Raw genomic sequence first — 72,089 nt, 5'->3', positions numbered from 1 at the left:
ACGAGCGGTACACGGGATTTTAACGCGCGCGTCACGAACATCGGAGCAATCGGAGCATCGGAGGACGGAGACGAATGTGACGAATTGCAAAGTTGGAGCAACACAAAGTTCTACACTCGCTCGAACTCGCTTGTACTTGCGGTCCGCTGTGATCCGCCAATCAGATCAACTTATATCATTGGTTGCCCATTAAGGTTGCCGATTGACGGTTCTATATTAGCGAATCATCACGTCGCAACGGGTATGGACCACCTTCGTAATTGGCTAAAATAGAATCGTCAACCGGTAACCTCAATCAGAAATAATACGATTATAGCTTTACGGCTTAATGAATAAATAAAAGCTATGACAGGAGCATGTTGGATGTTGGAACATGCGACATGACAAACCTAATATGATGCCTCCTATATGATCTGCGACAGATTAAGCTATACGTTTCTACGATGCTATCGTGTCGCGCGGTCAAACTTCATTTGATACTTAAATTGACTGTTCCGAATTCATCCATGCGTATTTCACAATTTCCACAGTACTGTGGTTCCTGATATATGATAAAATTCTTATTCTCTGTTCTCTATTTCTTTGATTGTGCGCGGCTTCTGATAATACCTGTTGCTGTATCATTCTAGACATTCAATCAGACTTTTAGTTCTGGAAGTATATACAAATAGCAGAGAGCGCTCATTCAACTAAGGAAGTTGCTAAATGCATCCAATGGTTCGATCGAAGTTAACGGCGCAAAATTCTCGAAAATTCAAATTCGGACGAGGAAGCACTGCATTCAATTCGATTAACCGGGCAGCATTTCTTGAAGCAAAATAATCTTTTTTCTCGTATATTAAATTACAATAAACTAATCCTGTCTATGTCAATAAAATAATACAACAATTGTTAGATTAATTGATTGAAATTAGTGATTATATAATCACTAATTTTAAGTTACTCGAAGTTTTTAATTTAAATCAATCAAGGATCGTGCGAAATTCATAGTCCGGGTAAAACTTTTCCTTTACACAGCCAGCCCCAAATGACCTCCGAGTGACCTTGACCTTGATCTTTAAGAAGATCAAGGCCATTAATCTTTTCCGTCGATCATTATTCATTAAAAAGATATTAATGAAAACGTTTTTATGAATAATACGACTTCCACGCCTGGCGACTATCATCCCCCCACACCCTGCTTGGAGGCGCACCACATCCACGAGTAGCGACACTCACCTCTCTCTCCCCCCTGCTTAGGGGTGGGCAATTTCCACGCGAAGCGACTGTCACTCTCCCCCCCAACCGCCCTTGCTTGGTGGCGCACGGCTTCACAATTGTTGCAGTTGATTTTTATATACAATATCACATCGAGAATTGGAATCTGAAACATCTTTACCCGCCTTAGTAATTCACCCGAGAAAGTTAATCGGTTTAAATGCTATATTTAAATCTTTTTTTTTTATAATGCTTCTGAAACTATCTGAGATTTTATTGAAATATGAAATTGTGAAATATCTTTTTAAATTCAATTCATCGTCACTTATTTTATGAAAAGATTGTCTGTAAGAGTAATTATTGATTGTGTTATTAATTGTTGAGAAAATAAAATGTAATAGATAACCGTTTTGTAATAGTATATTGATTATGTCTTCTATATTTTTTGTGTGAAATTCAGGATCCGATAATATCAAAATGTTATCAGACAGGCTTGTGATAACATCTCTTTTATGCTCCATTGGATGATTGGAATAAAAACCTAAATACCTTCCTGAATTAGTGGGCTTTCTATATAAATATCAAACGTAATTTCTACCGTCATCGATCATCACTTTAGTATCCAGAAAATTGATACCATCATTCTCAACTGTCTCCAAAATGAATTGAATTCTAAGATGGTATGAATTGAATTCTAATAAGATTACCTCTACGTCATTTTTGTGTGCCGTAAACAAAATGTCATCTACGTATCGAAAAAAAAATGGTAGACTAATGGGATTATCTTCAATTTCTTACATGTATAATGAGCATACAAGCGATTCAAAATATATTTCAAAAATAATACAATTGCTGTTTTATGTCTTAATTTTTTACACGATCATTCGATGAAATTTATGCGGATGTCCAAATTTTCATGAGGGGTAGTGTAGAAAAATGCAGAAAAATATCATTCTAATGTCAAGAGAGAACGCAATTTTTATTCTTCTTTTTTTGAGCAACGATTATACCATTACAAAGAATATTTTCTTGATAATATAATTTTAAAATACTCTTTTATTATTTACTTTTGAAACAAGTAATATTTATGTAACATTTTTCTGCATGTACATGTGCATGCTTCAGAACGAACTAAACTGAGTTTTTTCGAACAGTTCTTGATCATTTCCCAATTTTTGCAATCGAGATATTATTTCTAAGCGCCGAATATCTGCTATCGATAGCAAGGCGCGCGGCGAGTGGGGTAAGCGCCCCGCTCACCTCCACGAACCGATAAGCTCGAACGGCGCGGTTACAGTCCCTATAATGAAAGTCGGGACATGAGACCGGAAGGACGCCATCGCCAGGTCCCAGCCGGAAATAGCAAATAACGCGCGCGCCATTCAATGTTTCGGTAATATTGAAATGTAATAATCACAATATCCGTAATTGTTAATTAAATGATGTTGCATGTATACAGATTAGTTTGTCGATTTTAACTACCTATTTTTGCATGCTGAAAGACGGGCTTTATCGCAAAAAGCCAATTTACATGCACAATATAACATACGTCACATATAACACTGAATTTTTGTCGGATTACAATTTGGTTTGCCCAGTGCTCGAACTGCCCTAATCCACTGGGTTCTTCTGTCATCTTTAGAGAACATTGATGTCTTGATCCCTTGTGTTAATCTCGTACCACAAATAGCACACCGTGCCATGGTGACGGTCCTATTTCGCGTTTGGGATTCTATTTTTTTGTTTGAATTTGGGAGAGTCCATTGTGGAAGATTATTTCTGAGATATTTCAGAAAACTTTCGGTGCAGTGTCAGTTTAATAAAGAACTATCTTAAATACGGCAAGTGATTTATTAATTTCTTTAAAATAATGCGTCAAGTTTTTTCCAAAATTATGCGTAGGTAAATTCATTCGTTTAATTCACTATTACCTCGTCACTTTTTTTATAACTTAGAAGAGCGTACGCTATTCCTGAGAAAATATTTTTTCAAGCGGTTTAATTAGAGGATACAAAGATTGACTATTTTTAAATGACCATATATCGTTGATTTTCTTAACTTTTTCATTAGTTGATAAATCGGCAGTTTTTTCGATTGTGGTAGGTGAACTCTTTTCTGATGACACCGTGGAGACCAAATGTATTGACAATTTAGGTCGATCCTTACTATGTACATTTTCCTAGGAGATTTTATATGATAGATATATTATATTAATTTTTCGACTACTAAAGTTACTTTCCTCAAAAATTATATCTCACAAAAAATCGTTTTATATTTTCTATTCTTACGATAAAACATTTTCCTTTCGGAATAACATTAAATGATATTTTGGATATAAGAGTAAATTGATTACCTTAAAGAATTTAAGTAACTGCTGCCGTGATATCGTCTTTAAGTAAGCCACTTCAATATTGACACGATCGAAGTTATATTGTTGCGTCAGAATCTCATTCCAATACAAGTCACACCTTGTATCTAATACTTCTAATTTTCCCAAACATAATGTAGCTAAAGCTTTCTTGTTTTCTTCAAATTGCTCTTCTGTCATGGTAGATATGTGATTCTGGAATGTAATTATTAGTAATATTAATTTTAATAAAAGTATAGCCTTGTATTATTATATAAAAAATAGAGTAATATATTTGTTTATAATATTAAAAGATATTGTGCGATAAATGTAAAAAAAGAAAATGTAGTTCCATCAACCAATGCATTAATATGTACTATTATTGTATACACAGTTGGGAAATTTATGAATCGAATGGATTATGGAATATAATACATGTCATATGTCCCAAACAGTTCACTCAAATTTTTGTGTCCATTGAACATAAGATGAATGTGTTAGAAAACAACACGAATATCATTTATTAAAAAACGATCACAAAAAAGGTAATACTGACACAGTTTGCAAACAAAAGTTTATTTTTTTAGTATAATTGACATTTAGGATATATTAAATTAACAAATATTTTATTCATAAATATATTTTGAAATTTACGTTTTAAAACACGTTGATTTTATTTTACTTGTTCACATACTCATAAATTATGACATTTTAACACTAAGGAACATTAAATATCAATTTAACACAAAATTTCCAAATAACATAACCATTATGTTAAATTAACACTCGAATATGCTACAAAATTCAACATAAATGGTTAACGAGAACATAAGGATCCCAACACAAATACACAATATTTTTTACCGTGGTAGATATTATTATACTTACCAACATGGAGTCTAAAAATAAATTGATTCGTTTTTCAACATATTGCGGGTGTTTATCACTTTTAAAAATGATTCGTAAGCCTTGCCTTCCACTCGTTTTATGTGGACCACAAAATACTTCATATCCTAACTGCTCCTTTCTTAAAGTATCGTAGCAAGGTCCCGTGATAATTTGCGCTAAGAGCTCTAAGAGCATATTCGACTCTGTTGATTGTAAACCAGTTGGATAATATACCGCTATACAAGAATACTTATGGACATTATTTTCTGCTTCAAACAGGAAATGGCAACCTGTAAACACATATTACGTGTTGTTATAAATTGTTGCATACTATATCATATAAACAATATTAACTTAAGATCCAATCAAATTTCTAAGATTATAATTTTATTATAGATAAAGAAATGACTACAATAACAAATAATTTTCTGTTACTTCCACATACTTCTATTTATATTGAAATAGATTAGGTTTTTCATTTTCATATTTTTATATTTTTTCTACAATAAACATTTATTACAATTAACAATAAGCATTTATACGAAACTTAGAAAATAGGAATAATAAAATTTTTAATGTTGATATTCTTTAACGGCCGATTGTATCAACGTTATTTGAACTTTAAACAACATGGAGAGAATTTTCTTTTAAAATTTACCATGAAAATATGGTGACTGTGATACAATACAATATTTTAAAGATTTTTACCTTCAGTAAAATTGATCAAACTTATTTTATACTTTATTGTAGTTTTATTAATGAATGAAAGAGAATTATATTAAAATTCTTCGAAATACAATGTTGTTTTACGACTGTCATATTTTCAGGGTAAATTCTAAGAAAAAATTCTCTCCGTGAAGGGGAACTTAAAGTTCTGCTCCTCTTTACTTCTCTCTCGGCATTAAAAAGATACAGTAAAAAGGAGACCAAATTCAAGTAGTCGGTCGTGAAAAAGTTGGGTTCAATTTCAAGCTTCGGAGAATCATTTTATGGAAGGACAGATCTGAGTAAACTCGTCGGAGAAAAACTGTGAACTAAAAGTTTTACCAACAATTCGTGTGTGCTTGCTGGTATTAGGTGTTTGAAATATTGAGCTCATTGATGCATTCACATTTTGATCAAATAGAATAACATTTTATATAAATTAGAATTTCCGAAACAAAAATAAAACGTGCATATATAAGTAATCCGTGCACGTTAGGGTAACTCCGGTATATACGCCGCACCTATCAAAAACTTAATTTATTAAGTATTATTTTCTATATTTACACAGTAAACGGACTGTATCAGTAAAAACTTTGTACTGTCTACTATTATGAAAAAAATATTAGTAATCCGAAATATTTATAAGTCGTATTAAAAAATAAATTTTTTTTAACCTTTGCATTGTTGTCGTATATCCCATAGGGATGGGAGATATGGCTACTCATAGGGTGAGGAGGGTGGGGGGGGGGGGGGTGCGTATGGCTCATAAAAAATTTACAAATAATGCATATAAATAAGTGTAAAAAGACACGATAACTTATAAAATACGTTTATAAAGTTTTTTAAGGAATAAGAATGATAAACATGTATATGCAGTAATAAATAATAATTACAATCTTGCCACATGTATTAAAAGTGTCATAACATGAGGTACATATTTCATGTAATGCGTTTAATGTATTTAGTGCACTGAATTCAATCTGTGCATTTTGTATACTGTGGGCATAAATCTCGCCCGTTAAAAATGCCACGTATCCCAAACAGATAGGATATACAAGACAAAAATATATGCCGGTACTAATCAAACTAAATAAACTAAACAAAGAATGTAAGAGCAAAGTACTTGTATTTTGTTATACAACATGCTTTACTATTCCTCCGCACTCATGTATTACGAAACAACTACTAAGTCTTTTGCGCGTCCTACAGTAATGATTTTATGTTGATTATAATTTATGATGGCGCTACTTAAAGTAGTGACAAATCGATTCAACTTACAATAATTTCATTAATATTAACAGTAAGAAACTGAAATAAAAACAAAATACTAATATAACATAAAGGCATGCAATAGAGTATTTGCGGGAAAATTACCCCCACACCTTCTATTTTTTCTGACTTCTGCGGCATAAATCCCAGCGCGGCGTATTTACCGGAGTTACCCTATCATGTGTGGTACAGACAATATTTCCAACTCTCCCTTTAATATTCTCGATGTACATTTTTTAAAACCGAAGGCCACTTTAAATTCTTGAGTTTGATCTCCTTCTTATTCCGTGAGAAAATTAAAGTAAGTACAATCGGCGTAAATATATTAATTTTTTCAAATTATCATAAATAAAATTTGATTACGTTATACGCTTACCATTTTCTAGTTTAATTTCACGGGGCATTACTTGTTCCCGTTCTAAGAATGGTTCTATGTCGACTACCCCAGTTGTCAACTTAGACTCAATTATATTTTGTATATGTGTAGCTTCCGTTACAGTCACATTACCATATATTAAGCACTCGACGTGCACCTTACTGAGTAGATGTGGTACAAATTGCCGGAATGCCTTGACATTTAAATCTATAGAATAAATAATATAATCATAAATATATCATAGAAGTATTAATTATATGCCATTAATATGTGCTGTAATTGTGCTAAGAACTAAAAGAAATGTAAGAAAGAGAGAGAAAAGAAAATAATTTTTTATGAAAAGTACAAGTTAGCTCTTATGCTTACGGGTAGAAGCTTCCACTAATTCATCGTGGAGCCAACTTTGCTTTGTTAATATGGTTGTAAGATATTTGATAGCAAATGTATAAGGGTCTTCAACAGCGAAATTTTTTAAGCTCCTGATATACTGTAATAATTCTTCATGAATATGTTACGTAATTAAATTAAAAATATCGATTATGTTTATTGTACCTTTTCCTTTCGGATTTCAAATCTCTTCTGACCAGTCTTAAAATTTATCATTCGATCTATAATTTTTTCTAACATTACATGTTGTTCGTTATAATAACCATCTATAGAGAGCTATAAAAAGAATTGATATTGCTTTTAGATTATGAATATATTTTTATAAAACAGTTGATAAATATTATATATGGGAATAGAATTGAGTATATTCACGAATAACAAATTAGAACTAAATGATTTGTGAATAATCAATTTATGTATATATGTGAAATGGCATTTGTTTTAAATATTATTAATATTAATAACAAATTGAACAATAATTTATTTAAATAAACATTCAAATTTATTTAAATAATATACCTAATATTTTATTATTGTTATTATATATACTCACAGTTATTCCAAAATAATGAAAACCAAATTCGCATTGTAAACCAGCTAAATCAGCAGCATACATATATCCATTAAGAGAATCATGCAATAGCTTAAGAAATATATAAGTGTAACTGAAACAAACTGGATTCTGACAGGCAAATGGGCTATAAAATAGAGACAAAACAAACATTGTGCATAATTATAGAAAATATTTTTTTGTCATAAAGAGATTATATTACATTTTCATCTTTAAATAACAATATTTTAAAAACCATAATTGCAAAATTAAGTTAATTTGTTTTTAATAGTTCCAGTCATAACCAACATATAAATAATATTAAGATTCATATGAGTATCTATTAATATCATCATATTGTAAATTAATAATTAAAATCATTTAAGTTGCCAGAATAATTCAAAATCATTTTAAAAAATTTCAGTATTACATATTCGATTAGAACAGCAACATATCTTTCACATTCAACTAATACATGCCTAGAGAAAAGGAAGTTCATGCTTGCTGTAGGCACAAGAAATTCATTGTCCTGTTTATACCAAAGTCTTACAAATGGTGTGTTCCTCAAAATAATGGGAAACTTTTCAACCTGTAAAATTTGTTTTACACTTGTTAATATATGCAATAATTTGTAAATGTATACATAATGAGATCGCATACAATAGGCCAAACGATCTTTCATGTACAAAAACAAGTCAAAGCGAAAATTATTGTATCTCATTTTTCTTATTTACATAATGATCTCTCAGCTTTCTGTGCGTAAATTAATCTCAATACCAGCATATATTTTTGTAAAATTATTACAGAAATATATATTCAAACGCACTTCACACGTGATTACATAAAAGCTATTCATATGAATAGATTTTATTACATAAAAACTCTTCATGTGTAAAAAAAGACTTTATTTATTATAAGTTACTCTATCATTAATTAAATTCTATTTCATATCAAATTTCACTGTATAGTTTATTGTTCATGGAGATTTTGGTTTTCAGTATCACAATTTGATCAAGAATTAATAATACAAAAAATAGCATTTTTAATTACGTTAGTTAGTGGTTTGATATCAAATGTAGATGGTATATATATATTCTTGGGAGGTAATTTCATGGCGTCGTTAAAGAGATGGGAGTTCCACTTGTTCATTATTTTCTTGGATACCTTCACTTTCTTATACTTAGTGCCATACCAACATTCAATTTCATTAGTTATATTTTCAAATTCTTTTGCAGTTATGTGAATCCTAACATTTTGCGGCGTCAAATATTTCATTATTTCCTCGATTACGTCCGGCCGCCAATCAATGTGCGTGCACAAAATTTCATTCATAGGATAATTTTGCAACGCTCGAGCTGTAAATTTCACGTGATCATGAGGCGATATGTTTCCTTTAAAACGGCGGTTCATATTGTCAATATTTCTATATTCCTGCAAATGTACAAAAATACATATCATTTCATATTTAACGTCGTATTTAAAATTTGCTATAGAGAATTATAAAAAATGTTCCATAGTTTTTAATAAGCATTTTGAGTCGGTAAATCCCCATCCTTAATAGTTTTCTATGTGAAGAAATGTATAGTTCCCTATAGTTTCAAATAGGCATTAGAATCCGATTAACACCTATTCGATACCAAAATGCAACTATGATGTAAATATATAAGAAATAAAAAATTAATACTCTTTTCCTCATTTTAACATCATATATTCAAGACGTATTTGAGATACGCCAAACATTTATACACATGTACATATTTTTGAAAACGCATAGTGTATATCAACGGGATTCGAACCTAATAGCCTAGGATCTGTGGGATAGTAATCCTACACGCTATACCCTATGCTATAATCGCACGCATGTGTAAACAATTTAGAATTCGGATGCTAATTGATTTCTCGTATAAGTGAATTTAAGTAATTATTTAAAAGACTTCCCTCACCTTCAATTTCAATGAAATTATACTGGAAAAGTTAACTTTACAAAACAAATTATGTGCGAAAAGTTAATTTTTTAAATTTATTATAAAAACTATTAAAAAACTATATATTAAAATAGGTTTCTAGCCCATAGCAAGAAGCGGTCTTTCGTTTTAAATAAAAACGATTCGAATGAGATCCAAATTTCATTAAAATCGGATGTGAGGTAACGATTCTAATGACATATACCGACTAAAATATGTGTAGGGTAAGTGGTCCAACAACGAACCATGTAAATTTCAGAGGCTCGTATTTCTCTCAATTATTGAATTGAAGGTTTGAATTTTTGAATACAGCCTTTGAATTTAGTTGACTACATACTGTAAATAATAACTTTTTAAAGTTATCCCTGAAGTTTAATTACAATTTCGATTATTTAAAAAAACGAGAAATGGTTCATTGTGTACAAGGGGTGTTAAATAATGAACCATGCTATTTTTAATAATGAATGTTAATACATGTTTTTTACTGCAAATTGTTGGGATTATTTTGGTTTTGCTATATTTTAAAATGTTTATTTATAAAATAGATAATTATAAGGTAGTAAGGATTCACAAGGCCGACCACCGCGTTTTTTTTTCGTTTTAAAAACGCGTCAAATGAATATATTTTTATTGAAATTTTAGATGGGGGGAGAGGCCGTATTGTAAATAATTATTTCAATGAATTATTATTTTGAAGGTTATCGTAAAAAAGCTTATATGGTCTACAATATACCATGGTTCATTGTCCACTACGTCAAAATGATTCATTGTAGGTCACCTAGCCTTTTCGACGATAATCTCCTAAATAATGAGGCAATATAATGTAACAGAAAAAATTGCTTACAAAATAATAAAGCCAAATGTGCACATAAAACTAATGAACAATAAAAAAATGATAAGTATAACAACAAAAACATAAAAAATACGTAAAACTTACGAAAAAAATTTACTTTGCAACCCAAAATTCTTAAAATGTGACATTACATAGCCGACCTTGGCGCGATCTGCCAGTCGACTGGGGAGCCGAGGAGGGGTTCAAATGCGAGTCGCTGCAAGATAGCAGCACAATCTGATAATGTCGCATTTACGAAATATCGCAATGGTTTAAGTGTACTACTGGTTCACTGGACTACCTACCGTACACACATAGTGCTGCATTAAGTCGATGTGACAAATTTCCTAATCTCAATAGTCATCAACTTTAACGCTTAATATCTCGGTTCGCGAGGGTCCTAGGCATAACATTTTACTATCAGTTCTTTTGTTTCATGCAAAAACGCGACGAATGAGCATAATTTCATTAAAATTTAAGGTAAGAGACGTCTCCTACATAATTATCTACCATAATATTATATCCAAGAAATTAAAAAAGAAATTATAAGCTAAGTACTATAAGTATTACAGTGGGTATTTCCTATTATTACCGATAGACTACTTAGGCCAATATTACATGCGTCCATTTTTTGTAGTAAGGCCAATTTTTTAAGCGTGTTAATTGACTGCAAGACAGAGATGATCTCGGACCTCTTTGTCCTATAACCAATCGACAAACTTGAAAAATTGTCGTACGACAATATTACATGTAATATTGGCCTAAATGCATGCAATTCCACGTAGAACAGAATTGACAGTCTTTACACCATAAAAACTTATAAGAGATAATCTATTGAAACAAATTGGTCAGCCGACGATCATAAAGTTGTTTCCCATAAAGAACATTTTGACTTTCATAATTTGGACACCATAGGCATCTATAAGTTGGTATTTTACATAAAACATCATTAAAATTGATAAGAGTTTAATATAAAAAATTCTATAGAAAATTATACTCATAAAATCTTATTGTTAACTGTAGATTTTCAATAGCTGTTCTCGTGTGCTACTATTGAACCTACTAAAAACTATAAAAACCTATACAAATTCTATATTTTCCTATAGTATTTTATAGAAAATTTTAAGCAGGTACGATATTGAAGTGAAATGTCTGGTAAATTGTGATAGCATAATTTTCCAGATAATCTACATAAAATTATAATTTATTTCGTCAATTACTTCGTAGATCCATTTGATTGGTCCTTTCGAGTTAAGCATATTGATATATTGAAACACCATTAGAACAATATCTTCGATATGCTTAATACCTTCTTCGGTCAAATTGACACGGATATTCATAATACTGAAGCCTCTGACCACATAAAGTAATTCGCATGCTAACGAGATACACCATCCCTTAGCTTTCAGGGCCGATAATATTGAGCCTTTTCCTTGTTGTCCAAGCAAATGAGTAACGTAAAATGTAGGCTATATTGACAAATTAATAACAAATGTAAAAAAATATATATGTATATACACGCCCGCATACACACCACACACACACACACACATGCCCGCGCACTCACACATATACAAGGTATTTTATTTTGAGTTTCCCGGGCAAATATCTCGAAAAATATGGGAAATATGGAAACAATTTTCTAATAAAAGTGTAACGGTTTTGTGTGAGGCGTATTTTGGTCATGTTGTTTTTTGTCTCAGTGAAGGCGCCAAAAAGATATGAAGGTCAGCTCTATCTTTTTAAATGGAATTGTATATTTTTTACACAATATAATTCTTCTAATTATTCTGTATATAAAAGTATTAAGGTAGTGATATCAAAAAAACCAATAGTTTATAAGATATTTTACACTTTATTCTGGCACATATTCACTGAAAAAAATTTCTGGTTGAAAATGGACGAATCAGAAATTTCTCTCTCTCTCTCTCTCTCTCTCTCTCTCTCTCTCTCTCTCTCTCTCTCTCTTTCTGGTTAAATTTATTAGAATTCTAGTTGAGATAACCGGAATTCTGGTTCATACTATATTTCTGGTAAAATCTATTAGAATTCTTATTTTTACCAGAATAATTATATTAATTAGAATTCTAGTTATCTCAACTAGAAACCTAATAGGCATAACCAGAAAATTCTGATTCGTCCATTTTCCATCAGAATTACTGTTTAACCTAACCAGACCATTTTTCTCAGTGTTGGCATAAAATGTCGAATAACTCGTAAAATATTAACTTTTTATAATCGTACCTTAATATTTTTATGAATAGAGTAATGAGATGAAACAGTTGGAAAGAAAACACATAGTTGCTTATTTAAAAAAATTTGCCATTTTGCATACATATTTTTTTAAAGCATCTTAGTGTGTTTTCTTTCCACCAACTGATACATCTCATTAGTCTGATCATAGAAGAATAACGGTATTGCTATCAAAAAGTTAATTAACATTTTATGTGAATATGTGCCAGAACAAAGTATAAAATATCTCATAATTTACTGATATTTTTACATGACTACTTTAATACTTTTATATGCAGAATAATTATAGGAATCATATACTGTAAAAAAATTCCATTTTAAAAAGCGGAGGTGACTTTCATATCTTTTTAGTGCTTCCTAGAAAAAAAAAACAACATGACAAAAATACGTCCCATTCGAAACTGTTCCATTTTTATTTGAAATATTTTTCTATATCTTTTATACTTTTTGAGATATTTGCCTGAGGAAATTAAAATCGGACACCTTATATGTAAAGTGTCCGATAGTTAAATTCTAACAGAGTTCGTGGACATGTAGAGCGGACTAAACTGAGTCGTAAAGTCCTGTACCCTTGTGCAATTATCGCAATAGTTAACAAGATATTAATTTTTAAAATATAGCCGAATAAGAAAGGAAAATTACAGACAATTACATAAGACAATTTTAAGGTCTCCTTGAGAGTTCTTTATAAAATATTTTAAAGATGTTTCTTAAAAAACTTTTTTAAAGGTGCTTAAAATATCTTAAAATAGTATTGTGCGTCGATTATATGTATAGATACTCTGCTCAATAGGTGATTCAAAAGAAAATTGCGAAAATTGCAAAATGGTAAAGAACTTGTTGTCTCAGTTTAGTTCTCTATCTACATATCAGCGTTTTGTCAAAACTTATTGAATACCGTATGTATATATATATATATATATATACATATATATATATACATATACATAAGCCACTGTATGTGTGTGCGTGTGTGTATGCATATGAAACGCTATTCGAAAAAAATTGACCTTTCTTCGAACATTGTAACGAAGCAGCTCATTCCCGTAATTTAGAACGCTAAATACGACCCCGATTTTTGAAATTGTACCAGCACATCACATATCGTAGTTGTAATATAACAAAATATCTAAAAATAACCCTTTCTTGCAATTTTAAACGTCAATTTGTTAAAATTGTAATGTAATGGAACAATTTTAAAAGCGGACTCGTATTCAACCAAAAAATTGCGGAAAAAAATATCTAATATCGTTTTAATGTTTTCTTTTGTAATTATACTTAAAAAAAGAACTAACAATAAGATATAATATTCATTTAAAGTATCAAAGTCAAAAGAAACGTGTATTATATTACCTTCGACCGGTAATGTTGACGCAGGTCTGGTAAAAGAAACGAAATGTGTAAGTGTCTTATATCTTTTACCGGAACAATGTACCACATAGTACGAAAATGTTCATTCTTGAATGGATGTTCAGACCATATTGGAACTTTAATTTCCTTGTTTCGTACATCACAAAACAGATTCACTACCATATTTTCGAGTTCATCTAAACTCTCTAAATAGAAAATACATTTGTTAATATAATACATAGTAAATGCTTTCAGATGTTCCAGTCATAAATAGATTCAATAAATTATATCATCGTACCTTTGCCAAGAACAGACAGTGACATAATATTTGCAGAATAATATTTTTCATAAAATTCTAGTAGTTTATTTCGAACATTAATGCCCTTTTGTTTCGGTATTGTGCTTAATGTTTCTCTATTCCCTACGCCGAATTTTGAAAAGGGATGATCTGAGCACACAGATGATCTATGTAATTGCCCAAATCGCCTCGAATCATCCGATAAATATTTCTCGTATTCTGAATTTATGGCATTTAGTTCTCGCTCAATCAAGTTTTCCGTAAAGAGAGGCGCCATGAAAAATTGAGCAAAGCGATCTAAAGCCCCTTCTAACTTCTCAGGAGATACATCGAAATAATAGGAGGTGTAATCAAAATCTGAAGTTGATGTCCACGTACCACCATTTTGTAACAGAAATAGAATATAATCATTCTGTTGAGGATATTTTTTCGTTCCTAGGAACAACGTTCGCTCGCAAAAGTGCGCTAATCCAGGTAGATCATCTGGATCGCACATAAAGCCTGTAATACGTATTTTATCTCTGTACTCCGAAATTAATAATTTGAGAATTATTAATAAAAATATGTTAGTTCTATCACATTATAAAACACAACTAAATCCAGTAGAAAATGTTAACAATATTAACAATATAAAGTGGCGATATGAAAGGTATACAGACGACAAAAAAAAATCAAAATATTGACATAGTGGCCTAAAGGCTTAGGACATAAGATCTGGTTTCCATTTTCTTTATATGGCTGCGATCGATCTGAATGCTTTCGGCGCTTTTCCGTTCTTCTATTTTTATTTTGCGTCAAACAAACGACAAAGAATGATGATTACCAGCGCTTAAAGCATGTGAACGTCCAAATCGACTGCAGCTTATGTTTGTCTTGTAATTTAGAATATGTGCAGAATGATTTTATAAAAATATTCTTATGAAATTAGCTAGACATATCAAGCAGATAGCAAAATAATATAATTACCGACGTCAATGTCCATTGCAACAGCGCTTTTAATAGTTACTGGATCGCTTATTAAAAGAACTTTCATTTTATTAGTGAGTACTAAACCTCTGTATAATCGGTTGTCATATTCGTGTTTTATTATATCATCACATCGCCTTTCCACACGTTCAGTCGACATTTTGATCATCGACGCAACAGATTCAGAAATTTTGATTTCTAAACATGAAGAAAATACAAATAAGTATTTTAAGAATGCATGAATTTGTTAATCTATTATATCACTATGCATCGATGATGCTGAAAAATTTTTTAAATCTACAGCGGGGTTATTCCGTTATTTTCAACGTCCTAATGTAAGACCAAATTTACTGTAACAATCTTTTTTGCAGTGGTGAAAACTACATTATACAATCATGACTACTTCTCAAGAGCACAAGTATGATCTTTAAATGTTCAATATACACTGCTCAGATTCGTAAACAACATCATGAGAAATGGCTCAAACATATCCCTGCTGCACTCTATATATTAATTATGTATGTATAAATGTAAAAGAAATAGTATATAAACTCGTATATGGATTATGAAGTTAAGTTTCCATAGTTTATTATTATTAAGACAAAATATTTTCTCTAGCCTCAAGTCAAGTCTTTGTCTATTCCAAATTTTTTAACTCAAGTCCAATAATTTCCATTTATTTTCTAACGGCACAGGTGCAAAATAAAAACGTGTAGTATGCTTAGAATCTCATTTCCTTATTCCAAGATTAAATGGCAATTATATAAGTAGGAAAATAACAGAAAGTTGAAACAAATGAATTTGAACAAGGGGAAACTTACCTTTAGATAAATGAAAAAAAGCCGTTTTATAAAAAAATTAACTGGTAACACATATCAAGTAACACATCACTAGAAAATAATTTTAGTTGATGACTGTAATGCTTTTCTTTACTTAATAATGTCGATGTATTTATATGTACGTAGCAAATTTAAAGAAAAAAAATATAAAAATTATATTGCGGTAAAAAATCTTTATGCTCGATTATGTGTATAAACATACATAAACGTGAAGTATGAACATTCACGAACATATACATAATTATACATGGAAAATATCTGTACGTGTCCATACGTCCTTCTTTCTGTGTAAACTTACTCTTTAATATTTTGGTAGTACTATGGGATTCGGTCTATGGTTATGGTGTGGCCAGTGTCATTGATCGACTCCAGTTACGCAAAAATTAAATTCTTTATTTCCGAGCACGCTTTCTTACTCGACTTAACACGACAAGAGCCAGAGAAGAAGTGTCACTCTAGATTTCTTATTCGACTTCACCTGGAAAACACGATTTGTTTTTCGACTGTTCTAGGATGTTTCGAATTCTCGGTTTAAAATTATACGCGATCTAGTAGTTTAGTTTATTTCGCGAGATGCAGCGGTTGCATCTTATTTCCCTTGCGGGTTACAGCATGTGTAATCTTGATCTTGACTGCCTTGTCAGATTATTAGCCATATGTTCCGATAAATGCGGTTTATAGAACGCGTCGTTGATTATTCTTGCTTTCACTGTCGCTGTTTACGCTTATCGGTATAACTGTTTCGTGCCTGTCTCTCTATGTTGTCCTTTTTTCTGTCTCGACAACTGAGCAGCCTTCGCGTGGACTTAGCTATATTCTGTATTCCTCGCGGAATCGTATATGCTATTTTATATAAGAGAAAAAACTGTCGTTTATATTTGAATTGCAGCTGGGGTAGTGGCAATAAATTCACCACAATATAATAAAAATAATAATAATGAGAAAACATAAAAAGAACAAGGATAATTTTTCCATTATTTCTTTTAGAGAAAAACAGGTTTGGACAATTGTAAAGCAACTACCCATATATAATTGCATATAAAATTATACATAATTTTATATGAGCAATTTTTTTTACAACAAACAATATGAAAGTTATCGTTTTAATTATTTTTGATGATTTCTCATTATTATTTCTATTACACTAAACAATGATGTTACAAAAGAAACAAAAATGTATAAACATGTATGGACATATTCCATATATACCTATGTATGTTTATGAATGTTTGTACATGTTTATGTATGTTTATATATGTTTATATACATTCATGCATAAAGAATTTTTAATCGCGATGTAATATCTATAAAATGTGCATTTCAGATGTCTATATTAATTAAACTATCAACAGTATACATTTGATTAAAATAAATAATATTATTCATTTTTCCTAAAGCTTAATTTGCTAAACAACTACTATATTTAATTGTTAGTTGTTAAAATTTGTAAATGCATATTAATTTAAAGAAAAGGATTACATATAAATCACGATAAATCCATAGTAAAAAGAAAGCGCGCGCGTCTGATTTTAGATCGACCCTGCATGCTACATTAAATAATACCTAAATCTCACCACTACTAACATTGGTGATGGCTTCGCGGAGCAAATACGTTACATACGATAAATCATACTATCTCCTCTTCCCTCCCCATCACTCTCTCTCTCTCTCTCTCTCTCTCTCTCTCTCTCTCTCTATCTCGCACGATGTTTCCATAATGAGGAAACAGCGCAATATTGTCTTACACAATGATATTATATTACCTTGAAAAGAAAAAAAATGACACTGATAAAACCAGGTTTTACGATTGGCGCCGTTTTGAGGATAAGTACACCGACAGGTCAATGAAATTTGAAGAGCTTCTGACAATCTTTCGGTATTGTCGTGAAATCGTCCACTGAGGGAGTCGCAAAATTGCCAATTGTGTTAAACCACTTCGATTTCATAAACGACGTAAACAAATGATGACGCAGCGAATGATAGGAACGGTGTTCTTGTCAAGTATACGTAGGACGATGACGAGTGACAATTGGCGTACTCGCGTTTGCGAAGAAATGTAGGACCTGAAGATCAGGCGAGATTGTGCGAACACGAGCGGCACACGGTATTTTAACGCGCGCGTGACAAACATCGGAGCAATCGGAGCATCGGATGACGGATACGAATCTGACGAATAGCATAGTCGGAGCAACTCGAAGTTCTACACTCACTTGTACTCGCCCGATCTAATCAACTTATATCACCGGTTATCAATTAAGGTTGCCATTGACGGTCCTATATTAGCGAATAATCACGTTGCAACGAGCATGGACCATCTCCATCGTGATTGGCTAAAATAGAATCGTCAACCGGTAACCTCAATCAGAAGTAATACCATTATAGTTTTACGGTTAAATGAATAAATAAAAACTATGATAGAGAGAGGAGCATGTTGGATGTTGGAACATGCGAGATGACAAACCTAATATGATGCCTCCTATGAAGTGCGACAGGTTAAGTTATACGGTGCCACGATGCTATCGTGTCGCACGATCACATTTGATTTGATGCTTAAATTGGCTGTTCCGAATTCAACCCACCATCATGCGTATTTCATAATTTCCACAGTACTGTGGTTCCTGATAGGTTGAAATTCTTATTTTCTGTTCTCTATTTCTTTGATTGCGCGCGGCCCCTAATTACACCTGTTGGTGTATTATTCTAGACATCCAATCAGACTTTTAATTCTGGAAGAATATACCAATAGCAGCGAGCGCTCAGTCAACTAATGAGTTTTCTAAATGCGTCGAATGGTTTGAAGTTAGGGGCGCAAAATTCTCGAAAATTCAAATCCGGACGAGGAGCATTGCATTCAATTCGATTAACCGGCAGCATTTCTTAAAGCATGATAATCTTTTTTTCTCGTATATTAAATTACAATAAACTACTCCTGTTTACGTCAATAAAATAATACAACAATTGTTCGTTTAATTGATTGAAATTAGTGATTATATAATCACTAATTTTAAGTTAGTCGAAGTTTTTTTTCAAATCAATCGAGTGCCGTAACGCTGTCTTGTAACGCTTGTATTGCTGAAGAAGACGACATAGAGAGTCGAAACGTTCAAAGATTATTGGAATAAAAGTTCAAGAATTAATTTTACGTACTAATTACCACGCCGACTCTCAATCGCCCTAGTATGAGATTCTTTTTTCTTTGTTTGAATTTGGGAGGGTCCATTGTGGAAGATTATTTCTGAGATATTTGAGAAAACTTTCGGTGCAGTGTCAGTTTAAAAAAGAACTATCTTAAATACGGCAAGAGATTTATTAATTTCTTTAAAATAATGCGTCAAGTTTTTTCTAAAATTATGCGTAGGTAAATTCATTCGTTTAATTCACTATTACCTCGTCACTTTCTTTATAACTTAGAAGAGCGTACGCTATTCCTGAGAAAATATTTTTTCAAGCGGTTTAATTAGAGGATACAAAGATTGACTATTTTTAAATGACCATATATCGTTGATTTTCTTAACTTTTTCATTAGTTGATAAATCGGCAGTTTTTTCGATTGTGTCAGGTGAACTCTTTTCTGATGACACCGTGGATATCAAATGTATTGACAATTTACGTCGATCCTTACTATGTACATTTTCCTAGGAGATTTTATATGATAGATGTATTATATTGATTTTTCAACTACTAAAGTACTTTTCTCAAAAATTATATCTAATAAAAAATCGTTTTATATTTTTTGTTCTTACGATGAAACATTTTCTTTTCGGAATAACATTAAATGATATATTTTGAATATAAAAGTAAATTAATTACCTTAAAGAATTTAAGTAACTGCTGCCGTGATATCGTCTTTAAGTAAGCTACTTCAATATTGACTCGATCGAAGTTATATTGTTGGGTCAGAATCTCATTCCAATACAAGTTACACCTTGTATCAAAGATTTTTAGTTTTCCCAAATATGATGTAGCTAAAGCTTTCTTATTTTCATCAAATTGCTCTTCTGTCATGGCAGATATGTGATACTGGAATGTAATTATTAGTAATATTAATTTTAATAAAAGTACATCCTCTTATTATTACATAAAAAATGGAGTAATATATTTGATTATAATATTATAAGATATTATAATATTATAATCAAATATGTGACAAATGTAAAAAAAGAAAATGTAGTTCCATCAACAATGCATTAATATGTACTATTATCGAATACAATGTTGGGAAATTTATGAATTGGATGGATTATGGAATATAACACATGTCATATGTCCCAAACAGTTCACTCAAATTTTTGTGTCTATTGAACATAAGATGAATGTGTTAGAAAACAACATGGATATCATTTATTAAAAAACGTTCATAAAAATGATAATACTGATACAGTTTGCAAACAAAAGTTTATTTTTTTAGTATAATTGACATTTATGATAAATTAAATTAACAAGTATTTCATTCATTTATTTTTAAATTTACGTTTTAAAGCACATTGATTTTATGTTACTTGCTCACTTACTCATAAATTATGTATATCATATAATTCATTTAACACTAAGAAACATTGAATATCAATTTAACAAAAAATTTTCAAATTTCATAATCATTATATTAAATTAACACTCGAATATGCTAAAAAATTCAACATAGACGGTTAACGAGAACATAAGTGGATTGCAATACAAATACACAATATTTTTTACCATGTAAGACATTATTATACTTACCAACATGGAGTCTAAAAATGAATTGATTCGTTTTTCGACATATTGCGGGTGTTTATCACTTTTTATACTGATTCGTAAGCCTTGCGTTCCACTCAATTTATGAGGACCACAAAATACAGCATACCCCAATTGCTCCTTAGTTCTTAAAGTATCGAAGCAAGGTACCTCGATAATTTGAGCTAAGAGCTCTAAGAGCATATTCGACTCTGTTGATTGTAAACCAGTTGGATAATATACCATTGTACAGGAACATTTATGGACATTATTTTCTGCTTCAAACAGAAAATGACAATCTGTAAACAGATATTACATGATATTATAAATTGTTACATATTAAATCATATAGACAATATTAACTTAAGACCTAATCTAATTTCAAAGATAAAAATTTTATTATAGATAAATAAATGTTACTTCAATAACAAAGAATTTTCTGTTACTTCCACAAATTTCAGTTTTATATTGAAATAGATTAGGTTGTTCATTTTCATATTTTTGTATTTTTTCTACAATAAACCTTGCATTTATACGAAACTTAGAAATTAGAAATACTAAAATTTTTAATGTTGGTATTCTTTAAAGACCGATTGTATCAACGTTATTTTGACTTTAAACAAAAAAATTAAAGCTTTGCTCTCCTCTCTACTTTCCTTTCGGTTTAAACAAATCCATGCAGTAGAATGGAGACCAATTTCAAGCAGTCGTGAAAAGTTAGGTTCGATTTCGAGCTTCGGAAAATCATTTTATGGAAGAACAGATCCGACTAAACTTGTCCGAGAAAAACTTTGAACTAAAAGATTTTACCAACAGTTCGTGTGCGCTTGCAGGTATTAGGTGTTTGAAACATTGAGCTCATTGATGCATTCACATTTTAATCAAATAAAATAACATTTTATATAAGTTAGAATTTCCGAAACAAAATAAAACGTACATATATGTGTAATCCGTGCATATTAGGGTAACTCCGGTATATACGCTGCACCTATCAAAATCTTAATTTATTAAGTATTATTTTCTATATTTAAAGTAAACATCTGTATCAGTAAAAACTTTGTACTGTCTAATATTATGTGAAAAATATTAGAAATTCGAAATATTTATATTTCGTATTAAAAAATGAACCCTTTGAACCCTTGCATTTTTCCGTATATCCCGTAGGGTGTAATGTATTGCTACTCATAGGGTGAGGGGGGAGGTGTACGTGTGGCTCATAAAAAATTTACAAATAATGCATATAAATAAGACGTAAAAAGACACTATGACCTATAAAATGCGTTTATAAAGTTTTTTAAGGAATAAGAATGATAAACATGTATATGAAGTAATGAATAATAATTACAATCTTGCCACATGTATTAAAAGTATTATGACATGAGGTACATATTTCATGTAATGCGTTTATTGTACTTAGTGCATTGAATTCAATCTGTGCATTTGGTATGCTTTGGACACAAATCTCGCCCGTTAAAAATGCCACGTATCCTAAACAGGTAGGATATACAAGACAAAAATATATGCCGGTATTAAACAAACTAAACAAAAAATGTAAGAGCAAAGTACATGTATTTTGTTATACAACATGCTATACTATTCTTCTACACTCATGCATCACGAAAAACTATTAAATCTTTCGCGCGTCCTACAGTAATCATTTTATGTTTATTGTAATTAAGTTGGTTCTACTTAAAGTAGTGACAAATCGATTCAACTTACAATAATTTCATTAATATTAATAGTAAGAAACTGAAATCATAATAAAATACTAACATAACATAAAGACATGCAACAGTGTAGTTGCTGGAAAATTACCCCCACTCCTTCTATTTTTTCTGACTTCTGGGACATAAATCCCAGCGCGGCGTATTTCCCGGAGTTACCCTATCATGTGGTACAGACAATATTTCCAACTGTCCCTTTAATATTCTCGATGTACATTTTTTAAAACCGAAGGCCACTTTAAATTCTTGAGTTTGATTTCCTTCTTGTTCCGTGAGAAAATTAAAGTAAGTACAATCGGCGTAAACATATTAATTTTTTCATAATATCATAAACGAAATTTTATACGTTATACGCTTACCATTTTCTAGTTTAATTTCACGGGGTATTACTTGTTCCCGTTTTAACAATGGTTCTATGTCGGGCACCCCAGTTGTCAACTTAGACTCAATTAGTTTAAATATATCTGTAGCTTCCGTTACAGTCATATTACCATATATTAAGCACTCGACGTGTACCTTACTGAGTAGATGTGATATAAATTGGTGCAATGCCACGACATTTAAATCTATAGAATAAATAATATAATCATAAATACATCATAGAAATATTAATTATATGCCATTAATATGTGCTGTAATTGTGCTAAGAACTAAAAGAAATGTATAAGAAAGAAAGAGAAAAGAAAATAACTTTTTACAAAAGGTACACAAGTTCTCTCTTATACTTACAGGTTGTAGCGTCCAACAATTCATTCTGGAGAAAACCTTGCTTAATTAAAAGGTTTAAATGATAATAGTCAGCACGTTTATAAGGGTCTTCAGCAGCGAAATTTTTCAAACTCCTGATATACTGTAATAATTCTACATAAATATGTTACTTAATCCTTACCGTACTAATGTGGGTAACTAGTGACCGAGCGATTCCTGTTTGTGCAAATTTCTTTGAGATAATTATAAATTATACTACATTTTATTATTTTCCAAATTAAAGAGTCAATATTCATTCTAGAAAGTTGAAAGTTGGTGAATTTTTAGAGAATTTTTAAATTATTTTGTAGAAGTGAAAAAACGAAGAGATTTGAAGTGACACTTGATGGTATGGATGAGGCACCAAATTATAGATGGTATGATAAGGGTTAATTAAATTAAAAATGTCGATTGTATATATATTTAATGTACGTACTTCTTCCTTTTGGATTTCAAATCTCTTCCGATCAACCTTAAAATTTATCATTCGATCCAAAATTTTTTCTAACATCACATGTTGTTTGTTATCATAACCATCTATAAAGAGCTATGAAAAGAATTGATATTTCTTTTAGATTATGAATATATTTTTATAAAAGAGTTGACAAACATTATTATATAGGAATAGAATTGAGTATATCGACGAAAAACAAATTAGAACTAAATGATTTCTGAATAAGCAATTTATGTATATGTGTGAAATGGTATTTGTTTTAAATAATATTAATATTAATAACAAATTGAACAATAATTTCATTAAATAAACATTCAAATTTATTTAAATAATATACATTATATCTTATTATTGTTATTATGTATGTACTCACTGTTATTCCAAAATAACAAACATTAAATTCGCATCGTAAACCAGCTAAATTAGCAACATACATATATTCGTTAAGAGAATCATAAAATAGCTTAATAAATATATAACTGTAATTGAAACAAACTGGATCCACAAAGACAAATGGGCTATAAAATAGAGACCAAACATTGTACATAATTATAGAAAATAATTTTTTGTCATAAGAAATTACATTCTCATCTTTAAATAATAATATTTTAAAAACCATAATTGCAAAATTAAGTTAATTTGTTTTTAATAGTTCCAGTCATAACCAACATATAAATGATATTAAGATTCATATGAGTATCTATTAATATCATTATTTAGTAAATTAATAATTAAAATCATTTAAGTTGCCAGAATATTTCAAAATTATATTTAAAAATATTTCAGTATTACACATATTCGATTAGAACAGCAATATCTTTCACGTTCAACTAATACATGCCTAGAGAAAAGGAAGTTCATGCTTGCTAGAGGCACAGGAAATTCATTGTCCTGTTTATACCAAAGTCTTACAAATGGTGTGTCCCCCAAAATAATGGGAAACTTTTCAACCTGTAAAATTTCACTTGTTAATATATGCAATGATTTGCAAATATATACATAATGAGATCGCATACAATAGACCAAACGATCTTTCATGTACAAAGACAAGTCAAAGCCAAAATTATTGCATCTCATTTTTCTTATTTACATAATAATCTCTTAACTTTCTGTGCATAAATTAATCTAAATACAAACATATATTTTTGTAAAATTAGTACAGAAATATATATTCAAACGCACTTCACACGTGATTATTACATAAAAACTATTCATGTGTAAAAGAAATATAATTTATTATAAGTTACTCTAACATTATTTAAATTCTATTTCATATCAAATTTCACGTTATAGTTAATGGTTCATGGAGATTTTGGTTTTCAGTATCACAATGTGATCAAGAATTAATATTACCAAAAATAGTATTTTTAATTACGTTAGTTAGTGGCTTGATATCAAATATAGTTGGTATAAATTTATTTTTGTGAGGCAATTTCAGGTCGTCGTTAAAGCCAGGGGAATTCCACATGTCCATTATTTCCTTGGATATCTTCACTTTCTTATATTTAGTGCCATACCAGCTTTCAATTTCATCAGTTATATTTTCATATGCTTTTGCAATTATGTGAATCCTAACATTTTGCGGGATCAAATACTTCATTACTTCCTCGATTACGTCCGGCCGCCAATCGATTTGCGCGCACAAAATTTCATTCATGGTACAATTTTGCAACGCTCTAGCTGTAAATGTCACATGATCATGAGGCGGAATCTTTCCTTTAAAACGGTAGTTTATATTGTCAATATTTTTATATTCCTGCAAATATACAAAAATACATATCATTTTATATTTAATATCCTGTTTAAAATTTACTATAGAGTACTATAAAAAAGTTCTATAACCAGTATCCAGAAAAAGAATGAAATAGATTGAAACAGATTCATTTGGTTATTGCTGAATCCAAATTCTTGATTTTTTAAATCCATTTCAATCCAATCAATGTTTGAATCTATTTTAATCGATGACTTGGAATTGAAACTACGGGATTCCTATTCCTTTCAATCAAAAAAAAAGTTTTACCAAAAAAATAAGTTACGCAATTCATTTTAATCCATGACGTGGGATTGAATCTACAGAATTTGTATTTCTTTTAATCAAAAAAAAGTTTTACGAAAAAAATAAGCCATGCAATTCATTTTAATCCATGACAAAGGTTTGAATGATGTAATTCTTACTCTTTTATTCCAATACAGGTTTGAGAGCTTTAAATCCATTTTTGTCCATAATACGAGATTAGAAGAAAGTAAGTCTAATCCTTTTCAATCAAAAAAGTTTCGCTTAATTTCAATGGATTGAAAATTTTAATCCGTTATGATTGATTTGAATGCATAAAATTTTTAATGGAAAATAAAAAAAAATTTTTGTTTTTCAACTGGATTGAAAACTACATTTTCTATTCCAATTTAGAACTGAAAAGTATTAAAAACTGGGGTAATTTTTGGATTGAAAGGCATAGAAAATAATCTTCATGCAAATTCTATAAAGGAATAAAATTAATTAAGAAATGGATTCTTTTCAATACATCTTAATTTACTGGGATAATCATTGAAAAGGAGTGACACAAAGATATTTTAATTTATCTGAATCCATGAAAATCACGATCTATTTCTCGTATAAGTGAATTTAAGTAATTATTTAAAAGACTTCCCTCACCTTCAATTTCAATGAAATTATGCTCGAAAAGTTAACTTTGCAAAAAAAATTATGTGTGAAAAGTTAATTTTTTAAATTTATTAAAAACTATTAAAAGTTAACTTTTCGCACATAGCAAAAACAGAGCGGTCTTTCGTTTTAAGTAAAAACGATTCGAATGAGCCAAATTTCATTAAAATCGGAGGTGAGGTAACGATTCGAAATACATATGCCGACTAAAATATGTGTAGGGTAAGTGGTCCAACAACGAACCATGTAAATTTCAGAGGCTCGTATTTCTCTCAATTATTGAATTGAAGGTCTGAATTTTTGCATACAGTTTATGAATTTAGTTGACTACATACTGTAAATAATAACTTTTTAAAGTTATCCCTGAAGTTTAGTTACAATTTCGATTATTTTATAAAACGAGAAATGGTTCATTGTGTACAAGGATTGATACACAATGAATCATGCTATTTTTAATAATGAACTACATGTTTTATACTGCGAATTGTTGGGATTATTTTAGTTTTGCTATATTTTAAAATGTGTATTTATAAAATAGATAATTATAAGGTAGTAAAGGTTCACAAGGCCGATCACCGCGTTTTTCTTTCATTTTGAGGGAAATGAATATATTTTTATTGAAATTTTAGTTGAGGGGATGGGCCGTATTCTAAATAATTATTTCAATGAATTATTATTTTGAAGGTTATCGTAAAAAAGGTTATGTGGTCTACAATATACCATGGTTCATCGTTCACTACGTCAAAATGATTCATTGAAGACCTCCTAACCTTTTCCATGATAATCTCCTAAATAATGTGACAAAATAACGTAACAGCAAAAATTGCTTACAGAATAATAAAGCCAAACGTGTACGTAAAATACTATTGCACAATGAAAAAAATAATAGGTATAACTACAAAACATAAAAAATACGTAAAACTTATGAAAAAAAATTTACTTTGCAACCCAATATTCTTAAAATGTGACATTACATGGTCGTCCTTGGCGCGATCTGCCAGTCGACTGGGGAGCCGAGAAGGGGTTCAAATGTGAGTCGCTGCATAACAGCAGCACAATCTGATAACAACGCATTTACGAAATATCGCAATGGTTCACAGTGTACTACTGGTTCACTGTAGGACTACCTACCCTACATACACAGTGCTGCATTAAGTCGGTGTGACAGATTTCCTAATATCAATAGTCAACTTTAACACTTAATATCTCGGTTCGCGAAGGGCCTAGGCATAACATTTTACTACTGGTTTTTTCGTTTCGTGCAAAAACGCGTCGAATGAGCATAATTCCATTAAAATTTAGGGTGAGGGGCGTTTTCTGAATAATTATTTATCATAATTTTATATCCGAGAAATTAAAAAAGTATTATAAACCATAAGCATTACAGTGGATATTTCCTTTTATTACCAATAGAACACTTAGGCCAATATTACATGAGTCCGTTTTTTGTCGTATGGCCGATTTTTTAAGCGTGTTAATTGGCTGCAAGACAGAGATGATCTCGGACCTCTTTGTCCTATAACCAATCGACAGACTTGAAAAATTTGTAGAACAAAATTGATAGTCTCTAGTAAATTCACTATAAAAACTTATAAGACAAAATTTATTGAAACACATTGGTCAGCCGACGGTTATAAGTAGTTTCCCATAAAGAACATTAAGACTTTTATTTGGAAACCATAGGTATCTGTATGTAGGTACTTTACATAAAATGTCATTAAAATTAAGACTAATAAGAGTTTAATATGAAGAACTCTGTAGAAAATTATACTCATAGAATCTTATTGATAACTGTAGAGTTTCCATAGCCGTTATCGTGTGCTACTATAGAAACTATTAAAAACTACAAAAACCTGTATAAATTCTGTATTTTCCTATATAATTTTATAGAAAATTTTAAGCAGGTTCGGTATTGAGGTGCAAAATGTCTGGTGAATTGTGATAGGATAATTTTCCGAACAATCTACATAAAATTATAATTTGTTTCGTCAATTACTTCGTAGATCCATTTGATTGGTCCTTTCAAGTTAAGCATATTGATATATTGAAACACCATTAGAACAATATCTTCGGTATGCTTAATACCTTCTTCGGTCAAATCGACACAGATATTGAAAATACTGAAACCTTTGACTGTATAAAATATTTCGCATCCTAGCGAGATACATCTTTCCTTAGCTTTCAGAACTGATAATAATGAGCCTTCTCCTTGATGTCCAAGCAAATGAGAAACGTAATGCATAGGCTATATTGACAAATAACAGCAAAAAAATATAAGTATACACACGCATGCACGCCCATCACAAACACGCATGCTCGCGCGTACGCATACGCTCATGCGCGCGAACTCGCACACATATACAAGGTGTTCTTATATATAAGGTGTCCGATAATTCTTCAGACAGAGTTTGTGGACATGTAGAGTGGACAAAACTGAGTCGATAAGTCCTTCAACCTTTTGCAATTATCACAATAGTTAACGAGATATTAATTTTTGAAGATAGACGAATAAGAGGGGAAAATTACTGACAGTAACATGAGAGAGAGAGAGAGAGAGAGAGAGAGAGAGAGAGAGAGAGAGAGAGAATTTTAAGGTCTCCTTGAGAGTTCTTTATAAAATATTTTAAAGATGTTTCTTAAAAAACTTTTTTATAGGTGCTTAAGATATCTTAAACTTGTATTGTACGTCTATTAGATGTATAGACACTCTGCTCAATAGGTAACTCAAAAGAAATTTGCGAAAATTGCAAAATGGTAAAGAACTTGTTGTCTCAGTTTAGTTCACTATCTACACATCAGCGTTTTGTCAAAACTTATTAAATACCGTATGTATATACATATATATATATATATATATATACATAAGCCACCGTATGTGTGGGCGTGTGAGTATGTATATAAAGCACTGTTCGACAAAAATTGACCGTTTTTCGAATATTGTAACGAAGCAGCTCATTCCCGGAATTTAAAAAGAACGCTAAATACGACCCCGATTTTTGAAATTGTACCAGCACATCACATATCGTAGTTATAATATTACAAAATATCTAAAAATAGCCCTTTCTTGCAACTTTAACAGTCAATTTGTTAAAATTGTAATGTAATGGAACAATTTTAAAAGAGCGTTTGTATTCAACCAACAAATTGCGGAAAATATCTAATATCGTTTTAATGTTTTCTTTTGTAATTATACTTAAAAAAAGGACTAACAATAAGATATAATATTCATTTAAAGTATCAAAGTCAAAAGAAACGTGTATTATATTACCTTCGACCGGTAATGTTGACGCAGGTCTGGTAAAAGAAATGAAATGTTTAAGTACCTCACATCCTTTATCGGAACAACGTACCACATAGTACGAAAATGTTCATCCTTGAATGGATGTTCAGACCATATTGGAACTTCAATTTCCTTGTTTCGTACCTCACAAAACAGATTCACTACCATCTTTTCGAGTTCATCTAAACTCTCTAAATAGAAAATACATTTGTTGATATAATACATAGTAAATGTTTTCAGATGTTCCAGTCATAAATAGATTCAATAAATTATCGTCGTACCTTTGCCAAGAACAGACAGTGACATAATATTTGCAGAATAATATTTTTCATAAAATTCTAGTAGTTTATTTCGAACATTAATGCCCTTTTGTTTCGGTATTGTGCTTAATGTTTCTCTATTCCCTACGCCGAATTTTGAAAAGGGATGATCTGAGCTCGCAGATGATCTATATAATTGCCCAAATCGCCTCGAATCATCCGCTAAATATTTCTCGTATTCTAAATTTATGGCATTTAGTTCTAGCTCAGTCAAGTACTCCGTAAAGAGAGGCGCTATGAAAAATTGAGCAAAACGATCTAATGCCCCTTCTAACTTCTCGGGAGGTATATCGAAACGATACGAGGTGAAATCAAAATCTGATATTGCTCTCCACGTACCACCATTCTGTGACAGAAATTGAATGTAATCATCCTGTTGAGGATATTTCTTCGTTCCTAGGAACAACATATGCTCGCAAAAGTGCGCTAATCCAGGTAGATCATCTGGATCGCACATAAAGCCTGTAACACATTTTATCTCTATACGCCGAAATTAATACTTTGAGAATTATTAATAAAATCATGTTAGTTCCACCACATTACAAAATACAACTAAATCCAGTAGAAAATGTTAACAATATTAACATTATAAAGTAGTTAAGGAAAATATACATAGACGACCAAAAAAAAAAACCTAAATATTGACATCGTGGCCTAAAGGCTTAAGATCTGGATTCTGTTTTCTCCATATTGCTGCGGTTGATCTGGACGCTTTCGGCGCTTTTCCGTACTTCTATTTTTATTTTCTTCTAACGAACGACAAAGAATGATGATTACAAGCGCTTAAAGCGTGTGAACGTCCAAATCGACCGTAGATTATAATTGTTTTGTAATTTATAATATGTGTAGAATGATTTTATAAAAATATTCTTATGAAAATAGCTAGACATATCGAGCAAATAGCAAAATAATTTAATTACCGACATCAATGTCCATTGCAGCAGCGCTTTTAATCATTGTTGGATCGCTTATTAAAAGAACTTTCATTTTATTAGTTAGTACTAAACCTCTGTATAATCGGTCGTCATATTCGTGTTTTATTATATCATCACATCGCCTTTCCACACGTTCAGTCGACATTTTGATCATCGGCGCAACAGACTCAGAAATTTTGATTTCTAAACATGAAGAAAATACAAATAAGTGTTTTAAGAATGCATGAATTTGTTAATCTATTATATCACTATGTATCGACGATGCTGAAAAATTTTCTAAATCAGCGTGGTTATTCCGTTATTTTCAACGTCCTAATGTAAGACGAAATTTACGGAAACAAGCAATATCTTTTCTGCAGTGCTTAAAACTACGTTATACAATCATGACTACTTCTCAAGAGCACAAGTATGATCTTTAAATGTTCAATATACGCTGCTCAGATTCGTAAACAATATCATGAGAAATGGATCAAATATATCCCCGCTGTACTCTATATATTAAATATGTACGTATAAATGTAAGACAATAGTACCATATATATAAACTCTTTTATGGATTATGAAAATAAGTTTCCATAGTTTATTATTATTAATACAAAATATTTTCTCTAGCCTCAAATCAAGTCTTTGTCTATTTCAAATTTTTTTATCTCAAGTCCAACAATTTCCATTTATGTTCTAACGGCACAGATGCAAAATATAAACATGTAGTATGCTTTGACTCTCATTGCTTTATTCCATCATGTTTAAATGGCAATTATACAAGTAGGAAAATAACAGAAAGTTGAAACAAATAAATTGGAACAAGGGAAACTTAACTTTAGATAATTGAAAAAAAGCCGATTGATAAAAAAAATCAATTGGTAACACATATCAAGTAACACATATCACTAGAAAATAATTTAGTTGATGATTGTAATACTTTTCTTTATTTAATAATATCGATGTATTTATATGTACGTAGCAAATTTAAAGAAAAGAAATATAAAAATTATATTGCGGTAAAAAAATCTTTATGCTCGAATATGTATATAAACATACATAAACATGTAGTATGAACATTCACGACCATATACATAATTATACATTGAATATATCTGACGTCCATAGTCCTTCTTTCTATGTAAACTTACTCTTTAATATTTTGGTAGTACTACGGGATTCGGTCTATGGTTATGGTGTGGCCAGTGCCATTGATCGACTCCAGTTACTCAAAAATTAAGGTCTTTATTTTCGAGTGCGTTATCTTACTCGACTTGACATGACAAGAGCCAGAGAAGTGTCGCTCACCTCTCTCTATTGCTTATTCGACCTCATACCCGGAGAAAAAGATTTGTTTTTCGACTGTTCTAGGATGTTTCGAATTCTCGGTTTAAAATTATACGCGATCTAGTAGTTTAGTTTATTTCGCGAGATTCAGCGGTTGCATCTCATTTCCTTTGCGGGTTACAGCATGTGTAATCTTGCTCTCGACTGCCTTGTCAGATTATTAGGCATATGTTCCGATAAATAAATGCGGTTTATAGAATGCGTCGTTGATTATTTTCGCTTTCGCTGTCGCTGTTTACGCTTATCGGTATAACTGTTTCGTGCCTGTCTCTCTGTGTTGTTCTTTTTTCTGCCTCGACAACTGAGCAGCCTTCGCGTGAACTTAGCTATATTCTGTATTTCTCGCGAAATCGTATATGCTATTTTATATAAGAGAAAAACTGTCGTTTATATTTAAATTGCAGCTGGGGTAGTGGCAATAAATTCGCCACAATATATAATAAAAATAATAATAATGGGAAAATCTAAAAAGAAAAGGATAATTTTTCCATTATTCCTTTTAGAAAAAAATAGGTTTGGACAAATGTAAAACAACTACCCATATATATAGTTGCATATAAAATTATACATAATTTTATATGAGCAATTTTTTTTACAACAAACAATATGAAAGTTATCGTTTTAATTATTTTTGATGATTTCTCATTATTATTTCTATTACACTAAACAATGATGTTACAAAAGAAACAAAAATGTATAAACATGTATGGACATATTCCATATATAACTACGTATGTTTATGAATGTTTGTACATGTTTATGTATGTTTATATATATTTATATACATTCATCCATAAAGAATTTTTTATCGCGATGTAATATCTATAAAATGTGCATTTCAGATATCCATATTAATTAATCTATCAACAGTATACGTTTGATCAAATAAATAATATTATTCATTTTTCCTAAAGCTTAATTTGCTAAACAACTACTATGTTTAATTGTCAGTTGTTAAAATTTGTAAGTGCATATTAACTTAAAGTAAAGGATTACATATAAATCACGATAAATCCATAGTAAAAAGAAAGCGCGCGCGTTTGATTTTAGATCGTACCCTGCATGCTACATTAAGGCCCGTCTACAATACACGGAGTAAGAAGTAAGAGTAAGAAATTGACCAATCACAGTCGAATGAGAAGAATAATCGACTGTGATTGGTCAATTTCTTACTCTTATTTCTTACTCTGTGTATTGTAGACGACGCCTTAAATAATACCTAAATCTCACCACTACTAACATTGGTGATGGCTTCGCGGAGCAAATACGGTATATACGTTAAATCATACTAACTCCCCTTCCCTCCCCATCACTCAGTCTCTCTCTCTCTCTCTCTCTCTCTCTCTCTCTCTCTATCTCGCACGATGTTTCCATAATGAGGAAACAGCGCAATATTGTCTTACACAATGATATTATATTACCTTGAAAAGAAAAAAAATGACACTGATAAAACCACTTGGCGCCGTTTTGAGGATAAGTACACCGACAGATCAATGAAATTTGAAGAGCTTCTGACAATCTTTCGATATTGTCGTGAAATCGTCCACTGAGGGAGTCGCAAAATTGCCAATTGTGTTAAACCACTTCGATTTCATAAACGACGTAAACAAATGATGACGCAGCGAATGATAGGAACGGTGTTCTTGTCAAGTATACGTAGGACGATGACGAGTGACAATTGGCGTACTCGCGTTTGCGAAGAAATGTAGGACCTGAAGATCAGGCGAGATTGTGCGAACACGAGCGGCACACGGTATTTTAACGCGCGCGTGACAAACATCGGAGCAATCGGAGCATCGGATGACGGATACGAATCTGACGAATAGCATAGTCGGAGCAACTCGAAGTTCTACACTCACTTGTACTCGCCCGATCTAATCAACTTATATCACCGGTTATCAATTAAGGTTGCCATTGACGGTCCTATATTAGCGAATAATCACGTTGCAACGAGCATGGACCATCTCCATCGTGATTGGCTAAAATAGAATCGTCAACCGGTAACCTCAATCAGAAGTAATACCATTATAGTTTTACGGTTAAATGAATAAATAAAAACTATGATAGAGAGAGGAGCATGTTGGATGTTGGAACATGCGAGATGACAAACCTAATATGATGCCTCCTATGATGTGCGACAGGTTAAGTTATACGGTGCCACGATGCTATCGTGTCGCGCGATCACATTTGATTTGATGCTTAAATTGGCTGTTCCGAATTCAACTCACCATCATGCGTATTTCACAATTTCTACAGTACTGTGGTTCCTGATAGGTTGAAATTCTTATTTTCTGTTCTCTATTTCTTTGATTGCGCGCGGCCCCTAATTACACCTGTTGGTGTATTATTCTAGACATCCAATCAGACTTTTAATTCTGGAAGAATATACCAATAGCAGCGAGCGCTCAGTCAACTAATGAGTTTTCTAAATGCGTCGAATGGTTTGAAGTTAGGGGCGCAAAATTCTCGAAAATTCAAATCCGGACGAGGAGCATTGCATTCAATTCGATTAACCGGCAGCATTTCTTAAAGCATGTTTTTTTTTCAAATCAATCGAGTGTCGTAACGCTGTCTTGTAACGCTTGTATTGCTGAAGAAGACGCCATAGAGAGTCGAAACGTTCAAAGATTATTGGAAAAAAAGGTCAAGAATTAATTTTACGTACTAATTACCACGTCGACTCTCAATCGCCCTAGTTTGGGATTCTTTTTTTTTTGTTTGAATTTGGAAGAGTCCATTGTGGAAGATTATTTCTGAGATATTTCAGAAAACTCTCTCTTTCGGTGCAGTGTGAGTTTAATAAAGAACTATCTTAAATACGGCAAGTGATTTATTAATTTCTTTAAAATAATGCGTCAAGTTTTTTCTAAAATTATGCGTAAGTAAATTTATTCGCTTAATTCACTATTACCTAGTCACTTTTTTTATAACTTAGAAGAGCGTACGTAATTCCGGAGAAAATATTTTTTCAAGCGGTTTAACTAGAGAGGATACAAAGATTGACTATTTTGAAATGACCATATATCGTCGATTTTCTTAACTTCTTCATTAGTTGATAAATCAGCAGTTTTTTCGATTGTGTCAGGTGAACTCTTTTCTGATGACACCGTGGATATCAAATGTATTGACAATTTACGTCGATCCTTACTATGTACATTTTCCTAGGAGATTTTATATGATAGATGTATTATATTGATTTTTCAACTACTAAAGTTACTTCTTTCAAAAATTATATCTCATAAAAAATCGTTTTATATTTTCTATTCTTACGATAAAACATTTTCTTTTCGGAATAACATTAAATGATATATTTTGCATATAAAAGTAAATTGATTACCTTAAAGAATTTAAGTAACTGCTGCCGTGATATCGTCTTTAAGTAAGCCACTTCAATATTGACACGATCGAAGTTATATTGTTGCGTCAGAATCTCATTCCAATACAAGTCACACCTGGTATCTAATAGTTCTAATTTTCCCAAATAAAATGTAGCTAAAGCTTTCTTGTTTTCTTCAAACTGCTCTTCTGTCATGGTAGATATGTGATTCTGGAATGTAATTATTAGTAATATTAATTTTAATAAAAGAGTATAGCCTTGTATTATTATATAAAAAATAGAGTAATATATTTGATTGTAATATTGTAAGAGAGAAATTATAATATTATAATCAAATATGTGACAAATGTAAAAATAGAAAATGTAGTTCCATCAACCAATGCATTAATATGAACTATTTTTGTATACAATGTTGGGAAATTTATGAATCGGATGGATTATGGAATATAACACATGTCATATGTCCCAAACAGTTCATTCAAATTTTTGTGTCTATTGAACATAAGATGAATGTGTTAGAAAAGAACACGGATATAATTTATTAAAAAACGATCACAAAAAAGATAATACTGACACAGTTTGCAAACAAAAGTTTATTTTTTTAGTATAATTGACATTTATGATAAATTAATTTAACAAGTATTTCATTCATTTATTTTGAAATTTACATTTTAAAGCACATTGATTTTATGTTACTTGTTCACTTATTCATAAATTATATCATTAATTCATTTAACACTAAGAAACATTGAATATCAATTTAACAAAAGATTTTCAAATTTCATAATCCTTATATTAAATTAACACTCGAATATGCTAAAAAATTCAGCACAGACGGTTAACGAGAACATAAGTGGATTGCAATACAAATATACCATATTTTTTACCATGTAAGACATTATTATGCTTACCAACATGGAGTCTAAAAATGAATTGATTCGTTTCTCGACATATTGCGGGTGTTTATCACTTTTTATACTGATTCGTAAGCCTTGCGTTCCACTCAATTTATGTGGACTACAAAATACAGCATACCCCAATTGCTCCTTAGTTCTTAAAGTATCCAAGCAAGGTACCTCGATAATTTGAGCTAAGAGCTCTAAGAGCATATTCGACTCTGTTGATTGAAGACCAGTTGGATAATATACCATTGTACAGGAACATTTATGGACATTATTTTCTGCTTCAAACAGAAAATGGTAACCTGTAAACAGATATTACACGATGTTATAAATTGTTGCATACTAAATCATATAGACGATATTAATTTAAGACCTAATCTTATTTCAAAGATTAAAATTTTATTATAGATAAAAAATGTTACTTCAATAACAAAGAATTTTCTGTTACTTCCACAAATTTCATTTTTATATTGAAATAGATTAGGTTGTTCATTTTCATATATTTGTATTTTTTCTACAATAAACCTAGCATTTATACGAAACTTAGAAAATAGAAATAATAAAATTTTTAATGTTGTGATATTCTTTAAAAATCGATGGTATCAACGTTATTTTGACTTTAAACAAAAAATTAAAGCTTTGCTCTTCTCTCTACTTTCCTTTCAGTTTAAACAAATCCATGCAGTAGAATGGAGACCAATTTCAAGCAGTCGCGAAAAAGTTGGGTTCGATTTCAAGCTTCGGAAAATCATTTTATGGAAGAACAGATCTGACTAAACTTGTCCGAGAAAAACTTCGAACTAAAAGATTTTAACAACAGTTTGTGTGCGCTTGCAGGTATTAGGTGTTTGAAACATTGAGCTCATTGATGCATTCACATTTTAATCAAATAAAATAACATTTTATATAAGTTAGAATTTCCGAAACAAAAATAAAACGTACATATATGTGTAATCCGTGCATATTAGGGTAACTCCGGTATATACGCCGCACCTATCAAAATCTTAATTTATTAAGTATTATTTTCTATATTTAAAGTAAACATCTGTATCAGTAAAAACTTTGTACTGTCTAATATTATGTGAAAAATATTAGAAATTCGAAATATTTATATTTCGTATTAAAAAATGAACCCTTTGAACCCTTGCATTTTTCCGTATATCCCGTAGGGTGTAATGTATTGCTACTCATAGGGTGAGGGGGGAGGAGTACGTGTGGCTCATAGAAAATTTACAAATAATGCATATAAATAAGACGTAAAAAGACCCTATGACATATAAAATGCGTTTATAAAGTTTTTTAAGGAATAAGAATGATAAACATGTATATGAAGTAATGAATAATAATTACAATCTTGCCACATGTATTAAAAGTATTATGACATGAGGTACATATTTCATGTAATGCGTTTATTGTACTTAGTGCATTGAATTCAATCTGTGCATTTGGTATGCTTTGGACACAAATCTCGCCCGTTAAAAATGCCACGTATCCTAAACAGGTAGGATATACAAGACAAAAATATATGCCGGTATTAAACAAACTAAACAAAAAATGTAAGAGCAAAGTACATGTATTTTGTTATACAACATGCTATACTATTCTTCTACACTCATGCATCACGAAAAACTATTAAATCTTTTGCGCGTCCTACAGTAATCATTTTATGTTGATTATAATTTATGTTGGCGCTACTTAAAGTGGTGACAAATCGATTCAACTTACAATAATTTCATTAATATTAATAGTAAGAAACTGAAATCATAACAAAATACTAACATAACATAAAGACATGCAACAGAGTAGTTGCTGGAAAATTACCCCCACTCCTTCTATTTTTTCTGACTTCTGGGCATAAATCCCAGAGCGACGTATTTGCCGGAGTTACCCTATCATGTGGTAAAGACAACATTTTCAACTCTCCCTTTAATATTCTCGATGTACATTTTTTAAAACCGAAGGCCACTTTAAATTCTGGAGTTTGATCTCCTTTTTATTCCGTGAGAAAATTAAAGTAAGTACAATCGGCGTAAACATATTAATTTTTTCATATTATTATAAACGAAATTTGATTACGTTATACGCTTACCATTTTCTAGTTTAATTTCACGGGGCATTACTTGATCCCGTGTTAACAATGGTTCTATGTCGGGCACCCCAGTTATCAACTTAGACTCAATTAGTTTAAATATATCTGTAGCTTCCGTTACAGTCACATTACCATATATTAAGCACTCGACGTGTACCTTACTGAGTAGATGTGATATAAATTGGTGCAATGCCACGACATTTAAATCTATAGAATAAATAATATAATCATAAATACATCATAGAAATATTAATTATATGCCATTAATATGTGCTGTAATTGTGCTAAGAACTAAAAGAAATGTATAAAAAAGAAAGAGTAAAGAAAATAATTTTTTACAAAAAGTTCACAAGTTCTCTCTTATACTTACAGGTAGTAGCGTCCAACAATTCTGTCTTGAAAAAACCTGGCTTTTTTAATAGGTTTAAGTGATAATAGTCAGCACGTTTATAAGGGTCTTCAGCAGTGAAATTTTTCAAACTCCTGATATACTGTAATAATTCTATATAAATATGTTACTTAACCCTTACCGTACTAATATGGGTAACTAGTGACCGAGCGATTCCCGATTGTGCAAATTTCTTCGAGATAATTATAAATTATACTACATTTTATTATTTTCCAAATTAAAGAGTCAATATTTATTCTAGAAAATTGAAATTATGTTGGTGAATTTTTATAGATTTTTAAAATTATTTTGAAGAGGTGAAAAAACGAAGAGATTTGAAGTGACACTTGATGGTATGAATGAGGCACCAAATTGTAGATGGTATGATAAGGGTTAATTAAATTAATAATATCGATTGTATTTATTGTACGTACTTCTTCCTTTTGGATTTCAAATCTCTTCCGATCAACCTTAAAATTTTTCATTCGATCCATAATTTTTTCTAACATCACATGTTGTTTGTTATCATAACCATTTATAGAGAGCTATAAGAAGAATTGATATATCTTTTAAATTATGAATATATTTTTATAAACCAGTTGATAAACATGATTACATGGGAATAGGATTGAGTATATTGACGAAAAACAAATTAGAACTAAATGATTTCTGAATAAGCAATTTATGTATATGTGTGAAATGGCATTTGTTTTAAATAATATTAATATTAATAACAAATTGAACAATAATTTCTTTTAATAAACATTCAAATTTATTTAAATAGTATACATTATATTTTATTATTGTTATTAGGTATGTACTCACTGTTATTCCAAAATAACAAACATTAAATGCGCATTGTAAACCAGCTAAATTAGCAGCATACATATATTCGTTAAGGGAATCACGAAATAGCTTAACAAATATATAACTGTAATTGAAACAAACTGGATCCACAAAGACAATTGGGCTATAAAATAGAGACCAAACAAACATTGTGCATAATTATAGAAAATACTTTTTTGTCATAAGAGATTACATTCTCATCTTTAAATAACAATATTTTAAAAATCATAATTGCAAAATTAAGTTAATTTGTTTTTAATAGTTCCAGTCATAACCAACATATAAATGTTATTAAGATTCATATGAGTATCTATTAATATCATCATTTTGTAAATTAATAATTCAAATAATTTAAGTTGCCAGTATATTTCAAAATTATATTTAAAAATATTTCAGTATTACATATTCGATTAGAACAGTAATATCTTTCACGTTCAACTAATACATGCCTAGAGAAAAGGAAGTTCATGCTTGCTGTAGGCACAAAAAATTCATTTTCCTGTTTATACCAAAGTCTTACAAATGGTGTGTCTCCCAAAATAATGGGAAACTTTTCAACCTGTAAAATTTCATTTGTTAATGTATGCAATGATTTGCAAATTATACATAATGAGATCGCATACAATAGACCAAACGATCTTTCATGTACAAAAACAAGTCAATGCCAAAATTATTGCATCTCATTTTTCTTATTTACATAATAATCTCAGCTTTCTGTGCGTAAATTAATCTAAATACAAACATATATTTTTGTAAAATTAGTACAGAAATATATATTCAAACGCACTTCACACGTGATTATTACATAAAAACTATTCATGGGTAAAAGAGATACAATTTATTATAAGTTACTCTAACATTAATTAAATTCTATTTCATATCTAATTTCACGTTATAGTTAATGGTTCATAGAGATTTGGTTTTCAGTATCACAATATGATCAAGAATTAATATTACGAAAAATAGTGGTTTGATATCAAACGTAGTCGGTATAAATTCATTCTTGGGAGGCAATTTCAGTTCGTCGTTAAAGCCAGGGGAGTTCCACATGTCCATTATTTCCTTGGATATCTTCACTTTCTTATATTTAGTGCCATACCAGCTTTCAATTTCATCAGTTATATTTTCATATGCTTTTGCAATTATGTGAATCCTAACATTTTGTGGCATCAAATACTTCATTATTTCCTCGATTACGTCTGGCCGCCAATCAATTTGCGTGAACAAAATGTCATTCATGGTACAAATTTGCAACGCTCGAGCTGTAAATATCACATGATTATGAGGCAGCATCTTTCCTTTAAAACGGAAGTTTATATTGTCAATATCTTTATATTCCTGCAAATGTACAAAAATACATTGTATATTTAATGTTCTATTTAAAATTTATAATAGAATAGTATAAAAAAGTTCTATACCCAGTATCCAGAAAAAGATTGAAATAGATTGAAATAGATTCATTTGGTTATAACTGAATCCAAATTCTTGATTTTTTTAATCCATTTCAATCCATTCAATGTTTGAATCTATTTAAATCGATGACTTGGAATTGAAACTACGGGATTCCTATTCCTTTCAATCAAAATAAAAGTTTTACAAAAAAAATTAAGCTACGCAATTCGTTTTAATCCATGACGTGGGATTGAATCTAGAGAATTTGTATTTCTTTCAATCAAAAAAAAATTTTACGAAAAAAATAAGCCATGCAATTCATTTTAATCCATAACGTGGGGTTGAATCTACAGAATTTGTATTCCTTTTAATCGACAAAAAGTTTTTAGAAAAAATAAGCTATGCAATTTATTTTAATATTTCCATGACATCCATAATATTTAATAATTCCATGACAAAGGATTGAATGATTCTTATTCTTTTAATCCAAGGTTTGAGAGCTTTAAATCCATTTTTGTCCATAATACAAGATTAGAAGAAAGTGAGTCTTATTCTTTTCAATCAAAAAGTTTCACTTAACTTCAATGGATTGAAAATTTTAATCCGTTATAATTTATTTGCATAAAATTTTTAATGGAAAATTAAAAAAAATTTTGTTTTTCCACTGGATTGACAACTACATTTTCTATTCCAGAATTTAGAACTAAACAGTATTAAAAACTGTGGTTATTTTTGGATTGAAAGGCATAGAAAATAATCTTCGTGCAAATTCTATAAAGGAATAAAATTAATTAAAAATGGATTCTTTTTAAGCCATCTTAATTTACTGGGATAATAGAAAAGGAGTAACACAAAGATATTTAAATTCATCTGAATCCATGAAAATCACGACAGATTTCTCGTATAAGTGAATTTAAGCAATTATTTAAAAGACTCACCTTCAATTTCAATGAAATTATGCTCGAAACGTTAACTTTACAAAAAAAATTATGTGCGAAAAGTTAATTTTTTAAATTTATTAAAAACTATTAAAAGTTAACTTTTCGCACATAGCGAGAACAGAGCTGTATTTCGTTTTAAATAAAAACGATTCGAACGAGCCAAATTTCATTAAAATCGGAGGTGAGGTAACGATTCGAAATACATATGCCGACTAAAATATGTGTAGGGTAAGTGGTCCAACAACGAACCATGTAAATTTCAAAGGATCGTTTTTCTCTCAATTATTGAATTAAAAGTGTGAATTTTTGTATATAATTTATGAATTTAGTTGATTACACACTGTAAATAATAACTTTTAAGTTATCCCTGAAGTTTAGTTACAATTTTGATTATTTTAAAAAACGGGAAATGGTTCATTGTGTACCAGGGGTGTTACACAATGAACCATGCTATTTTTAATAATGAACTACATGATTTATACTGCGAATTGTTGGGATTATTTTAGTTTTGCTATATTTTAAAATGTTTATTTATAAAATAGACAATTATAAGGTAGTAAAGATTCACAAGGCCGATCAGCGCGTTTTTCTTTCGTTTTGAGCGAAAACGCGTCAAATAAATAGATTTTTATTGAAATTTTAGTTAAGGGGATGGGCCGTATTCTAAATAATTATTTCAATGAATTATTATTTTGAAGGTTATCGCAAAAAAGGTTATGTGGTCTACAATATATCATGGTTCATTGTTCACTACGTCAAAATGATTGATTGTAGATCACCTAGCCTTTTCCATGATAATCTCCTAAATAATGTGACAAAATAACGTAACAGCAAAAATTGCTTACTGAATAATAAAGCCAAACGTATACGTAAAATACTATTGCACAATGAAAAAAATGATAGGTATAACTACAAGAATGTAAAACTTATGATAAAAATTTTACTTTGCAACCCAAAATTCTTAAAGTGTGACATTACGTGGTCGTCCTTGGCGCGATCTGCCGTCGACTGGGGAGCCGAGAAGGGGTTCAAATGTGAGTCGCTGCATAACAGCAGCACAATCTGATAACGACGCATTTACGAAATATCGCAATGGTTCACAGTGTACTACTGGTTCATTGTTGGACTACCTACCGTACATACGTAGTGTTGCATTAAGTTAGTGTGACAAATTTCCTAATCTCAATAGTCATCAACTTTGACGCTTAATATCTCGGTTCGCGAGGGGCCTAGGCATAACATTTTACTATTGGTTTTTTCGTTTCGTGCAAAAACGCGTCGAATGAGCATAATTCCATTAAAATTTAAGGTTAGGAGCGTTTTCTAAATTATTATTTACCATAATTTTGTATCCGAGAAATTAAAAAAGTATTATAAATCATAAGCATTACAGTAAATATTTCCTCTTATTACCAATAGAACACTCAGGCCGATATTATATGCGTCCGTTTTTTGTCATACGGCCAATTTTTTAAGCGTGTTAATTGGCTGCAAGACAGATATGATCTCGAACCTCTTTGTCCTATAACCAATCGACAGACTTTAAAAATTTGTCGTACGACAAAAAACGGACGCATGTAATACTGGCCTTAATGCATGAAATTCCATATAGAACAGAATTGACAGTCTCTAGTAAATTCACTATAAAAACTTATAAGAGAAAATTTATTGAAACACATTGATCAGCTGATGGTCATAAGTAGTTTCCCATAAAGAACATTTAGACTTTCATTTGGAAACCATAGGTATCTGTAAGTCGGTACTTTACATAAAACGTCATTAAAATTAAGATAAATAAGAGTTTAATATGAAGAACACTGTAGAAAATTATACTTATAGAATCTTATTGATAACTGTAGAGTTTCAATAGCCGTTATCGTGTACTACTATAGAAGTATTAAAAACTACAAAAACCTGTATAAATTCTGTATTTTCCTATACAATTTTATAGAAAATTTTAAGCAGGTTTTGCACTTATTGAAGTGCAAAATGTCTGGTGAATTGTGATAGGATAATTTTCCGAACAATCTACATAAAATTATAATTTGTTTCGTCAATTACTTCGTAGATCCATTTGATTGGTCCTTTCAAGTTAAGCATATTGATATATTGAAACACCATTAGAACAATATCTTCGGTATGCTTAATACCTTCTTCGGTCAAATCGACACAGATATTGAAAATACTGAAACCTCTGACGGTATAAAATATTTCGCATGCTAGCGAGGTACATCTTCCCTTAGCTTTCAGAGCTGATAATAATGAGCCTTCTCCTTGATGTCCAAGCAAATAAGTAACGTAATGTATAGGCTATATTGACAAATTAACAGCAAAAAAATATATGTGTACACACGCATGCACGCACACCACACACACACGCATGCCCCCGCGTACGCACACGCTCATGCACGCACCCTCGCACACATATACAAGGTGTTCCTATATATAAGGTGTCCTATAATTCTTCAGACAGAGTTTGTGGACATGTAGAGCGGACTAAATTGAATCGCTAAGTCCTTTAACCTTTTGCAATAGTTAACGAGATATTAATTTTTAAAGATAGACGAATAAGAGGGAAAAATTACTGACACTGACATAAGGTAATTTTAAGGTCTCCTTGAGAGAGTTCTTTATAAAATATTTTAAAAATGTTTCTTAAAAAACTTTTAAAGGTGTTTAAAGTATCTTAAAGTTGTATTGTGCGTCGATTATATGAATAGACACTCTGCTCAATAGGTAATTCAAAAGAAAATTGCGAAAATTGCAAAATGGTAAAGAACTTGTTGTCTCAGTTTAGTTCTCTATCTATACATCAGCGTTTTGTCAAAACGTATTGAATACCGTATGTATATACATATATATATATATAAGCCACTGTAAGTGTTGCGTATATGTGTGCGTGTGTGTATGCATATGAAACACTGTTCGACAAAAATTGACCTTTTTTCGAACATTGTAACGAAGCAGCTCATTCTCGTAATTTAGAACGCTAAATACGACCCCGATTTCTGAAATTGTACCAGCACATCACATATCGTAGTTATAATATAACAAAATATCTAAAAATAGTCCTATCTTGCAATTTTAACCGTCAATTTGTTAAAATTGTAATGTAATGGAACAATTTTAAAAGAGGATTCGTATTCAACCATCAAATTGCAGAAAATTTCTAACAACGTTTTAATGTTTTCTTTTGTAATTATACTTAAAAAAAGAACTAACAATAAGATATAATATTCATTTAAAGTATCAAAGTCAAAAGAGACGTGTATTATATTACCTTCGATCGATAATGTTGACGCAGGTCTGGTAAAAGAAATGAAATGTTTAAGCATCTTATATCTTTTATCGGAACAACGTACCACATAGTACGAAAATGTTCATCCTTGAATGGATGTTCAGACCATATTGGAACTTCAATTTCCTTGTTTCGTACATCACAAAACAGATTCACTACCATATTTTCGAGTTCATCTAAACTCTCTAAATAGAAAATTCATTTGTTAATACAATACGTAGTAAATGTTTTCAGATGTTCCAATCATAAATAGATTCAATAAATTATCGTCGTACCTTTGCCAAGAACAGACAGTGACATAATATTTGCAGAATAATATTTTTCATAAAATTCTAGTAGTTTATTTCGAACATTAATGCCCTTTTGTTTCGGTATTGTGCTTAATGTTTCTCTATTCCCTACGCCGAATTTTGAAAAGGGATGATCTGAGCTCGCAGATGATTTCTGTAATTGCTCAAATCGCTTCGAATCATCCGCTAAATATTTCTCGTATTCTAAATTTATGGCATTTAGTTCTAGCTCAGTCAAGTTCTCCGTAAAGAGAGGCGCCATGAAAAATTGAGCAAGGCGATTTAAAGCCCCTTCTAACTTCTCGGAAGATACATCGAAATAATAGATGGTGTAATCAAAATCTGTTATTGCTCCCCACGTACCACCATTTTGTGACAGAAATTGAATGTAATCATTCTGTTGAGGATATTTCTTCGTTCCTAGGAACAACATATGCTCGCAAAAGTGCGCTAATCCAGGCAGATCATCTGGATCGCACATAGAGCCTGTAACACATTTTATCTCTATACGCCGAAAATACTTCGAGAATTATTAATAGAATTATGTTAGTTCCACCACATTATAAATACAACTAAATCCAGATGAAAATGTTAATAATATTAACAATATTAAGTGGTTAAGAAAATTATACATAGACGACAAAAAAAAATCAAAATGTTGACATCGTGGCCTAAAGGCTTAGAACATAAGAACTGAATTCGGTTTTCTCCATATAGCTGCGGTCGATCTGGACGCTTTCGACGCTTTTGGTACTTCTATTTTTATTTTCCGTCTAACGAACGATAAAGAATGATATTTACAAGCGCTTAAAGCCTGTGAACGTTCAAATCGACCGTAGTTTGTATTTGTTTAGTAATTTATAATATGTGCAGAATTATTTTATAAAAATGTTCTTATGAAAATAGCTAGACAAATCGAGCAAAATACCAAAATAATACGATCAATTACCGACATCAATGTCCATTGCAGCAGCGCTTTTAATAGTTGTTGGATCGCTTATTAAAAGAACTTTCATTTTATTAATGAGTACTAAACCTCTGTATAATCGGTTGTCATATTCGTGTTTTATTATATCATCACATCGCCTTTCCACACGTTCAGTCGACATTTTGATCATCGACGCAACAGATTCAGAAATTTTGATTTCTAAACATGAAGAAAATACAAATAAGTATTTTAAGAATGCATGAATTTGTTAATCTTTTATATCACTATGCATCGATGATGCTGAAAAATATTCTAAATCTACAGCGGGGTTATTCCGTTATTTTCAACGTCCTAATGTAAGACGAAATTTACGGCAACAAACAATATCTTTTTTGCAGTGCTTAAAACTACATTATACAATCATGACTACTTCTCAAGAACACAAGTATGATCTTTAAATGTTCAATATACGCTGCTCAGTTTCGTAAATAATATCATGAAAAATGGATCAAATATATCCCCGCTGTACTCTATATATTAAATATGTATGTATAAATGTAAGACAATTGTACCATATATATAAACTCTTATATGGATTATGAAAATAAGTTTCCATAGTATATTATTATTAATACAAAATATTTTCTCTAGCCTCAAATCAAGTCTTTGTCTATTTCAAATTTTTTTATCTCAAGTCCAACAATTTCCATTTATGTTCTAACGGCACAGGTGAAAAATAAAAACATGTAGTATACTTTGTCTCTCATTGCTTTATTCCATCATGTTTAAATGGCAATTATACAAGTACGAAAATAACAGAAAGTTGAAACAAATGAATTGAAACAAGGGGAAACTTAAATTTAGATATTTGAAAGAAAGCCGATTGATTAAAAAAATAAACTGGTAACACATATCAAGTAACACATAATACTCTAAAATTATTTTAGTTGATGATTGTAATACTTTTCTTTACTTAATAATGTCGATGTATTTATATGTACGTAGCAAATTTAAACAAAAGTCCATTTAAACAAAATCCCATTCCCCCCTCGCGCGCTTGCTCATCTCTCTCTCTCTCTCTCTCTCTCTCTCTCTCTCTCTCTCTCTCTCTCTCTCTCTCTCTCTCGCACGATGCTTCCATAATGAGGAAACAGCGCAATATTGTCTCACACAAAGATATTATATTACCTTGTAAAAGAAAAAAAAATGACTCTGGTATAAATTCACTTGGCGCCGTGTTGAGGATAAGTACATCGACACGTCAATGAAATTTGAAGAGCTCCTGACAATCTCCCGATATTGTCGTGAAATCGTCCACTGAGGGAGTCGCAAAATTGCCAATTGTGTTAAACCACTTCGATTTCATAACCGACGTAAACATTCGATATGATGACGCGGCGAATGATAGGAACGATGTTCTTGTCAAGTATACGTAGGACGATGACGAGTGACAATTGGTGTACTCGCGTTTGCGAAGAAACGTAGATACCTGAAGGGCAGGCGAGAATGTGCGGACACGAGCGACACACGGGATTTTAACGCGCGCGTGACAAATATCGGAGCAATCGGAGCATCGGATGACGGATACGAATCTGACGAATTGCAAAGTCGGAGCATCTCGAAGTGTGTGTATGTTCTACACTCACTTGCACTCGCCCGATCTAATCAACTTATATCACCGGTTACCAATTCAGGTTGTCGATTGACGGTCCTATATTAGCGAATGATCACGTTGCAACGAGTACGGACCACCTCCTTCGTGATTGGCTAAAATAGAATAGTCAGTCGGTAACCTCAATCAGAAGTAATGCGATTATAGCTTTACGATTTAATAAATAAATAAAAGCTATGATAGGAGCGTGTTGGATGTTGGAACATGCGACACGACAAACCTAATATGATGCCTCTTATGATGTGCGACAGGTTAAGTTATATGTTGCCACAATCTTGTTGCGCGATCACATTTGATTTGATGCTTAAATTGGCTGTTCCGAATTCAACCCACCATCATGCGTATTTCACAATTTCCACAGTACTGTGGCTCCTGATAGGTTGAAATTTTTATTTTCTGTTCTCTATTTCTTTGATTGCGCGCGGCCCCTAATTACACCTGTTGGTGTATTATTCTAGACATCCAATCAGACTTTTAATTCTGGAAGAATATACCAATAGCAGCGAGCGCTCAGTCAACTAATGAGTTTTCTAAATGCGTCGAATGGTTTGAAGTTAGGGGCGCAAAATTCTCGAAAATTCAAATCCAGACGAGGAGCATTGCATTCAGTTCGATTAACCGGCAGCATTTCTTAAAGCAAGATAATCTTTTTTCTCGTATATTAAATTACAAAAAACTACTCCTGTTTATGTCAATAAAATAATACAATTGTTCGTTTAATTGATTGAAATTAGTGATTATATAATCACTAATTTTAAGTTACTCGAAGTTTTTTTTTTTCAAATCAATCGAGTGTCGTAACGCTGTCTTGTAACGCTTGTATTGCTGAAGAAGACGCCATAGAGAGTCGAAACGTTCAAAGATTATTGGAAAAAAAGGTCAAGAATTAATTTTACGTACTAATTACCACGTCGACTCTCAATCGCCCTAGTTTGGGATTCTTTTTTTTTTGTTTGAATTTGGAAGAGTCCATTGTGGAAGATTATTTCTGAGATATTTCAGAAAACTCTCTCTTTCGGTGCAGTGTGAGTTTAATAAAGAACTATCTTAAATACGGCAAGTGATTTATTAATTTCTTTAAAATAATGCGTCAAGTTTTTTCTAAAATTATGCGTAAGTAAATTTATTCGCTTAATTCACTATTACCTAGTCACTTTTTTTATAACTTAGAAGAGCGTACGTAATTCCGGAGAAAATATTTTTTCAAGCGGTTTAACTAGAGAGGATACAAAGATTGACTATTTTGAAATGACCATATATCGTCGATTTTCTTAACTTCTTCATTAGTTGATAAATCAGCAGTTTTTTCGATTATGTCAGGTGAACTCTTTTCTGATGACACCGTGGATATCAAATGTATTGACAATTTACGTCGATCCTTACTATGTACATTTTCCTAGGAGATTTTATATGATAGATGTATTATATTGATTTTTCAACTACTAAAGTACTTTTCTCAAAAATTATATCTAATAAAAAATCGTTTTATATTTTTTGTTCTTACGATGAAACATTTTCTTTTCGGAATAACATTAAATGATATATTTTGAATATAAAAGTAAATTGATTACCTTAAAGAATTTAAGTAACTGCTGCCGTGATATCGTCTTTAAGTAAGCTACTTCAATATTGACTCGATCGAAGTTATATTGTTGGGTTAGAATTTCATTCCAATACAAGTTACACATTGAACTTAACGTGTCTAGTTTTCCCAAACATAATGTAGCTAAAGTTTTCTTGTTTTCTTTAAATTGCTCTTCTGTCATGGTAGATATGTGATTCTGGAATGTAATTATTAGTAATATTAATTTTAATAAAAGTATACAGCCTTGTATTACTACATAAAAACTGGAGTAATATATTTGATTATAATATTATAAGATATTGTATGATAAATGTAAAAAAAGGAAATGTAGTTCCAATAACCAATGCATTAATATGTACTATTATTGTATACACTGTTGGTAAATTTATGAATCGAATGGATTATCAAATATAACACAAGTCATACATTCTAAACAGTTCACTGAAATGTTTGTGTCCATTAAACATAAGATGAAGGTGTTAGAACATAAGGTGTTAGAAAACAACACGGATATCATTTATTAAAAAACGATCACAAAAAAGATAATACTGACACAGTTTGCAAACAAAAGTTTAATTTTTTAGTAAAATTGACATTTATGATAAATTAAATTAACAAGTATTTCATTCAATTAACAACAAGTATTACGTTTTAAAACGCATTGATTTTATGTTGTCCACTTACTCATAAATTATGTCATTTTGACGCTAAGAAACATTGAATATCAATTTAACACAAAATTTCCAAATAACATAACCATTACGTTAAATTAACACTCGAATATGCTAAAAAATTCAACACAAACGGTTAACGAGAACATAAGTGGATTCCAATAATAATACACAATAATTTTTACCATGTAAGATATTATTATACTTACCAACATGGAGTCTAAAAATGAATTGATTCGTTTTTCGACATATTGCGGGTGTTTATCACTTTTTAAACTGATTCGTAAGCCTTGCGTTGCTCTCAATTTATGTGGACCACAAAATACAGAATACCCTAATTGCTCCTTAGTTCTTAAAGTATCCAAGCAAGGTACCTCGATAATTTGAGCTAAGAGCTCTAAGAGCATATTCGACTCTGTTGATTGAAGACCAGTTAGATAATGTACCATTGTACAGGAACATTTATGGACATTATTTTCTGCTTCAAACAGAAAATGGCAACCTGTAAACAGATATTACACAATATTATAAATTGTTGCATACTAAATCATATAGACGATATTAACTTAAGACCTAATCTAATTTCAAAGATAAAAATTTTATTATAGATAAAAAAATGTTACTTCAATAACAAAGAATTTTCTGTTACTTCCACAAATTTCATTTTTATATTGAAAAAGATTAGGTTGTTCATTTTCATATTTTTGTATTTTTTCTACAATAAACCTTGCATTTATACGAAACTTAGAAAATAGAAATAATAAAATTTTTAATGTTATGATATTCTTTAAAGATCGATGGTATCAACGTTATTTTGACTTTAAACAAAAAATTAAAGCTTTGCTCTTCTCTCTACTTTCCTTTCAGTTTAAACAAATCCATGCAGTAGAATGGAGACCAATTTCAAGCAGTCGCGAAAAAGTTGGGTTCGATTTCAAGCTTCGGAAAATTATTTTATGGAAGAACAGATCCGACTAAACTTGTCGGAGAAAAACTTTGAACTAAAAGGTTTTACCAACAGTTCGTGTGCGCTTGCAGGTGTTAGGTGTTTGATACATATTGAGAGAGAGCTCATTGATGCATTCACATTTTCATCAAATAGAATAACATTTTATATAAGTTAGAATTTCCGAAACAAAAACAAAACGTGCATATATGTGTAATCCATGCATATCAGGGTAACTCCGGTATATATGCCTCACCTATCAAAAACTTAATTTATTAAGTATTATTTAATATATTTAAAGTAATCGAACTATATCATTAAAAACTTTGTACTGTCCAATATTATGAAAAAAATACTAGAAATCCGAAATATTTATATATTTTGTATTATAAAATGAACTTTTTTGAATCCTTGCATTTTTGCCGTATATCCCATAGAGATGGGATATATGGCTACCCTTAGGAAGAGGGATGGGGGGGGGGGGGGTTTACGTATGGATCATAAAAGATTTACAAATAATGCATATAAATAAAACGTAAAAAGACACAATAACCTATAAAATGCGTTTATAAAGTTTTATTAAGGAATAAGAATGACAAATATGTATATGAAGTAATAAATAATAATTACAATCTTGCCACATGTATTACATGTGTTACGACATGCGGTACATATTTCATGTAATGCGTTTATTGTATTTAGCGCACTGAATTCAATCTGTGCATTTTGTGTGCTTTGGCCCGAATAAATTTCTCCCGTTAAAAATGCCATATATCTCAAACAAGTGGGATATACAAGAAAAACAAACTAAACAAAGAATACAACAGCAAATTACTTGTATTTTGTTATACAACATGCTTTACTATTCCTCTACACTCATGTATAACGAAATAACCACTAAGTCTTTTGCACGTCCTACAGTAATCATTTTATGTTGATTATAATTTATGTTGGCACTACTTAAAGTAGTGACAAATCGATTCAACTTACAATAATTTCATTAATATTAATAGTAAGAAACTAAAATCATAACAAAATACTAACATAACATAAAGACAACAGAAAAGTTGCGAAAAAATTAACCCCACTCCTATTTTTTCTGACTTCTGCGGCATAAATCCCTGCGCGGCGTATTTGCCGGAGTTACGCTATTGTGTGATACAGACAATATTTTCAATTCTCCCTTTAATATTCTCGATGTACATTTTTCGAAGCCGAAGGCCACATTAAATTTTTGAGTTTGATCTCCTTTTTATTCCGCGAGAAAATGAAAGTAAGTGCAATCGGCGTAAACATATTAAATTTTTTAAATTATCATAAATAAAATTTGATCTTGTTATATGCTTACCATTTTCTAGTTTAATTTCGCGGGGCATTACTAGTTCCTGTTTTAACAATGGTACTATGTTGGGTACCCCAGTTGTCAACTTAGACTCTATTAGTTTATGTATATCTGTAGCTTCTTTTACAGTCACATTACCATATATAAAGCACTCGACGTGCACCTTACTGAGTAGCTGTCGTATAAATCGCTGGAGTCCCTCGACGTTTAAATCTATCATAGAATAAATAATATAATCATAAATATATCATAGAAATAATAATTATATGCCATTAATATGTTTTGTAATTGTGCTAAGAACTAAAAAAAATTTAGGAAATAGAGAGAGAAAAGAAAATAACTTTTTACAAAAAGTACACAAGTTCTCTCTTATACTTACGGGTAGTAGCGTCCAACAATTCTTTCTGGAGAAAACCTGGCTTTCTTAATAGGTTTAAATGGTAATAGTCAGCACGTTTATAAGGGTCTTCAGCAGCGAAATTTTTCAAACTCCTGATATACTGTAATAATTCTACATAAATATGTTACTTAACCCTTACCGTACTAAAATGGGTAACGAGTGACCGAGCGATTCCTGTTTGTGCAAATTTCTTTGAGTTTTTCGGTAATTATAAATTATACTACATTTTATTATTTTTCAAAATAAAGAGTCAATATTTATTCTAGAAAGTTGAAAGTATGTTGGTGAATTTTTAGAGATTTTTTAAATTATTTTGAAGAGGTGAAAAAAAGAAGAGGTTTGAAGTGACACTGATGGTATAGATGAGGCACCAAATTGTAGATGGTATGATAAGGGTGTATATATATTTAATGTACGTACTTCTTCCTTTTGGATTTCAAATCTCTTCCGATCAACCTTAAAATTTATCATTCGATCCAAAATTTTTTCTAACATCACATGTTGTTTGTTATCATAACCATCTATAAAGAGCTATGAAAAGAATTGATATTTCTTTTAGATTATGAATATATTTTTATAAAAGAGTTGACAAACATTATTATATAGGAATAGAATTGAGTATATTGACGAATAACAAATTAGAACTAAATGATTTCTGAATAAGCAATTTATGTATATGTGTGTAAAATGGCATTTGTTTTAAATATTATTAATATTAATGACAAATTGAACAATAATTTCTTTAAATAAACATTCAAATTTATTTAAATAATATACATTATATTTTATTATTGTTATTATGTATGTACTCACTGTTATTCCAAAATAATGAATACCTAATCCGCATTGTAAACCAGCTAAATAAGCAGCATATATATATTTGTTAAGAGAATCATGAAACAGCTTAACAAATATATAAGCGAAATTGTAACTAAGGGGATCCGTTAAGATAAATGGGCTATAAAATAGAGACAGAACAAACATTGTGCACAATTATAGAAAATATTTTTTGTTATAAGAGATTATATTTAATTCTTATATTTAAATAACAATATTTTAAAAATCATAATTGCAAAATTAAGTTTGTTTTTTTTAATAGTTTCAGTCATAACCAACTTATTGATAATATTTGGAATGCACATTAATATCTATTAATATCGTCATACTGTAAATTAATAATTAAAATCATTTTAGTTGCCAGAATATTTCAAAATTACATTTAAAAAAAAATATTTCAGTATTACATATCCGATTAGAATAGCAACGTAGCTTTCACATTCAACTAATACATGCCTAAAGAAAAGGAAGTTCATGCCTGCTGTAGGCGCAAGAAGTTCATTGTTCTGTTTATACCAAAGTCTTACAAATGGTGTGTCCCTCAAAATAATGGGAAACTTTTCAATCTGTAAAATTTCACTTGTTAATATATATATGCAATGATTTGCAAATATATACATAAGAGATCGCATACAATAGGCCAAACGATCTTTCATGTACAAAAACAAGTCAAAGCCAAAATTATTTTATCTTATTTTTGTTATTAATTATATCATGATCTCTTAGCTTTCTGTGCGTAAATTAACCTTTAAATACCGGTATATATTTTTGTAAAGTTAGTACAGAAATATATATTCAAACGCACTTTATACGTGATTATTACATAAAAACTATTCATGTGTAAAAGAGACATAATTTATTATAAGTTACTCTAACATTATTTAAATTCTATTTCATATCAAATTTCACGATATAGTTTATTGTTCATGGTGATTTTGGTTTTCAGTATCACAATGTGATCAAGAATTAAGAATACAAAAAATAGTATTTTAAATTACGTTAGTTAATGGTTTGATATCAAACTTAGTCGGTATAAATTCATTCTTGGGAGGTAATTTCAGTTCGTCGTTAAAGCCAGGGGAGTTCCACATGTCCATTGTTTCCTTGGATACCTTCACTTTCTTATACTTAGTGCCATACCAACATTCAATTTCATCAGTTATATTTTCATATTCTTTTGCAATTATGTAAATCCTAACATTTTGCGGCGTCAAATATTTCATTATTTCCTCGATTACGTCCGGCCGCCAAGCAATTTGCGGGCACAAGATTACATTCATGGAAAATTTTTGCAAAGCTCGAGCTGTAAATTTCACATGATCACGAGGCGGAAACTTTCCTTTAAAATGGAAGTTCATATTTTCAATATCTCTATATTCCTGCAAATGTACAAAAATGCGTGTTATTTCATATTCAATATCTTGTTTAAAATTTACTATAGAGAACGATAAAAAAAGTTCTATAGCTTTTAATGAGTATTTTGAATCGGTAAATCCCCACCCTTAATGGTTTTCTATATGAAATAATGTATAGTTTCCAATAAGGATTTCATTCCGATTAACACCTATTAGATACCAAAATGCAAATATGATGTAAATATATAAGAAATAAAAAATTAATACTTTTTTCTTCATTATAACATTATATATTCATTACGTGTTTGAGATACGCCAAACATTTATACGCGTGTACATATTTCTGAAAAAGCACGGTGTTTTTCGACGGGATTTGAATCTAATAGCATAGGACCTGTGGGATAGTAATCCTACACGCTAACCCTGAGATATAACCGCATGTATGTGTACACAATTTAGAATTCGGCTGTTAATTGATATCTCGTACAAGTAAATTTAAGTAATTATTTAAAAGACGTCCCTCACTTTCAATTTCAATAAAACTTTGCTCGAAAAGTTAACATTGCAAAAAAAATTATTTTCGAATAGTTAATTTTTAAAAATTATTATGAACTGTTAAAAGTTAACTTTCCGCACATAGCAAGAACAGAACAGTCTTTCGTTTTGAATAAAAATGGTTCGAATGAGCCAAATTTCATTAAAATCGGAGGTGAGATAACGATTCTGAATACATATACCGACTAAAATATGTATACATACATAGTGCTGAATTAAGTCGATGTGACAGATTTCCTATCTCAATTAGTCGTCAATTTTAACGCTTAATATCTCGGTTCGTGAGGAGCCTAGGCATAACATTTTACTACCGGTTTTTTCGTTTCATGCAAAAACGGGTCGAATGAGCATAATTTCATTAAAATTTAAGGTGAGGGGCGTTTTCTAAATAATTATTTACCATAATTTTATATCCGAGAAATTAAAAAAGTATTATAAACCATAAGCATTACAGTGGATATTTCCTATTATTACCCATAGAACACTTAGGCCAATATTACATGCGTCCGTTTTTTGTCGTACGGCCAATTTTTTAAGCGTGTTAATTGGCTGCAAGACAGAGATGATCTCGGACCTCTTTGTCCTATAACCAATCGATAGACTTGGAAAATTTGTCGTACGACAAAAAACGGACACATGTAATATTGGTCTTAATGCATGCAATTCCACATAGAACAGAATTGATAGTCCCTAGTAAATTCACTATAAAAATTTATAAGAGAAAATTTATTGAAACACATAATTGGTCAGCCCGCGGTCATAAATTGTTTCCCATAAAGAACATTTCGACTTTCATAGTTTGGAAACCATAGACATTTGTAAGTCGGTACTTTACATAAAACATCATTAAAATTGATAAGAGTTTAATACGAAAAACTCTATAGAAAATTATACTAAAATCTTATTGATAACTGTAGAGTTTCAATAGCTATTCCCGTGTGCTACTATTGAAAACTATAAAAACTATATAAATTCTATATTTTCCTATAGTATTATATAGAAAATTTTAAGCAGGTACGATATTGAAGTACAAAATGTCTGGTAAATTGTGATAGCATAATTTTCCGGACAATCTACATAAAAATTATAATTTATTTCATCAATTACTTCGTAGATCCATTTCATTGGTCCTTTCGAATTAAGCATATTGATATACTGAAACACCAGTAGAACAATACCTTCGATATGCTTAATACCTTCATCGGTCAAATCGATACCGATACTGAAAATACTGAAGCCTCTGACGGCATAATCTAGTTCGCATGCTAGGAAGACACTCCATCCCTTAGCTCTCAAAGCTGATAATAATGAGCCTTCTCCTTGATGTCCAAACAAATGAGTAACATAACGTTCAGGCTATATTGACAAATTAACAATAAATGTAAAAAAATACATACGTACACACACACACACACGCACAAACACCGCACACACACGCATGCCTGCGCGCACGCACACGCGCATGCGCGTACACTACAAACATATACAAGGTATTCTATTCTATTTACCCCGGGCAAATATATCAAAAAATATTGAAAATGTAGAAACAAGTTTCTAATAAAAGTGGAACGGTTTTGAGTGGGATGTATTTTGGTCATGTTGTTTTTTGTCTCGGTGAAGGCGCCAAAAAGATATGAAGGTCAGCTCCACCTTTTTAAATGGAATTGTTTTTTTATACAGTATGATTCTTCTAATTATTCTGCATATAAAAGTATTAAGATAGTGATATTAAAAAACCAATAGTTTATAAGATATTTTACACTTTATTCTGGCACATATTGGCATAAAATGTTGAATAATTCGTAAAATATTAACTTTTTATAATCGTACCTTAATACTTTTATGAATAGAGTAATGAAATGAATCAATTGGAAAGAAAACACATATAGATGCTTATTTAAAAATTTTTTTATTTTGCATACATATTTTTTTAAAGCAACTTAGTGTGTTTCCTTTCCACCAACTGATTTACCTTATTAGTCTGATCATAAAAGAATTACGGTAATGAGATATCAAAAAGTTAATTAACATTTTATGTTGCAGAACAAAGTATAAAATATCTCATAATCTATTGATTTTTTGATATGACTACGTTAATACTTTTATATGCAGAATAATTAGAGGAATCATTTTGTATTAGTCAATTCACTAGTGGCTAGCCGTACACAAATTAAAGTTAATAAAAAGAGCATTCAGTCACGCGTAAGATATTATTTGCGAATATTATATATTTCAATTTCTTATATTACAAATAAAACACAATTAATAGACGTTTCGGTCTATATGAGACCATCTTCAGCATACAATATTCAAAATTCCCATTCAAATATTTACTTTTATTTCGCCGTCAATCAAACATTTACTCCTATTTTGTTGTCAATCATTCATTTGCTTTCAATTCGTCGTTATTTTAATTTACTTCAATTTGTTATAATAAAGAATTTTACCTCGAAAAAAAAGTTGCGAAAACCGAAGTTGTGAATCATATTGTGCAAAAAAATTCCATTCTAAAAAGTAGAGGTGACTTTCATATCTTTTTGGCGCTTTCTAGAAAAAAAAACAACATAACAAAAACACGTCCCCCTCGAAACCGGTCCATTTTCAGTTGAAACATTTTTCTATATTTTCGATATTTTTCGAGATATTCACCTGAGGAAATTAAAATAGAACACGCTATATGTAAAGTAAACGATGACTTCTGACAGAGTTTGTGGACATGTAGAGCGGACTAAACTGGGTCGTAAAGTCCCGTACTCTCTTGCAATTTTCACAATAGTTAACGAGATATTAATTTCTAAAGATAGCCGAATAAGAGGATAAATTGCAGATAATAACATAAGACAATTTTAAGGTCTCCTTGAGAGTTCTTTATAAAATATTTTAAAGATGTTACTTAAAAAACTTTTAAAGGTATTTAAAATATCTTAAAGTTGTATTGTTCGTCGATCACATATTTATAGACATTCTGCTCAATAGGTAACACAAAAGAAAATCGCGAAAATTGCAAAATGGTAAAGAACTTGTTGTCTCAGTTTAGTTCTCTATGTACACATCAGCATCAAAACTTATTGAATACATATATATATATGTATATATTGTACGTATGTATGTATATACATATATATATATATATATATATATACATAAGCTACTGTATGTGTGTGCGTATGTGTATGTATATGAAACACTGTTCGACAAAAATTGATCTTTTTTCGAACATTGTAACGAAGCAGCTCATTCCCGTAATTTAGAATGCTAATTACGACCCCGATTTTTGAAATTGTACCAGCACATCACATATCGTAGTTATAATATAACAAAATATCTAAAAATGGCCTTTTCTTGTAACTTGAACTGTCAATTTGTTAAAATTGTAATGTGATGGCACAATTTAAAAAGCGGATTCGTATTCAACCAAAAAATTTCGAAAAATATCTAATCTCGTTTTAGTGTTTTCTTTTTTAATTATACTTAAAGAAAGAACTAACAATAAGATATAATATTCATTTAAAGTATCAAAGCCAAAAGAAACGTATATTATATTACCATCGACCGGCAATGTTGACGCAGATCTGGTAAAAGAAACGAAATGATTAAGTTTCTTAGATCCCTTATCGGAATAACGTACCACATAGTACGAAAATGTTCATCCTTGAATGGTTCAGACCATATTGAAACTTCAATGTCCTTGTTTCGTACCTCACCAAACAGATTTACTACCATATTTTCGAGTTCATCTAAACTCTCTAAATAGAAAATTCATTTATTAATATAATATATAGTAAATGTTTTTAGATGTTCTACTCGTAAGTAGTTTCAATAAATTATATCGTCGTACCTTTGCCAAGAACAGACAGTGACATAATGTTTGCAGAATAATACTTTTCATAAAATTCTAGTAGTTTATTTCGAACATTAATGCCCTTTTGTTTCGGTATTGTACTTAATGTTTCTCTATTCCCTACGCCGAATTTTGAAAACGGATGATCTGAGCTCCCAGATGATCTATGTAATTGCCCAAATCGCCTCGAATCATCCGCTAAATATTTCTCACATTCTGAACTTATGGAATTTAGTTCTAGCTCAGTCAAGTTCTCCGTAAAGAGAGGCGCCAAGAAAAATTGAGCAAAACGATCTAAAGCGCCTTCTAACTTCTTGGAAATTACATCGAAATAATAGGAGGTGTGATCTAAATTTGTTTCTGCGTTCCACGTACCACCATTCAATGACAGAAATTGCATGTAATCATCCTGTTGAGGATATTTCTTCGTTCCTAGCACCAACATATGCTCGCAAAAGTGCGCTAATCCAGGTAAATCATCTGGATCGCACATACAGCCTGTAACACATATTTTATCCCTATATACTTCGAAATTAATAATTTGAGAATTATTAATAAAAATATGTTAGTTCCATATTACATTATAAAATATAACTAAATCCAGTAGAAAATGTTAAAAATAATAACAATATAAAGTGGTTAAGAAAAATATACGCAGAGACAAAAAAAATTAAAACATTGACTCGTGGCCTAAAGGCTTAGGACAATCGCACGGAATATATGAGATCCAGATTCGGTTTTCTCTATATGGCTGCGGTCGATTTGGACGCTTTCAACGTTTTTCCGTACTTTTATTTTTATTTTGCGTCTAACGAACGACAAAAAATAATGATTATAAGCCCTTAAAGCGTGTAAACGTCTTAATCGACCGCAGTTTGTATTTGTTATAATTCATAATATGTGCAGAATATATGATTTTATAAAAATGTTCTTATGAAAATAGCTAGATAAATCGAGCAAAATACCAAAATAATACGATTACCGACATCAATGTCCATTGCAGCAGCGCTTTTAATAGTTGTTGGATCGCTTGTTAAAAGAACTTTCATTTTATTAGTGAGTACTAAACCTCTGTATAATCGGTTTTCGTTTTCGGCTTTTATTATATCATCACATCGCCTTTCTACACGTTCAATCGACATATTGATCATCGGCGCAACAGATTCAGAAATTTGATTTCTAAATATGAAGAAAATATAAATTAAAATTTTAGGAATGCATAAATTTGTTAATCTATTATATCGCTATGCATCAATGATACTGAAAAATATTCTAAAGCTGGACCGGGGCTATTCTATTATCTTCAATGTCTTAATGTGATACAACATTTATGGGAACAAATAATATCTTTTTGCAGTGCTTATAGCTACCTTATACAATCATAACTACTTCTCATCAGCACAAGTATAATCTTTAAATGTTCAGTATATGTTGCTCAGAAACATAAATATCATGAGAAATGGCCCAAATATAACCCCGCTGTACTTTGAATATTAAATATGTATGTATAAATGTAACAAAATAGTATATAAACTCTTACATTATGAAGTAAATTCTTAGATTATGAAGTTATATATTTCTATAATTTATTATTATTAAGACAAAATATTTTCTCTAGTCTCAAAACAAGTTTTTATCTATTTCAGATTTCTTTATCTCAAGTCGAATTTTTCATCAATTTCCATTTATGTTCTAACGGCACAAGTGCAAAATAAAAATATGTAGTAGGCTTAGTCTCACATTTCCTTATTCCATCATGTTTAAATGGCAATTATACAAGTAGGAAAGTAATACAAAGTTGAAATAAAGGAAAACTTAACTTTAGATAATTGAAAAAAAGCCGATTGATAAAAAAATCATCTGATAACAACATATCACTAGAAAATAATTTTAGCTGATGATTGTAATACTTTTCTTTACTTAATATTGTCGATGTATTTATATGTACGTAGCAAATTTAAAGAAAAGAAATATAAAAATTATATTGCGGTAAAAAATCTTTATGCTTGAATATGTATATAAACATATATAAACATGCAGTATGAACATTCACGAACATACATAATTATACATGGAATATATCTGTACGTGTCCATGTATCCTTCTTTCCTTGTAAACTTACTCTTTAATATCTTGGTAGTACTACAGGATTCGGTCTATGGTTATGGTGTGGCCAGTGCCATCGATCGACTCCAGTTACTCAAAAATTAAAGTCTTTATTTCCGAGCGCGTTATGTTACTCGACTTAACACGACAAGAGCCAGAGAAGAAGTGTCGCTCTCGATTTCTTATTCGACCTCACCTGGAAAACACGATTTGTTTTTCGACTGTTCTAGGATGTTTCGAATTCTCGGTTTAAAATTATACGCGATCTAGCAGTTTAGTTTTTTCCGCGAGATGCAGCGGTTGCATCTCATTTCCCTAGCGGGTTACAACATGTGTAATCTTGGTCTCTACTGCCTTGTCAAATTATTAGGCACATGTTCCGATAAATAAATGCGGTTTAGAACGCGTCGTTAATTATTCTCGCTTTCGCTGTCGCTATTTACGCTTATCGGTATAACAGTTTTGTATCTGTCTCTCTACGTTGTCCTTTTTTCTGCCTCGAACAACTGAGCAGCTTTCGCGTGAACTTAGCCATATTCGGTATTTCTCGCGGAATTGTATGTGCTATTCTTTTACATAACAGAAAAAACTGTCGTTTATATTCGAATTGCAGCTGGGGTAGTGGCAATAAATTCGCTACAATATAATAAAAATAATAATAGTGAGAAAACATAAAAAAATAATAACAAAGGTAATTTTCCCATTATTTCTTTTAGAAAAAAAAACAGGTTTGGACAGATGTAAAGCAACTACCCATTTATAATTGCATATAAAATTATACATAATTGTATATGAACAATTTTTTTTACAACAAACTATGTGGAAAATATCTTTTTATTTATTTTTAATCATTTTTCAGTATTATATCTATTACACTAAACAGTAGTTTTACAAAAGAAACAAGAATGTATAAACATGTATGAACATATTCCATATATAACTATTTATGTTTATGTATGTTTGTACATGTTTATGTACACTGTTAAAAAAGACATAAAATTTAATGTATTTTTAAGTTCAAAAATTAAATTAAATTTTATGACTACGTTAAATTTTATGTATCTGTAACTAAAAAGTATATTTGTGTACATGTATATGAAATTTAGTGTACGTTTCATAAAATTTTACGAAGTTTAGTACATTTTTTATTAAATTTTATGTAGATTTGTATAAAATTTAATGTAAATAAACGTTAAATTTAAGTTATTTGTCACTTCATTTTCATTGACAACACATTAAATGTTTTTAATGTTCCTGCTTGGAATTTGCTTCCATTACACGTGTAATCCTGTCTATGCCAATAAAATAATACAACAATAGTTTGATTAGTTGATTGAAATTAGTGATTATGTAATCACTAATTTTAAGTTACTTGAAGTTTTTAATTGAAATCAATCGAGGGTCATGTGAAATTCATAGTCCGGGTAAAACTTCCCCTTTACACAGCCTGCCCAAAATGATCTCCGATTGACCTTGACCTTGACCCTTAAGACCGTCAAGGTCATTGTCAAGGCTTTTTTCGTCACTCGTTATTCATTAAAGAGTTATTAATGAAAACGTTTTTATGAATAGGACACTTTTTCAATACAAAATATACATTCCAACATGAAGAATGTATTACATTTTATTCATTACTTGACGATACATCATTTAATGGATCGCGTGGAAGTCGTGCACCCCCAAACAGGGGGGGGGTAGTGGGGTGAGAGTCGCTTTGCCTGGAAATCTTGCGCCCCCAAGCAGGAGGGTAGAGAGGGTGATAGTCGCTATGCGTGGAAGTTATATTATTCATAAAAACGTTTTCATTAATAACTTTTTAATGAGTAACGAGCGACGGAAAAGGTTGATGACCTTGACCTCTTTAAAGGTCACTCGTAACGTAAGTCGTTTAGGGCTGGCTGTGTAATGGGAAATTTTTCCAAACTAAGTAGCAAACGAAGAATTAATTATCATTCAATAGTTTTCTAGCAAATTTCGCCGGTTGAAAAAAAAAGAAAAAACTTTTTTATTTTTACTTCGACCATTGTTACGGCAACTATTATTAATACGTGCTTTAACGCTAGTCGTGATAGACAGTTCATTCATTTTCCGTCAAGATAACTTTTTGTGATTGGCAAGACGATCTTCCTCGAATCGATTGATGAAGCGGTTGTCCTCGCTGGATTCGTCCATCGTCTTTAGAATGTCGTCAGCATGTGCCAACGAATCAAGTTCAAAGCAACTTGAATAATAGGAATACAAGGTATGTTCTACCAGAAGATATCTCGCATGCCGCATTCAGGCATAATCTTCCATAGAAGGTCTACTTACCTTTTCTGGAAAGCCGCGGATCCGATTATCAAATTAGATAATCGATCGATTTAGCAGGGAGTCAGTATAAAATTATAAAATCCCAGCACCGTTAATATGTGAATTGTAAAATCTACATTTTTTATGCATCAATAAGTATTGCATACTTATTTAAGTTATTAGCATACACAATTGAGTCATTCGTGTCTAGCACATTTCTTTTCTTCGAAAAACTAGGAGTATCAAGTATAATTATTTATAACATTTACATACAATTTTTTTTAAATATACAATCTTATGAATACGTTCTAAAGATGTTAAGGTATATATGTAAAAATCTCTTAATAATTTTTGTATATTTATTAAGATGATGAAAATTAACTCGGAACACGAATGATCCATCGTGTGCAATAAAGAACTGGAAAAGTATTGTATTTATTAACAGTTCAAGTAAGGTACATACCTTAAAAATGTAATTATAAGATTATTTGAGTACAATCATATATATAATTGTAAAAAATAAAATACGATATACATCACTAAATAAAATTTAATAAATTTTATCTATTATTCTATTTTTCTACGCGATTTTATGTTCGTAACTTTTTACACTTTGCTAAAAGAATAATACTTTTCATAATGCATGTCAAGAACCGGACGTGCGTGTTTGTGGCAATCTTTTTGCTAAAGATGACTCTTACGACCGGCTCCCGAAGTATTACGGTCGTCTCGTGATTCACCTTATATACGAGCGACTCATTAGCAGGAAAGCGGAGCCGCGATCCATATCGAGACCGCTCCGATCATCGCCCACGAGCGAAGCGCGAATCTGTCTGATTTGTAGCTTAAACGAACTCCAGCCGGACGATGCGTTATAAAGAGGCGCGGGCCTGCATTATACGACCTACGTGTGCTTTGCATTTGGTGCGCGCGTGGGCGACAAATTGCGGTAAATTGCCACGAAAATCAGGAAACCGTATGTTAAACCGAGACCCAGGTTGAACCGTCCTTATTTCACCGATTGTACATTGTAGCTAACTTTTGATTGACATGCACGGATTGAGTCGTTGGCGGATTTCTTCGCCTAAATATGCAACGGGAAAAATATTCGCTGCTAATACGACATTATATTTTGCCTTAACGACATTACACTGTTAGATATCAAAAAACCTAATTTTTTGGTTATTTTTAAGTTCTTAAATTAATCTATTTCTGGGGTTAGTTTCAAAGCAAACACCGTCCATATTAACGCACTTAGTAAATAATAAATAAAAATTTGAGTTAAATTTAATACATTTTCTTGAGTTTTAAATTGTTTAACTTCATTGTTTTAATTAAATTATTATTAATATATATTGAATAGAGGAACAGTGACGATCTATAGAAATGATTAAAATTAACTCAAATTAGGTATAATATGATATTATAAAAAGTGTATCGACTTTTTCATAATTAACATATTCGAATTTTATTATCTCGATTATATTTATAATTTTATTAGGATTGTTAAAGAAATTGCAATATATTTTTAAAGTTATAAAAGCTTATTATATTTATATATTAATATATTTTTCTAATTATTATATAAGTAATATACTGAATCTGATAATAACGTGAGTACTGTAGACTTCTACAGTACAGCTAATTGCTGACCTTGCCCGACGATCGCGATAATCGACGTTGCATATTCGGTAATTGCCGCTCATTAACCGACGTAACGATATACCTAGCCAGCTAATGAATGAAACGCAAAAATTGCGATCGTCATGTGAGAGTAGCGAAAAGCGCGTGGGTGCGCACCTTAGCGTGAAATTATAGTATTTTAGAATCATAATCACGATGGTGATATACCGACTCGGCGCATCCATTAATAAAACAAAGCTATGTCCACAGTCTATTCATAAAACCTTCCTTTTCTTTCTTTTATTATATAAATTAACTACACACTGCCATTTCACATTTATTGGTAACTCAGGTCAACTGCACTCGTTACATCATCGATGTTACTACGTTTGCATGACTACGTCGATGTACTAGTGGTTGATTGCTTTTTACTACTTCCTCATTGCTCTAAGAATTATTTCACGTTCTAATTAATTTTGACTCGTAGCACGCGATGACAGGATCATAAAACTTACGAAATATTGCTAAATGTTTCTGGATCTCCCCCTAATAAATTATAATCATCAATTATATAATTTCTAAATAATTTAAACTTAAGATAGTTTCTATAATAAATTAATTTTTGTCCTAAAATGTAAGTAACTATATAATTTATAAGAATTATCAATATGTTAATATTATAATTTAGAAAATAAAAATTATTATTTGAAACAAGCAAAAAGTCTGTGTTGTGTATTAAAATGAAACTTTTAAATTATTATAAAATTAGGAATTATATATGAAACTTTTAAATTATTATAAAATTAGAAATTATAAATTTAATGTTTTTTGTAAAAGTTACGTAGAAATGCATTTTATTTTATTTTAAATAAAATATTTATTTAAAAAACATTAAACGATTAAATCTATGAGAATTCGCGATTTGTGAATGTTCGTAGTTGAAAGAAATATAATATTAAAATGCTTTTATGTTCATCTAAACGTATAAAATTTATTTACTCTATATATAACGTATATTGCATCGTTACGCACCACGTCGTTGCCTGACGCAAGTGATGCGATAGTTGCAGCATTGAGCCCTCGGTAACCTCAAGACATACGGCCTGTAATTGACCGCTACCTTCTAGCTAGTTACTTTTAGTACTTCCTCGTTACGTTAAGAATTATTTTATACGGGATTAATTAATTGCACCGTCGGGACTGAACAGCAACTTTACGTGCTCGCTGGCGCAATCGGCACGTTAGATAATACACCGGAAACATCGCGAGTACATATATCACGTTTGCTTTATTTATTCGGAATACATACCAATCGTCGTGTCAAAATTTTCTTTTTCTTTGACTGACTTATCAACAAATACGATGAATGAGCTACAAATAATTAACATAAACTTACTATAAAGTTAGAAAATTATATATAATATATATAAAAATGCATCTTTTTGTATAATGAAAATAAAACATGATGAAAATATTTTTAACTGTGCGTCATTATTCGTTTTATACGTAAAACTAATTAACTGCACAAATAAGCTATAATCTTTTGTAATGGATCTGTGAAATGTAAAATCTTCAAGTACAATAATTTATTAGTGCAATGCAACACGTTTGCGTATCATATTTATATGTAGGGGAAGAAAAAATGACGCAGTTAAAATTGAGATCAGAAATCATTTTTATTCTCATAAATCTCTTAAAGGACTTAACTTTGAAATAAAAAAAAAATTAAAAACTTGAACATTAATATGTCGTTTTAGTTAAAACATAAAAAAAAGAGAAACCATCCGCTTTGCCAGACCCCCCCTGGGCAAAGCGAATGAATCACTCGACCAATGCAAATAAAATTTAAAAAATTAGAATCGGTCTTGACAATTGTCACAAAAGTAGCTACCAAATCCTTTATATATAGTGCAGCCTTCACTGGGCCCGTTTGGTGCAATGACTGCACTGGATCAGTCATAAACAAATCATCATACTGCATTGTGGCAAAAAATAAACAAAAATGAGACGTAAACAAACACGTGTCTTTCGTATACTCGAAAGGTCATCTGTCTCTCCATATTCCCAGTATTTTCATTGTAATCATATATCTTTGGAAAGGTTAGAATAAGTTGAAGCATCAAGTGAAAAATATTTTAATCTCGAATACACATTTAAAGACACAGAATTCTTATAAAAAAATCATTCACACTGGTTAAGGAACAATTACAGATAATAATTTAGTTACGTACCTAAGAAAAAACCGCAAGAAAACACTCAATTTTCTATATGTCTCTATTAAACACAAACGAACGCAATTATATGTCGTTTCGTACTTTCATAACGTCGCTGGTCATTCCTTCAACTGCTAGAGACTCATAGCATAATCTCAGATAGATAAGCGAAAATAAAAGGTATTCGCTTTACTCAAGACGTCCATTTTGCCCGGGCTTCCTCTATACAAATGTATGCATATTTGACATAATTATCACAGATTTAAAATCTTAATAAAAAAAAATGTTGGTTCAATAAAAAAATGTTTGGTCACTCACCGACTGATGCGCAACAGCGGAGTTATCAGCTACGTTGATTATAATGAGACTGTAATACACAAATATAACGTTAAAATTAAAACAATATCCAAAAAAACCATCCATATTTATATAAGGTTGTATATTTTACAAAATTGTATATAAATGTTATAACTAACTACATGATGTATGTGCTAATTGTTATGAAGAAAAGAAATATGCAATTCACGAACGATCCTATCATGTAGTACCATACTAAGGATAATTAAGAATGCTAATAAGTCAATAAAACTCAACAATACGCTATCCTAGTTTTTACATGTAGGATATCAAGTGCGAAGCGCATGATAGTAAAGTTTTACCGACGCATATCCAAGCCGTCGCAGGAAGTTACTTGATAAAAACCATTTATCACGTTATTTATCATATTTATTTTTGCAGGTGTTGTCGGTTGCGAGGCACAAGCGGTGTGTCGCGATGGTACCACGCAGCTACCATACATCTGGGTAAACCCGCTTATCAATGGGCTATCAATGTATACTTTTGCGACGCCTTTGGCTGTTGTACCTTAATACATACGCGAGTTTAATATCGATGAATATGTAATAATCAAATGTGTGAGATGAATGACAACGCTATTCGGATTATATTTTGCAACAGAAAATTTATGATTTCCAGTATTTTCACCGAAAACTGGCTCAATCACGTCTTGAAAGTATAAGATGTTGTTATAAAGAATCATACTTTATATACCGTGTTATATAACATATAGAAAAAGAAGTGCAGATTTATTCATTTATAAAATTTTAAATTTATTTTTATGTAAAACCCAAAAGCTTTATATTTTGGATTATTATTATTTAAGTTTTCAGTACAAGCTATAACTTTTATTATATATAAATTAATTTACATCCTTATATTTGATAAGATTCTTTAATATAATACTAATAATAGTGAGAGAAACTCCATAAAATACATATATAGCAAAAATAATTTATAAAATTACAATAATTACGATGTAAATGCGTGCGGTATTACAAATGATTTATTAAATGTTAATTCCGTTACATTTCTACAATTGTATGATTAATAACAATGTTTCATTCAATAACCGAGTTGCCACAAACGCATGCGATTGAAAGCATAGGAAGAAGATTTCGAAGAAGTTGCCGGTAGCTCGACCATCGCAAGAAATCCGTTGGTCTTTGTGCACACCATTAGCGATGCAAATTTGCATCTTGTGGTACATAATTGGCCGATATTGTGTCTTCGTTAGGAAGCCATTCTGCAAGTTATCACACGAACGGACGCGACCGGCGGCTTTCCGGTTGAAAGGGAACATTTTCACGTCACGTTGCAATTTTCACGCTTCGACGATGCCAGCGAGGAGGAAGAGAATGTATGTAACGGCAAAAATGTTCTCTGCGAAGGTCTCCAACGCGAAGATGAAACTTTTGTAACTTGTTCAGTTCAAGAGTGTCACGGCCGTCGACAAGAAGCGACGAAAGAGAAAACTTTATTATTAACATCTTTTGTGTATACCCGTATGTTCGTAAAAATATAAAAGATATATAAGCATATAGTCTCAATAATTATATTAATTTGTCCGTTAAATAATAACCGGTACAACATTTTTTTAAACATTTTTTAAATGCCTTTTCAAACTTCTCCTCAGTCCTCGAAATAAATGCGAAACCGTGTAAATAAAAAATATCTTATTTCTGGATATCTTGTATTGACAGTAAACATTTAGCTTTGCAAACTGACAACAGGCAGTTCCATTAGAGAAACGATGCAGAATCGGAAGCTACGCGACTGGCGAATAGCCAATTCATCAAACTGCAACGGCGACAAGTGCATTCGACGGCGAATAACGGATGGCGAGGAAGTAAAGCATTAACTCGAGTCCGGCCACCGCGTCTCTGCGCGTTTACATAGCATAATTAATATCGTTATTGTGATGTCAACAGTAGGAAACGCTACGAGCGCGTTTTACGAGTCGCTTCCGAGCGAGCAAGGCTACCGCACTGCATATGCTAACAAGTACGATCGAACAACGCTGTTTTATGCTAAGCGAGTCACGGCTGTCACGTCATCGGGAGGGACAATGCGAGAGACTGCATCGCGAAACACATCAGGATATGCGCTCGGTTGAACGAGAAAAAATTTCCTGGCTCACAAGAAGTTCCTTTTCTCACACTGCGTGGCTCTGGGTCACTTGGAAATAAGGCTTACACTCTTACACCAACAATAAGCCTTAATGGTGGGAACAATACCGCATCGATGCCGATTTCATTATCGTTTTTACTCCGTTCAATCCTCTAACTGTGTTTGCGTTTTTTCAGATTTAAATATAAGAATGGAATTATATATATTTCAATTAAATAGTAAACATTATATAAAATTTACCTAATGGAAAACTGTACGTTCTCTCGAAACTCATATTTTATGTATTCTATGTTGTACTTAATCATATTATAAATGTATATTTTATCATTTTTAATTTAGAGAGAGAGAAAATATAATGTCAAACAAATATTTAGCTAAATAAATTATATATAGTGAGTACAAAAAGGATTTGTACAGAGAGAATATTTTTTAAGAAAACTTTATTTTTAAAAAGTAAATATTATCCAGCGAGAAATGAGTCATTAAATTGATATCGAATCGATATAAATTCGATAATTTTAATACCAATTTGACGTCGATTCGTCGTTTAATTAATGATCATTTCTTGTTGGATAATTAACAATTTATTCATAAAGAATAAAATAGACTGTATGTTTCTTAAAATTATATATACCAAAATGATGTGTATTAATTATACAAAATATATCATCCGAAAAATAAGCGAAAATTATAAATTGTATTGTTAGAATGCTCAAAAAGTATTCGCACTGTCGAGAAATTTAGCTTCTAACATCAGGAATACGTGCGAAAATCGTTTGTTTATATTAGAACAGAATGTATTCATTGTATAAAATTGCTAATTAATGTTTATTTTCTACAAATAAGGCTTTTTTTATAATAAATTTTCTTGTACGAATACTTTTTGCTCTCATTGTAATAGATGCAGATCATTAAAATTTTATCACAAACCTATTACTTGTAACAACTTTTAGTTTAAAAAAAAACAGGAAGTTTTATTTAAAGGCATACACCACAAGATGTTCTTCCGAAACGTTTATTTCATTGGTAATGGATAGAAATATAAAATTCTAGCGAAGAACATTTTGCGTTGTGGTGTATGCCTTTAAATAAAACTTTCTGTTTTTTTTTTAATCTATAACCACTTATTGACATTGATTGTTTTAGTTTCAATCTGACGTTTTATTTCTTATTTAAACAAAGAACTGCGGAATACTCGGGCAATCGCTTCCGCAATTTCTTTTTAATTTCCATCGTGAGAGTTAATTGGTCGTAATGGTGGTAACTGTTAACGGAATTCATTGCGAAAGTGCAAACCGTGGACTGGCACGCATGTGCTGATTACGACTGTGAGAAATTGTTTTTTCGCATTCATCCGTACCACGGATGTACTTATATCCGTGAGAGAATCAA

General features: G+C 30.9%; 4 protein-coding genes across 4 annotated transcripts in view; all 4 read right to left on the bottom strand.

Moving 5' to 3' along the window:
• Positions 1 to 18,352, bottom strand: part of LOC108770465 (insulin-degrading enzyme) — a 32,711-nt gene extending 14,359 nt beyond the window's left edge. The window contains exons 1-14 of the mRNA XM_018522077.1: positions 18,282 to 18,352; positions 15,383 to 15,576; positions 14,417 to 14,917; positions 14,122 to 14,324; positions 11,736 to 11,984; positions 8,770 to 9,150; positions 8,199 to 8,308; positions 7,723 to 7,867; positions 7,335 to 7,445; positions 7,149 to 7,269; positions 6,783 to 6,989; positions 4,433 to 4,722; positions 3,551 to 3,760; positions 3,129 to 3,376 (exon numbers count right to left, since the gene is read on the bottom strand). Of these exons, the coding sequence (XP_018377579.1) occupies positions 3,164 to 3,376; positions 3,551 to 3,760; positions 4,433 to 4,722; positions 6,783 to 6,989; positions 7,149 to 7,269; positions 7,335 to 7,445; positions 7,723 to 7,867; positions 8,199 to 8,308; positions 8,770 to 9,150; positions 11,736 to 11,984; positions 14,122 to 14,324; positions 14,417 to 14,917; positions 15,383 to 15,576; positions 18,282 to 18,352 (3,006 nt within the window). The 3' untranslated portion in view covers positions 3,129 to 3,163. The remainder of the gene's footprint in view (positions 1 to 3,128; positions 3,377 to 3,550; positions 3,761 to 4,432; positions 4,723 to 6,782; positions 6,990 to 7,148; positions 7,270 to 7,334; positions 7,446 to 7,722; positions 7,868 to 8,198; positions 8,309 to 8,769; positions 9,151 to 11,735; positions 11,985 to 14,121; positions 14,325 to 14,416; positions 14,918 to 15,382; positions 15,577 to 18,281) is intronic.
• A 1,214-nt stretch (positions 18,353 to 19,566) lies between these two features.
• On the bottom strand, positions 19,567 to 33,833 carry LOC108770467 (insulin-degrading enzyme-like). Its single transcript, XM_018522079.1, has 15 exons — positions 33,807 to 33,833; positions 31,042 to 31,239; positions 30,083 to 30,583; positions 29,790 to 29,992; positions 28,518 to 28,766; positions 25,235 to 25,615; positions 24,966 to 24,968; positions 24,701 to 24,810; positions 24,233 to 24,377; positions 23,842 to 23,952; positions 23,388 to 23,508; positions 23,018 to 23,224; positions 20,941 to 21,233; positions 20,032 to 20,241; positions 19,567 to 19,856 (listed from the first exon to the last, which is right to left on the bottom strand). Exons 2-15 carry the CDS (start codon positions 31,208 to 31,210, stop codon positions 19,644 to 19,646), a joined length of 2,916 nt encoding a protein of 971 aa, XP_018377581.1. The 5' UTR covers positions 31,211 to 31,239; positions 33,807 to 33,833; the 3' UTR covers positions 19,567 to 19,643.
• Positions 33,834 to 35,366: 1,533 nt separating this feature from the next.
• LOC108770466 (insulin-degrading enzyme-like) lies at positions 35,367 to 46,986 on the bottom strand. Its single transcript, XM_018522078.1, has 13 exons — positions 46,818 to 46,986; positions 45,854 to 46,354; positions 45,561 to 45,763; positions 44,342 to 44,590; positions 40,905 to 41,285; positions 40,397 to 40,506; positions 39,927 to 40,071; positions 39,536 to 39,646; positions 39,084 to 39,204; positions 38,714 to 38,920; positions 36,634 to 36,926; positions 35,723 to 35,932; positions 35,367 to 35,546 (listed from the first exon to the last, which is right to left on the bottom strand). Exons 1-13 carry the CDS (start codon positions 46,984 to 46,986, stop codon positions 35,367 to 35,369), a joined length of 2,880 nt encoding a protein of 959 aa, XP_018377580.1.
• Positions 46,987 to 49,684: 2,698 nt separating this feature from the next.
• On the bottom strand, positions 49,685 to 61,187 carry LOC108770468 (insulin-degrading enzyme-like). Its single transcript, XM_018522080.1, has 13 exons — positions 60,983 to 61,187; positions 59,998 to 60,498; positions 59,706 to 59,905; positions 57,267 to 57,515; positions 55,248 to 55,628; positions 54,706 to 54,815; positions 54,226 to 54,370; positions 53,833 to 53,943; positions 53,392 to 53,512; positions 53,019 to 53,225; positions 50,934 to 51,226; positions 50,040 to 50,249; positions 49,685 to 49,864 (listed from the first exon to the last, which is right to left on the bottom strand). The coding sequence occupies exons 1-13, from the start codon at positions 61,149 to 61,151 to the stop codon at positions 49,685 to 49,687; spliced, it is 2,877 nt and encodes a 958-aa protein (XP_018377582.1). The 5' UTR covers positions 61,152 to 61,187.
• Between the last annotated feature and the right edge of the window lie 10,902 nt (positions 61,188 to 72,089).

Source organism: Trachymyrmex cornetzi, unplaced genomic scaffold, assembly GCF_001594075.2.
Source record: "Trachymyrmex cornetzi isolate Tcor2-1 unplaced genomic scaffold, Tcor1.1 scaffold127, whole genome shotgun sequence".
NCBI classification, from domain to species: Eukaryota; Metazoa; Arthropoda; class Insecta; order Hymenoptera; family Formicidae; genus Trachymyrmex; species Trachymyrmex cornetzi.
The sequence above is the reverse complement of the archived record's forward strand: the minus strand, read 5'-3'. Positions and strand labels throughout refer to the sequence as shown.

Excerpts from the sequence above, each read along its gene's own strand:
- LOC108770467 (XM_018522079.1), bottom strand. The coding sequence starts at position 31,210 with ATGATCAAAATGTCGACTGAACGTGTGGAAAGGCGATGTGATGATATA. Across the intron at positions 25,616-28,517 it reads CAATCAAATGGATCTACGAA|GAATATAAAAATATTGACAA; the intron begins GTAATTGACGAA and ends GTATATTTGCAG. Across the intron at positions 24,378-24,700 it reads ATGAACTTCCTTTTCTCTAG|CCCATTTGTCTTTGTGGATC; the intron begins GCATGTATTAGT and ends TCTATTTTATAG.
- LOC108770466 (XM_018522078.1), bottom strand. The coding sequence starts at position 46,986 with ATGATCAAAATGTCGACTGAACGTGTGGAAAGGCGATGTGATGATATA. Across the intron at positions 39,205-39,535 it reads TTGAAATCCAAAAGGAAGAA|TATATCAGGAGTTTGAAAAA; the intron begins GTACGTACAATA and ends GAATTATTACAG. Across the intron at positions 36,927-38,713 it reads TGAAATTAAACTAGAAAATG|GTTACCATTTTCTGTTTGAA; the intron begins GTAAGCGTATAA and ends ATCTGTTTACAG.
- LOC108770468 (XM_018522080.1), bottom strand. The coding sequence starts at position 61,151 with ATGATCAATATGTCGATTGAACGTGTAGAAAGGCGATGTGATGATATA. Across the intron at positions 59,906-59,997 it reads ACTGTCTGTTCTTGGCAAAG|AGAGTTTAGATGAACTCGAA; the intron begins GTACGACGATAT and ends TTTTCTATTTAG. Across the intron at positions 51,227-53,018 it reads CGAAATTAAACTAGAAAATG|GTTGCCATTTTCTGTTTGAA; the intron begins GTAAGCATATAA and ends ATCTGTTTACAG.